The 72089-nt window shown below is 40.9% G+C and overlaps 2 long non-coding RNA genes across 3 annotated transcripts; both read left to right on the top strand.

Moving 5' to 3' along the window:
- The first annotated feature begins 22962 nt into the window (after nucleotides 1-22962).
- LOC142593280 (uncharacterized) lies at nucleotides 22963-27494 on the top strand. 2 transcript variants are annotated; one of them, XR_012830947.1, is made up of 4 exons: nucleotides 22963-23220; nucleotides 23695-23896; nucleotides 25506-25719; nucleotides 27466-27494. It is a non-coding gene; the product is annotated as an uncharacterized LOC142593280 (long non-coding RNA). The 2 variants fall into 2 exon arrangements; XR_012830946.1 differs by lacking the exon at nucleotides 27466-27494 and having other exon boundaries at nucleotides 25506-25891.
- An 11363-nt stretch (nucleotides 27495-38857) lies between these two features.
- Nucleotides 38858-53395, top strand: LOC142593227 (uncharacterized). Its single transcript, XR_012830937.1, has 6 exons — nucleotides 38858-38937; nucleotides 46258-46383; nucleotides 47625-47716; nucleotides 48759-48906; nucleotides 50998-51099; nucleotides 51944-53395. It is a non-coding gene; the product is annotated as an uncharacterized LOC142593227 (long non-coding RNA).
- Nucleotides 53396-72089: the final 18694 nt, after the last annotated feature.

Here is a 72089-nt window from a genome sequence, read left to right as displayed (position 1 = left end):
ATTCCTTTTTATTAATGAGAGCCTAAAATGAAAAGTATCTAGAAGCATACCTGGCTTTAAACTTTCCAGTTGTATAAAAAGGCAGCCCACCCTGAAACGTCTGGTGCCATGGGGGTATACAGTGCTTTTAGGAACACAGGGCAAGGGTAATTTTTAATTAGCTTAGTCTTCTTATTTTCCTCCAAATATAGATAGGCACTTCTTAGCTTTCTCAACTTTAGTACTTGAGAATAGGCAGCCAAATGTGCTCTGGGAACTCTTTGCTTTAGAAAAATGGGAATCTGAAAGTTTATTTCTATTTTAATAAAGAGAGGATAAAGTTTTTAATGATGATAGCTTTATGGAAGTGCAACCCTTTCCCTCCCCCCTCCCCCCCCCCCCCCCCCAATAATTCCCTTTATAAACAAAACAGAGATAAACCAAATACTTGCTTCACAAGCTACTGCAGGGATCACATTGGCATTGTGTGCTGGCTTGTGAAGTGCTGCGTCCTTGTTTCAATATGCCCAAGCCCTGAAACTCCTAGAGAAAGACGCGTGTTCTGTGGGAGCTACCTCCTATGCTCAGGCCCACTGCAAATCTGCAAGTAATGGTCCTCTCAGGAAAGAAGCCGAGGGCACTTGGCAGTGGAAAGTATCTTGCCCATACTGGAGATGGTGACAGAATTGGCAATGAGGAGGTGACTAGTCATTCTGCAAGGCCTGGTCTGGGGCCAGTTTTCATTTTCGTCTTGTTCTCTTTCTGTTTTTCTTTCTCTCTTGCTTTTGTTATTTATACCAATGAGCAAATGTTGCTTATTTTTAGCAGGCTTTCCATTTTGCTCAGGCGCTGATCCTAAGTAATGGAATGCCGGTGGCCCTCCCTAGGGCACCATCCCACCTCTAATAAGAGCAGACAAATGCAAGCTTTGGTGTAGGGAGTTATTGATTTGCTTCCAGGCAAGTAGGTGTGTGCAATACATGTAAAAGGTGCCCATGCATACCATATATTAGCACTCCAACATCTTAGCAAATGACCTTGCATGATCTGCCTTGGGCTGTTGGTGAGAAATTATTTCTTTATGTTGTGTAGTTCCATAAAGCAAGCAGCCTTGCAACTTGCTTATTTTAGAGTATATAAAACCAACACTAAAAAAATCAAACACACCCAAATACACACACCCATTTCCACAAACAGAGCAAAAGCAAAGTCCTCCCTTAAGTGAAGTCAGCTTCAGTTCTGGGAGCAAAGTAGATGGGTCAATTCATGGAAGCAGATGTAGGAGTTACATAGGTGGGAGTATGTGATGCAAGTGGCGGTTTTTTTCTTTTCTCTTCTAGATCTTGTGTCACTGGGTTATTGCAGAGATGCTAAAACAAGGGACAACAGAGTCCTGAGGGAAGCGGTATGGGAGGACTTCCCCTGAGGTGTGGATGTCCAGGGAGCTCCTGCCTCACAGATTAGCAGCTGACCAGCAGCATCTTCCACTGACTGTCCTAGCAGCTTTATGTCTATTTTCCTACTTTAGGAGACAAGTGTATGACCTTAGACACTGCCCCTCTTCTACACCCCTTTAGGTTGGAAATAAAATGTAAGGGAGGGTGTATCCAACCTAAGACAACAAAATTTATCCTTTCCTGTCCTTATGCAAAGTTTATCTAAAAGAACTTCAGAACCAAGCAGGAGTAGCTACATACTTAAACTGCAAGTCAGGAGATGCAGACACTTATGTCCTGCCCATCCATGCCAGTCCTGCATCTCCCTGAGGTACGAGGGACTTGCTGGGAGAACACGTGCCCTTGATCACTGCTGCCTACTTTGCATCAACTGAATTTCACTCCTAATGCTAACATTTGTATTGCTTTTGGTGGGGTGTTTTCTGGCTTATGCCTATTGCAGTTTTGGCTGGAAGGAAAGCGGGTGAGGAGGTTGTCCCACACCCTCAGTGTCACTGGGATCCCACCCAGCCTGCAGCCATAGCTGCACAACTGCTTTGTTCCCTTGGTAGGGTCTGGCTTAGTTTAAACACTTTCTGTAGGTTTTTGTCTTCCCCATTTTCAGGCCTGACTCATTTTGATAGGTTTAGGGACTTACTACATGCATGCTTATGCTGGCAAAGGAATCTAGTTGCTGCTGATGGAGGAAGACAGGAGGCTAGGGGGATATTACTCGGGTGTAGCCAAAACAGCTGATGGCCCAGTGCTTAATTTGCTAATGCCATGTCTACCCAAGTGTTCTCACTTTTGGTGCTGCTAGGGAGTTATCATTCATTGCAATTGAAACATATTGGAGACAGGAGAAGAAGAAACCTTGTTTAGGAAACAAAGTTATGCTGCCTTTGACAGGGACCCAAATGCCATTTCTACTATAGATCTTTGTAATCCTTCCACCTTTTCACCTGCTCCAGTTGCTGCTGGTTTTATCCTTACTCTGGTGGATCTCTGTGATGAAGCACTTGTGCCAAGTTCCTGTCTTGTTACTGTCATTCAAGATCCAGCTTTTATTAACTATCCTGAACCCGGTGAAAGGGGGGAAGCTATCTATTCTGAAGCTCCTCTTTTAAATTCAGCCCTGTTTGTATGATCTGCATGCCTCTCTGCCCCCAAATTACTAAAACTGCAGCACAGTTGTCCAAGGCTTATTTTTTAGTAAATGACTCTTATAACTGGCATTCAGATTAGCTACCATCTTAGTCTGAAATGCAGCAAGACGTTTAACATGTGTGGGATACGATACCCATCTCAGATAAATACAACACTGCATCAGTAGATGTTTTCATATTTTCAGGTAAGCAGCCTGGTGTTGGGGAAAAAGGCTAGTCTATTAACACCTCTGCTCAGAGCAAGCCAACTTCCTTTCTACATGGAATAATTATTTTTTCACATAAGCCCTGTAGTACCTCTGCTATGTTTGCACTTCTAAGTCTCAAACATTGCAGTACAGATCACCCTTTATGAGTGGAATTTGAGGTCATGTGTCTGCATTTAAAATTCACTGTGCACGGGCTATCATGCACTGGCTTGTCAATTCTGTAGGCATAGGGGCTATGGGTCCATATTTCAGGTATGAAGAAAGTAGGGCCTTTTTTGTGTTTAAAGCACCCATGTGTGCAACTCACAGCTATGAGTACCTTTGGCAGAGCTTTATAAATTCTGTTGATTCATAGCTGGCATCTCACTATCTGTATGGGCAGGATTACATATAAATATATATGTCCTGTACATAACAGGACCATTTAGAGCATCCCTACAGCATAAAATTAAAGTGAACTTGGGCACAAAAGTCATTATATGTCTGTGGAAGACTCGCTGGGGAGAACATTAAAAGGCCTTTTGTCTGCCGTAGCCCAGGGCTCACAAGTGATTTTAGGTGGCTGGTGATCCATGCTTCTGTTTATACAGTTCCAGCACGGATTAAGGATCTTTAACCAAAGACAGTTGAGAAATAGGTGATGGTGGGAGGAGTGATTGTAACCAGCATGCCAAGGAAATGTCAGAGATAGGAAGGCTTCTATCCTGGATCATGAATCCTGGAGCTTTCATGGATAAAAAGTTGCAGCTGGATTTGGAGAGGGTGTAATGACACACAAATCTTTGGTTTAATCATCTTCTACCGTCATGCCCAGGGTTGGCTTACAGAAGATGAAAAAAGCTAATGAACCCTGAGGAGGACTGATCTGCAGCTGTCCTCAATAGCTTTCTTGAAGGAGGTCTCTTTTCATTGCACATATAACTGCTGCATGTTGCTGTTTTGAGCAGCTGTGTCTTGGCTACTCCAATATGCTCGTTGCTGCTGGAACTCTCTCTTAAAACTCTGGCCAGCACCTGAAAAAATATTGTTATTTAGATGGCATTAACATCTAAGTTCCAGCCACAATTTTGTGCTGGGCACACAAGAGTTGAAATACAAGAGGCTGTCCATGCCCTAGAAAGCTTATTTTCTATCTGCAGACATTTAACTTTGAAAGAGGAAATGGGTAAAGGTGATCTATTTTTTTTCATCCAATATGAGCTGGCTAGACCAGTCAGTGAGAATCTTAACAGGTCTGAGATTGCAGTAAGATTGGAGCAATCTGGCAGAACCACAGAAAATTTGATTAAAAAAAAAAAAAAAAGTTGTGTCAATCCACACTCAGCCGGACTAGAAGAAGGACCTCAGAAATGAAGGGTAAGACAGAATTTCAGCTTCTCTTACTATCTTTACCACCAGATTCTTGTGTATCTATATACAAAACCTTTCACTGCTGTACTAGATTCAGAGTTTATACCTTGTGCTGCTGTATGCCAGAATCTGTTAATCTTGCACCAATAGCACAATTCACAAGGGGCATGCCCAAGTGAACTGGAGTGACTGTAACTATGCTGGTGCAAGAAGTTCCCATGTAAGGTGAATTCTTAGTCATGGAGAGTATGAAGTTGTAGAAGCAGACTGACGTGACAACCTGAAGGGGAAAAAGGAACAAAGGTGAATATATTGATGCAGTATGTCCAGTGGTACAGCACTTCAAAAAGCAAATGGCTGTGCTGCAAAGAGGAAGGCAGTCCCCTAATTTCCAAAATGTAAAAAAAAAAAAAAAAAAAAAGTCTGAAAGGCATCTGTCTTTGCTTAGCGGATTTTTTTTTTTTCTTTTCTTTTCTTCTTTTTTCCCCAGCATATTTCCAGCTTTTTAAAATCAGAAATGTTTACTGTGGGGAAACTATTAATGAAGCCCAGTGGAATGGTGACAGGAGGGGTAAGTGCATATAAATTCAGGAATTGAAGGGGTACATTCACAAGGAAAAAAGGTGCATTACCAACATCTGTTAACTAAAATATGATAACTAGCTGGAGGTAAGGGTTTAAGGCTGTCCTCTGTGCTAACAGGCCCATGTAGGGAAACTGGGAGAGCCCTGCGGTGAAAATTGTAAGCTGTCTGAACACAATGTTCAATACTGTGGCTATGTTTTTAAATTACTGCAAGTAAGGTGCCTTTTTGTCCTAGCAAGGATGAAGCATTAAATTAGATGTTTTGCAAATATTTAAATACATGCTTTTGTTAATATATTATTGGCTAGTTAATATTTTGAATAAAATTAATCATTGTGAAAGCTTTAAAAATTAACTCTTTGCAACTGATTGTTTAATCATAATTAATGGCAGTGAAGGAAACCTGAAACATTCAGTAGATTCAGCAGTAAAGCTGAGGAGGGTACCTTCTGAAATTCTCTAATATTTCTGATGCAAGAACAGAAGCAGGGAATTTATTTTAAGGAATTGCTTTTGGAAGAATATCCCTGCTAGCAATTTCTTTTTTATTCATGGAATATCCAAAAGAAGGGAAAACTCTGGGAAGGAAACACAAATAGAACTGCCACTCACTGCTAAAGGCTTTAATATGACGCTAACAAACCATAGCCCTTCCACCGCGTAGCTGGCAACATTACCACCCATCTGTGCCGAGTGGGATGCGCAAGCAGAAGTCAGGGCTGAAAACCCTCCACCTGTTTTCGGCAAGTAAGTGCGCGCACACTGAAGTTACTCAGCGTATTCGTTCCGTCTTTGGCGGTCTGGGTGATGTTGTTACTACTACTTTTCTGCTGTCTCATATCTCCCACCGCCATGTGCCAGCTGATAGGGGAGCTGTGACATACCACACCCCCACGGCCAGGAAGGGGGTCACATGGACTGGTCTCATCCAGAGCACTTTAAAGAAACTGATAAGCTCTATCTCGTTTAACTTGGCCTTTGGAAGACACTTGTGGAAATTTCTGCAAAGGAGGTGACATCAGTTGTTGTCACAGCTGCTGTGTAAGTCTGCAAGACTGCGTCTGTTCAGTATCTGGCTGGGGTGTGTATGTGTGTGCAAGTAGATATTGTTAATAGATTGCATTTAAATCAAAAACCAGTTCATATGAAGTAGGTGAGGAGGTTTGCTCAGAATATGTACATTATCATTGAGACTTGTGGCAATGATGGAGTACGTAAACTTAATAAAGCAGAAAGACGACCAGCTTTGGAGGGCCGATGTTACATTTGAAACAAACCTTCTCCCCGGGGAATTCCAAGTGTTAGCATGTGGGACATACTCCAGCTGCTAACTGCTCACACTTAAAATAAACCAGGCAAAATCCCATATTCAGGCTCTACAAACTGAGACAAGCTGCTATTGCAAACCTTTCATCTCCCTTTTTCTTCCAGTTGGGTCAGAATGACAACAAATATTTTTGAAAGGGCATTTAAACCTTAGTATTTCACACAGCTCTCCTTGTGCTTCTCTGAAGTGACATGTTTCTCAACATAGTTATAAATTTAGTAAAGAATCTGGTTTGTACAGGTTGAAACACTGTCCCAGGAAGGCTGGAAGGAATTAAAAAAGGGTTAGAAGGAATATTTCTACATTGTGTGACAATGACATTGCTACCAATACTATTGCTTTCTAACCTAGGTATATTTGAAATCACAGCATGACTTCATTAACAGAGGACTATTCTCCTTATTAAATTGAACTGGGGAGACCCTTTTTCTTAAAGAGAAACACATGTGACTTTAGGGTGGCTTGCTTTTTTTTTTTTTCCCCTTAACATATTGAAGAGCAAATAATTTAATGTGTCTGTGGAAGACACCATAGCAGAATTTCAGGAAAAAAGACAGCTGGGAGATGCATGGTTGTTTGACAACTAGAATATGAATAACTTTGAGGAGGTCTGAAAATAGACTACGGTACTGCTTGCTTTGTCTTGTGGTTTGAGATTGACTTCAGTGTGGTGGTTTTGTGTTTTTTTTTTTTTTTAAATTTTAATAAACCTCTGACTATAATTTATTTCTAAGGTACTGAGATGCTTGGGAGGGGTGGGAAACAAGCAACTTAACGCAATCTATGCAAATAATGTCTAAAATTTTTTTTTAACATCCTATATGAAACTTCATTCATCAAGACTACTCAGTTTTTCTGTGATAAAACCTGTTGAGCAATGTAGTACACAATGTTTAGGAATTTCATGTTCTTATTACTGTCAAAGCACAGATATCAAGCTATACCAGTCAGCTTGAAAGGTGTACAAGTGACTGACAACCTACCTTCCTGCTTCTTCTCTTCTTTCTTTAGACACAGACACACAAATTCTTGTTCAAACCAACAAGCTTATCCAGAATATTTTTATAAGAGTGAACTCTGCCAGGCAATAGTTAATCACATACAGTGCTAGGGATATCTTTTGAAGGTATCCTGAACACTGTGACAGAAGTATTTGTCACTCAAACTATTTATAATTCTACAAGTTTGGAGGGCAGACAGATGTTTATTTTTCGTATGAAATGGCGGCTCTTCCTTTGTATAAAAGAAATGGGCTATGTCTGTATGGATACGTCGTGCAGATCTGGAGCGTGCCGTTTTTGGGAAATGCCATGTTTGCACCCCGGACACACTGCTGCTCACCCGATTAGCCTTTCTGTCTTACAGATGACTTTGTAGCTCTGTGGCAGCCAGCCTGTTGTCTGCTGGATGTCTCATTTCTGTGGACTGTTGGAAGAGGTCAGTGCAGGGTAACTCAAGAAATGTGAAGCTGTTGTCTGCGTAGCACCTCCATTAGAAAATTTTTAAGGGCTTCCAAATTGAATAAAACTGTGAGCCTCAGCTTTAGTGTTAACCACAATTTTATCTTTTCTTTTTTTTTTTTTTTTTTCCTTTGGATGGCATGCAAAACTATACTAAGGCCAGTCAGCCTTTCAGAAATAAGACTGATAACCATCACAGTTTTTTTGTTTTGTTTTTTTTTTCTTATTTTCTAAACCACCTCAAGCAATTAGTTTTGAGAACTTTTTGACAAAGTTTACATGCAGGTCATCCTTCCCTCCTGTTCCTTGTTACGTATCTTGAATTATTCTTAACTCTGTGTTTCTGGGAATCGTGGGCAATGTATAGAAGCAACGCCTTCAGCAGGCACGCGAGGAATGTTATGAGGGTAGCAAGCTTCCCGTTTCCCTGGTCACTCAGAAGATTTATGTGCCAGTATAATGAGAATGAATGATGAGCTGTTGTTCATTGACAGAGACCTTATGGGTCTGTCTATGCACGAGGGTTTTTGGAAGTTGATAACCTTTGTGCTTTAGGTTTTGTTTTGGATAGATAGAAGATGAGAAAATAGTTACTGGTAGATGTAAAACTGGACAGAGAAACTGAAGGGCATTAGCCCAGCTCTGGCAGTAAAGCGGAAAATCTGAGCTATTTATACAGTTGGAAACAGAGTTGGGGAATTTTCATTGTTTTGGCACACAGTATCGGCTTTTATAGAGTCAGGAGACGCTTCTGCGTAAAATTTCAGTCTCTTCTATTTTTTAGGTCTCTGTAAGACGATGTGATGTATTGCAGCTTTGGTCTGAGCACTGGCCAAGTATAAATGGAGGGGCAGATTTTGAACTCTGAAACTGAGAAGTCTCTAGGTCACTCTAAACTTGCCTGGAGACAAGGCATGTTAAAGTATTTTTTTACCGTTCAAGAGCAAGATAAAATGTCCATAGACAGAACCACTATTACTACTATATAAGTTATTCACTTCAACACCTTTCTCATATCATATCAAGTTAATGACTATTTTGTGCATCTGGTATACATCCAGAAACCCTGTTGTAAAGTCAAGGTTGCATGAGATATCCCAGTTTGCATTAGTAAATGCTATAGCACACTATATTATTTTGACAAGTATCATAAAGCTATGTAAACAGAAATGATACTTTTAAGATTATTTTTTTCTAAAGCTTACAAAGTAAAGATTAAATACTGAACTTTGATTTTCAGATATATTACACACACACACCCACCCATATCATAAATAGTAAATTGTTGGGTACCTAAAAGATAAAAGCCTGAAATTTTTTTGCTTTTATGCACCTAAAATTTAGCCATGTTTAACAGAAGCCTAAGTATTATGTCTACTGGAACCACATTAATTCCAGAAGAAAACTCTGTCTTCTCAGGTATTTATCATTTCATAATATCCACTTTCTTAAAAATTTTGGTTGTTTCAAATGTTCCAGCAGCTCCATGTTATAAGCTCTTGAGGCTGACTTAAAATTTCACTGTGCATTTTTGAAGTTTGATAGAGAACTCAAGACAGAACTTAAGGGCTTAGGTCCTATTCAGAAGTTACCTATGTGCAAAAACTTTTTTCTGAAGCATACGAGAAAGAACTGGGTGCTCTCATGCACTTGCCTGAAGATAATTGGAAATCACTGTGATTTGTTTTTCAGAAACAAGAACCATTAAAAAACCTCTCTTGAAAATACAAAAAGCACACACATTTTCTTTTTGAAAGGCATTAACTTAGTGTTTTTATGTGTACCTACAATATGGTGGTTGGAATGGCATTTGGAAGCGCTCCTTAACAATAGCCCCATCACCGTCCTCGTATCTGGGCTGGCTGTAGTGGAGACAGACTGTTATTTACACCTGCATCATTGTATAGCAACCCATGGAAGTTAGAGGCATAACTGTGTACGTTGCTTAGCATTGGCAGCCAGGCCAGATAGCAGCAGCAGTGGGGAGACTCTTATGTATGCTATGCAAAGCCATGGACAACGACACTTGTTGAGCTGGAGGTCTGATGGAGAGAGGAAGCAGAAGGATCAGCTAGAACAGCCGCGTTCTCCCACGTGGTGCAACCAAAGGAGAAGGAAGGGGACAAAACTGCTCTCTCAGGAGTTCCATCTTTCCTAGGTGTGGGCCTGTGCCTAAATGATTTCATTCAGCTCTGAACTTGTAATGGAAAATCTTGCATGATTACGACTTAATAGACCATAGTCTGTATTTATGGCTGAGTTGGCTTGAGTTAACAGTACCTTTGGAGATATACTGCTTGCAAAACATGCACCACTAGCCAAAGCATGCCTTTTATCAAGATGGGTTAGGAATATCCAGTGCTTCCCTACAGGCATGTCGCTACCTGTAGCTGAATTTAATAACATGTATATTACTAGATTATTGTAGTGTGGTTTATACTGGCTTTTTTCTTCATTCTTTTGAATCTATTTATTTACTTAATTTTCCTACCATAAAAAAAAAAACAAAACAAAACCTATGAACACTTGCAAAAGCAGGCTCAGGTAGTGAGACTGGACTGAAAGAAGACATTTAGGTTCTTAGGATGATGCTTAAAAGAGCTCAGCTGTACTACACAGCCAAGTACACTGTAGAGATCCCTGAGCTAATGCCATGATCGGAAGCTCTGTTAGTGGTGTTGTGTTCTCCCTGGGCTAATTAACAGGGGTGCCTCTCAGCATACCTAATTAGCTCCATTCCTGCAGCATCCTCAGGGGCAAGGCTAATTAGCGTGGGTGCTTTGCTATACAGACACAGCTATGTTGCCTCTGGGATCTAAGCTAGCATCCGTGCATGGCATTGCAATGTACCATGTAGACAAGCCAGTTTCCTCAAAGCTACCTCAGGATCTCTAACAGCTTTTTGCTGTATAGACTTGCCCAGTGCGTTAATGAGACCCCAAAAGCTTACATGGGGAGAAGAATAGCAACTCGGGATGTGGGCCAGAGGGTAACATTTTGGGAGACAGATGTTTTAGGGTGAGTCCCAGATTCATTTGCATTTACTTTACCTCTGCATCTACTTGTTACCTTTGGATTAAAGACAGTATTAAAAGTAAGCACCGGCTACAGTGAGGCAAAAAAATAGGCCTATATTGAGGTGTATGAAGTCTGAATCTGCTACCTTGCAGCTTGCTGGTTTTTGCTTTTAGGTTCTCAGCTAAACTTATAGCTACTAAAAGATAGTCATGAACTAATGAACTGAAGCATTTTTAAAGCATATTTCCCCATTGCCGTGGTCAAATAATAATGGTAACTAAATATTCTTTATGGTTTTACAGACCATACTCTCTCTCTGATCTTGAAGTGCTTTGCAAGCATGAGTAAGCACAGCTTCACATGAGCCCTGTGATGAGGCAATTCAATGATTCCCATAGTACAAGTAGTAAATCTGAGATCCAAAGACCAGCCAAAAGTAACGTGCATTTATTAGAAAGAACATGTCCTCTCTGGTTTAACCTATTCTTGCACTGTGCTCCTCAGAATTTTCTTGTACTGACATTTTTCTTATCAGCACTATTTTAACCCACTGATATCAGGTGATTGCAGATTCAGTTTAGCTGAACTGACCTGAAAATGTTGCATTGCACTATACAAGAGCTGCAGAAAGGTGGCTTATTATTCACAAAGGGGCTGTACACTGCAGAGAGCTGATAAACAAAAGATCCACTGTTTCTGTCTTCTGCTTACAGTATCAGTAGCAACAGGCTGCACTGATACCTTCCCTGATAGCTCAGCCTTGCACAGAAAAACCGTGCCATTTGTGGTTGCAAATTCCAGCCTCTGCATGGAGTCCTCAGGGGCTCAGCACCTCCCAGGAGCTCAGTGGGAAACTCTTCCCTGCAAGTGGAAAAGATCCGTCAGAGACGGCCCAATACATCTCTTAATTTTGCTTCACTTTATTCTCATCATTCTAACAACCCCAAAGATACATAACATACAGCTCTCCAATTTTCTCTTCTTCCCACAAGGAAAGCCTGTGGCTACACCTGCATCATATCTGAATTGATCTTGGGAGTGGTCTGAAGCCTGCAATGCTCATCACATCTTCGCTGCACAGAGTTCAGGTTGCCTATGAGCTCTACCTCCTCCGGCAAATGATGGTGATGCCCATTTATGAAAGACCCTTTCTTTACTGGGAGGACAGACCGGATATATGGAAGTGACCTGGTCAGGCAAGGGGGGGTGGCAGCTGGAGTCCCTCTACAGCCATGTATGCCCTTCAGTGCCTTGACATGCACAGATCAGCCCAGAATGCATACCAGCAGGTAAAAAATCTAGACAGTCCCTAACTATGTCCTTAAGTTCAGCCTCAAGGATGAACATTACCTAAAACAGAGAGCAGAGGTAGCCTGTGCTTCTGTCACTTCCAACAGGGAGAAGTACTGTGAGTGACGCTGAGCCTTTGCAACATTTCTGTAGTAATGCAGGCAGAAGAGGGAGTCTGTTGCAGCCAAATCACGTTGTGGCTAGTTCCGCATCCACCTGCCAAAAGCAGCAACCTACCAAACCCTACTGTGGTGCGAAAGGGGTCCACCTTCCCTACCTTACTGCTTTGATCAGTTGTAGTTAGGCACAGCAGGTGAGCTTTCAAACAAGAGGTGAGTGAGCCCTTCTAGTTAGAGCTCTTTACAATAGCCTCTTCATAGAAATGTCTTCTGGTTTTAACAGGTGATCATGTTGCAGTTAGAAAACAGCACTGGCTACATGTATGGATCCTCCTTCATTGAAATCCTGGAAACATTCTTGCTTGAACTATGTGCAAAAGAGATCTGGGATTAAAAAAAGGTCTTGTGAGCAAAGGGGAACAAGAGACAATAAGAGATGTGTGTCTCAGCAAGACTTCCACAGAGAAGCCTCAACATGTGTGCAAGGTGAAAAAGAATAACAGGATGACTTCAGCATTGGCTTGCGATGAGCAAGGGAGGGCCCTTTTCATCACAGTCTGGCAGAGAAATGTATAGCTTCAGAAGAGGGAGGAAGTACAGATCCTTACTTCAGAAATATAAATCCTTTTTTAATAAGTGACTGAAAGTAGTTCCTAAAGAAAGTCAGCTTTCCTGATCCTCATATCTTCAACTCTTTCCCTGCATCATGGAATGCTGCTATTGCTTTCACTTTCCTGCTTTGCTCCATCTCCTGTGTGTTTTAGGGAGAGAGTGAGTGAACAGTGCTACCTTACACAAAGGGGTCTCTAAAAGGTCAAAACCCAACACTAAGACCTGCACCAGGAATAGCTGGAAGCCAGGGCAGTTGCAGAGTTCCCAACGGCTGCATGATCCCAGTCTGAGACATCAACAGGGTAGGGCTACTGGCCTGAAAAGGAAAAGGCACCCACATTCTTCCTGAACATGATTTTTTTTTTTTTTCTTCCTGAGGATTAGGTTCCAGTAACAGATTCATCTTGCCTATCTTGAGCAATGCATCTAGTCACCTAAGCCCTGTTTATAGTCAGTGAGGCTAAATAAGCATGTCCAGAGGGCAATTCATCCCACCTGTGTTAATTTGGGGAGGTAGGGGTGGTGGAAATAAGTGCCCCTGGGAAGGGCCTGCCTACTCCAGCTGACCACACAGTGAGGCTAGGCAACTTTCTGGGGCTGTTTTTTGTCCATGGCAAAAGTCTGAGTAATGCAGTGCTGCCTGTGTTTCTGATTTGGCTGAAGCAAGGAAGTACTGGAAAATCTATGAAAGCAGCTGTTACTTTGCTGTTCTCAGGCTGAAGCCCTGAACATTAACCAGGCGTCACAAAAGTGTAAATAAGAGTCCACACATTTGAATAAAGCATGCAGATAAGAAAACCACTTGTAATTTAAATATGCTTGTACTTGAACAATTGCTAGCAGGATCTGAACACAAAAAGTGAAGTCAGTTTTGGTCTGTTACTGTTGAAGTTATGATCAGGTTCAGAAGCTATAATAATTTACAGAGAATATGATACCCTTGAAAATGATTTTGCAGCACAGATAAAACATAATGAATCTCCAGTGCCATAATGCAAAATTTTCCACTCCTCTCCTTATGTTCTATTCTGATATCTGTAATCCACCAGTTTAAACAAAACAAATGGTTTTTGATTTACTTTGGGCAACAAAAGTCAAGGCTAATTTTCATAGAAGTATTTAATTTTAATATTGAGATAAGAATGACCAACCCAGGTTCTGACAGACAATTTTATCAGTGCAGTCCAATGTATAACTCTTGATAACACTTGTCCTGAATAAAAAGCAGGTATACTAGCAGAGATGAGAGATTTCCCAGCGTAATGCATCCCAGATGATTCCAGTCTGGGCATACTGCATATCTGTGCAATCTGAGTGAGGCTGGCAACTATGCCTTGCTCTCTGCTGCTGGGTTTCTGCTTCTTTTGTTGGAGCCAGTGGCCAGCCAAGGTGCTCAGCACCCAGCAAGGCTGAGTCTGCTGGCCTCCAGCATGGTGCAGAATTCTGCTGAGAACAAAAAGACTCATGAGAACAGCTCAATTCTGTGCTTTTCCATCAGTGGATTGCTCTGCTGATTTTAGCAAAACTGTCCTTAGCATGTGTGTGTCAAGGGCGGACAGTTCCTCTTTAAATGACCTTCCTTCGTGTAAAGCCAAACCCAGAGCAGTGATTTCTCTTTCCCTGCTCTCTTTTCAAATTTCTGGAGCCTCACTGGGCTAAAAATAAATACTTAAAGAAATCTGGGGTTTATGTGAAGGAGCAAATTTAAATAGGAAACAAGTTAGCAAAAAGTTTCTTGCTGAAACTTGAAACTATACTGAAACATTAGGTCTAATGTCCCAGAGCTGTTCTCCTGCCGTTCTCTTCATGACCTGATTTGTGAATTTACATGTGCCTAACAGGTATAACCCTGGCCTGGGACATATATTTTTGTTCAGGCTGCAAATCCTTCCTGTGTGCTCTCCCCGCTTCTCCTGCTCCCCATGGCAGCAGAAAAATTAGGACATGTTTGTAAAGGTTCTGTTTTCTTCCTTGGCCTGTTGTGCTGGCTGCATGACTCATAAGCCAAACATTGATAATATCAGCTGGCAGTTATTTAAACCTGAGGTTTCAGGTTAAGGAGTAACAATGAATGCAAATCTAGCTGGTGAGAGACTGTAATGCATGCACGTGTGTTAGAGCTTGAAAATTTTTAAGGATTGTTACTACAAACCCTACAAAACACAAAATTATAAGATGCTATGCAGGGGGTCCATTCTAGGGTGTCTGTCCATTTTGATGATGTGGAGGTGTACCTGCTTCCCAGGTCCCCCCCAAAAAACTGCAACTTGTCCCTGGGCTCGATGGAGAGGACACCTGTCATTTTCCTTGCAAACATCGCTTGTTAATAACAGAGGATTGATGGTCATTTGTGACTGCCTCGTGAAAGAGGAAGGTGGTGTATGGTAGTTTAAAAAGACATTAGTGTTGCATAAGTACCAGTGATTAGTTAAGCTCTGCCTGGGAATGTTCCTATGCGCTGGAAGCTGAGACTGTGGTCATCTCTGCCTATGACCCATTGGAGTATTCCCTGGAGATAGGGCATCCCAGAGACCATCCCAACATGTGCGTTGCACACAGCCACTCACTTCCACAGGCTAAGAGAGCTTGCTAACACAGATATGAGCCATTTGCAGGACTGTAGTCCTCAGAAATTTCCACAGAGAGATTTCATGGTCTCATTCTTTCAACACAGCAGTATCAACTATGATGGTGTCAGAAATGTTTCAATTTAGAAAATGTTCTGCTTATTCTGTTAAGGGAAAAAATGGCCACTTACACCATGCCCCACCCCCCGCCCCAATTTTTTTGCTGTGGATAGACAGGTGGCTTGAGATTTTCTGGCACCTCACTCTTTTCCATAGCTTCTTTCGTGTACTGCTGAAAGAACTACATTGCTGCTGCTGATTTATCTCTTTGTGGTGTTCCTGGTAATAACTGATACAGACTCCTAGGTGAGAAAGCTCTCACTGAGTCCTAGGCTGAAGCAGTGAAACACCAGTGAATATAGAAAGTAAGCCAGTAGCAGACAGGAACCATCTTAATTCTTGTCTTTTCCTATGGTGGCAACAGGAATGGAAGAGCCTCTGGGATACATCCGCACTCTTCCTCTTCTTAGCTTTAGGGCAAAGTCTGTGTTTCTGTTTCCAATAGTTGTCCAACACCCACCCCTTCCTTGCCCCCTTAAAAGGAGGGTGATACCACCCCCCCCACCCCCCCCTTAAAAAGGAGTTTAAATATGCATATTTTTTCTAGGGAAACCTGGAAGATTATAGCCTAGATTTTATTAATATAGGTAGTAAGACTGCTTAGTTTAAATATTGTAATACTTTTATTTGACATTTACTTTCTTGTACGTGTTTTTTTCCCCGAGAAAATCAATCCATAATACTTATGTTAATAATGCTACTGTGGACAAGAAAAAAAGGAGAGACTTCATATAAAGTGAGATTCTGCTTAGACAGTCCGGTAGGTGCGTTAATGATAGATGGATGACTACATTCATGTCATCCTCTTATAATGATTTTTGACTATTTTTTGTTTTGTTTTGGGCAAAAGGGGGATTGGGGATTTTTTTTTTTTTTTTTTTTTTAGTTTTGGAAATTCTAGTCAGAAACGTGCGATGACATTGACAGGAATGGCTCAGTCTTCTATCTGTAGACCTTCTCCTGGGTTTGTGATTTGTTGGCCTATATCACTTTACAGAACTTACTTCATTGTGTTAGTTATATTGCACTGAGTTGTATATTCATTCAGGATGAGAGAGACACTTTGATCACATCAACCTTTACGCTTAGTCTTTACTGGGGATATTAAATTCAACTACTTAAAATCCTGGAAACATTTGTGAACAAGGCATATAAACACATTAAAACATCCTAGAACAATTTACAAATAGCTTAATTAGTGTTTGGAGTCGCTTACTTTTAGCATATTTAATAGCCAATTCAACGTTAGAAACTGAGGTAGTTAAGTGCCAAAATGGTCATAGGAATTAATTTTAATCGCCTAATCTCCCATTATGTCCTCACAGTTCATCAGAGGTCTCATAAAAGATTCATAATTGCTAGGAATAGGTCATTTTTAGAAAAAGCTGTAGATGAATATTGGAAACTGTAGGGCAAAACTTAAACTTCAGCATGTCTTGTTTATACAAGTCCAGTTCAGCTGATTCAATTACAAACCATTCGTTCCTGTTGTGTAAGCATGACCAAACTGAGATATGAAAGTAGAGTTATTTTTCTGAAACCCCATCCCACTGCACCTCACAGCTGTGTCTTTTTATCTTCCAGTGTGGTTTTGGACAACCATAAATAGAAACCATGCAGACCTCCATCTCTAGTTGCTAGTTGCAATCTAGCAAAGTCTGTAAAGTGCTACAGAACCCTGTGTGCAGCTGAATCTCCTGAGTTCATCCATGCTACCTACTTTATATTATGTATTCACAGCATTTTTAGCTGTTTTTCCAGAAACTGATTCTACTAGTGTTACCTTGCAGAAAAAAAATCCACAACACTTGAAAGCAGACAAAGTCTCTTATGAAAGTTCACTGCACCTCTTTGAAAATGAAATACTTTGGCTGTTTTTAAAACTTGTGAGGAAAACCCCTTTCCAAGAACTTCACAAAACTTTGCAGTCTTCAGTCTGTATAATGGTAGATAGAAGGGGGAAGCACTTTAATGACCCGGAGGTCATCAAAGTTACTTATCCAAGTAAAGATCAATTGGCTGAGTTCTGTTACATGGAATAAATGATAAGAATAAAGTGTTCTAGCCAGGTGCTGTGAACAAGTTAAATTATGCCCTCTTCCCCCTGCAGCATCAAATAGTTATGCTGTAACCGTCGCTTCCTCTTCCAAAGTGTTTTGTTCTGGTTTTATGCACTGTGCAATTGGTAGGGCATTTTGTCTCAGTGGTAGGAAGGGAATTTTTGTATAACCCAAGTTTACTTCATAGGAGTTAAGGTTGTGTGCAAGGTTAGTTTCAGTCTGTTCTGTGAGACAATGGCAGCAGCATAAAGTATCAGTAGTATATTCATACTGGATTTTAGTGATGCTATGTAAATGTGTCCAGGTAAGAAAAGGATTTCCCCAAACTGGGAGACACTTTTTCCCAAGATTTGAAAACATGTAGTAGTAGGTTTCTATGCATGTAGAGCCTTGCATTCAAATCCAGGAAAAGAAGAGGAGGCAGAGTCAAGATACAGTGAGAGAGTTTGGTGGTTATGTCTGGCTTGATGGATACTATGTGTTCTTGTAAGCCTAATTTCTAAAGCAAAGGAAACTGCAGACGTTTGGATAAACAACTGATGATATCTGAAGTTTCATTAATCTCTGTTTCTGTGCCTCTGTTGCAACTACCTTTGCATGCTCTTCTAAAACATGTCTACCATCTCCTTTTCAAGAGCTCCTTCTAACAGAAATGCCTTTAAGAAGTGAGTCCGTAAAATATTTACCAAAACACCCCTCAATACCCACTATCTCATGGTGTGTAAATACTATTGCTCAATGTCCATGCAATGTTACTGATGATAACTTGCTTTATTTCATTATTTAAAACCTTTTTCTTGGCCTTTTATTGCAATTCCTTGGGAATCAGATTATAAAACCTTCCTAGCAAGCTCCTCATGCGAGTTCCCTGTGCAATCAGTAATGGATGGTGATGATATCTGAAGCAAAGCTTTCAAGTTCTTTAGTGTTTTCTAATTATACTTAGTACTAAATTTTTCAGTTGGTTTTTCCTGCAGGAAAGACACCATCTTTTCTTGCATTTACTGCTACATGTCACGAATCACACAGAGCTTGGATCCGTTCACTAGTTAATAATATTGCCGCAAGGACTGTTCTTTTTCATTATTGCAGTTCTTGGATGGGAAGAGTCCTTCTGTGTGGCTTTGAGCCTCTTAAGTCACTTTTGTTTTCTTCATTGAAGGCTGCTCCTGGAAAGCTTTCTGTTTGTTCTCCTGCCCTGGCTAGTGGGGATGCTAAAACAGGGATGCAGCTGTTCATATGTTTAAATGGGCAGAAAAAAGTTTCATTTTGAATAAAGCTAAACCCCCTTAAACACTGCTGCTTCTCTGCTGAGCCAATGTGTTACATGAGCAGTAGACTTTCCTCAGAAATGGTTAGGACTTTCAAGTTAATGGCAGAGTTATTGTGGTAGCGTGGGACCAGATTCGTAGCAGCCTCTGGACAGGCTCTTGCTGGCCCCAGTGGGACAAGCTCCTTTTTTGGCTCGCAGGGCTGGGGGGTGGTGGTGGTGGGGAGGGAGGAGGAGGAGAAGGAAAGGGCATGTGATCAAGGAGAAAACAGGAGGAGTCAAGTAGCACATGACAGAAATGAACTTGGCCCAGTAACAGAAATGTGAACCAGAAGACTCTCCTAAACACTCTGCCAATGTTGTTTACGGAGGCGGGAGCTCAGATGCAGGCGCGTGTCCATTCTCTACAAGGGGACATTGTACATTTGCCTATAATAGTTAAAATAAAAAGGGAAGTGTAGCTTGCCCACATCAGTGCTGAAAGAACTCTGCAAGTGAGAATTCATGTGGGCAAAGATGACTGGGATGAAAAATGGGCTGGTTATTGATTGGGACATACGTAGCGGGACACCAGTAAAGCAGAACGTTACATAGAACAGTGAATGCTGCCAAAAACACAGGAAAGAGTGCAGTTTTAATAACAGAATACAAATGCATTTTGTTTAGCAGATGTCTGCTATAGTATTTATCCTACCACCTGCACAATTTGCCACCAACATAAAATCTGAGAAGAGATGAAAGGATGGTGCCAGTAAGTGCTCTTTTTAGGAAAGTAAGACTAATACTGATTTATTTACCTCTGTTTAATGTAGTGTCCAAAATGTATTGTGTGTCTTGCAAGGAGATCTGAGACAAAAGAATAAATCCAGTCTTTGAGCCTGAGAGATTGAAATCCTGTTGCTTCTGACCTTTTCTCACTCCACTCCACGTGTTATACCTCTGAGCACTGGGATTTGACCAAATCCTATTCATGTCAGCAGGATGACTTTGGTTGACATGAATAAGGTTTCTATAGGAATGCACCTTGTCATATTCTCTCATAACATTTAATGTTAGCTTTTAAGGTCAGCCTCAGTAGCACCACTTGACAAATGACAGGAATCAAGGCCTTATCCACCAATTTTTAAATATTCAGATATCAACACTGAATTTTGACCATTGTTTCTATCCTCTCATATCACCTACAGTAATGCCAAGTGACTACTGTGTGCCCTGTCTGCAAGTGCTGTAGTTTGCCTCTAATGGTTCTTCTAGGCTATGAAATGATTTATTACGATATGATCCATATCGGAGAGATTACAGAAGTAGTCTGATTAAAATATTTGGCAGGCTATGTTTGCTTGAAGATATGTTAACAGATTAAAAGAATGATCTAGAAAAAAACAAGTTACTGTAATGAGGAAAAATATTTTTCTTAACTGTTTCTAAGAACTTTTTCTAAATTACCTATTTTGCTTCTTCAAAGATTTAAGGAATTACATAAACTCCTGGATATTTTCCCTTACAGCAAATCCTACAGTACTGCCAAATGAATTTCCAAATAAATCCTTCCTGTTTTTCTAGATCTCGTTGTGTATCAAGGTGATAGCTAGCATGCTATGATCCAGATCATTGCTTCAACCAGACAGTTTGCTCTCTGGCTAGCTTACCTCTAAGAGACATGCCAACATGGAATTAAAACTGTAGCAAAATCTTATAACCTAGATGCAAAATACTGGTCTTTGAAAAATTATTGAAGTTGCTAATAACTTGGTCTGTATCATTTTTCAGGTCTCACAAGCCCACCTAAATTTAGGTAGCATGAAGGCCACCTAAATTATAACGGGCTCTGAGTTACCTCAAGTTATTTACACAAGTGCAGGTAAGCTTGCATTCCCTAGATTCATTGCAACAAAACTGGGAGCGTGTGGTCACAAATTAAAAGACTTCTTCAGTTCATCAAGAAACCAAGGCTTTGTCCATGTGTCCTCAGGTGACTGATTTGGTAATATTTGTACACTTCTACAGAAAAATAACAGGTTTGTATGGAGAAGTATGTAAATATTAGGTATTGTGGTTATTAATTACGTTTTCCTGACTGACGTAATCTGTTCAATTGTTAAATTCACTGTTGAACGTATTTAGCAGGCATTCCCTTGTTGGGGTCCCCTCTTCCACAGCGTCTGAGGACCTCACATTTCTTTAAAAGATGCTGTGAAGCAGGAACATGCTGCTGTCCTCATTTAATAGGAAGAACTGAGACTCGATTCTGCACCAAGACTTCACTCTTCACCCCACGTGAGCGAGCATGCACGCTGACCCTGGTGCAACACCATGCCGTGCGTGCTGTGTGGTGCTGTGTTGTGGGCTGCAGGATGGGTGTCTGGAGCTGTCCTGGGGTTCCATGCATGGCTGGGTGGCAGATGAACTGATCATGGTCGCATGGAGGGCACTGGGTTTTCTAATATTTGTGGGGAAGCTTTGGCCCATCCATCTTCTCTCCTAAGGCGCTGTGTGGAGTGAACCCAGAATTAACCTGGGCATCCACCATGCCTGGGGGAGAGCCTGCCATGTCATGTAAGGCTTAGAAAATTGGGTTTCTTTCATCCTTGTAGCAAGCTGGGGACAGTGTAGGGCTTTGCCGGCTGCCTGGCCCCATGGGCTGAGAGGGGCAGGAGTGTCTGCTGGCCGATGTGCCTCCTCCCCCAGCTGCTGGGGGATTTCCAGGGAGTGGCACTCCTGCTGTGCCACTGTCATGCCCTCACCATGCCCTGGGCTGGCTTCCTTGGCAAGGAAGCACTGGGCTGTCCACCATCATCATGCCTGCCTCCTGAAACAAGGCATTTCTCCTCTATCTCAACAGACCTTGGTTTAATTTGGGTGGCGAGTGTTTACAGATTATACCCTCTACTTAATAATGCTTCTGTGGCAGCTGTTTTGTCCAGCTATCATCATGATGCAAATGTTTTCACCCAAAGATCCTTGGATACATACTAATACGGTACACTTTCTCATGTGTTTGCTAATTGCTATTTATTTGCCCGAGAAACTTGCTGAATTAATAATGTATATTTTTTTCCACTTTTACTTCTGTTTCAGGATAGTGTTTAATCCACTACTTGAAACAGCTTTTTTTCATTCTCTTCATGATAATAAATTGTTAAACTGAAAGAAATGGAACTGAGCTGCTTTAGCTTAAATTCACCGAGCTTTTGTTTTGAGGTTTAACAGTGCATCTTAGAAAGCTTGTTTTTCATTTGTCCTGAAACCTTGCCCCTCCTGCCTCCCCCTTTTCATGCCAATAAAAGGTAACCAGAGACAGCTGGGGGCTCTCTTTCTACCTCCCTTGAATGGGAGCGTCTTCTGAATGCCTCTTTCATGTACCTGCAAAGACCCCGCTCTGCTAACCGCTAGGGCCAAGGTTCTCAAAGGTTGAATAGGTTTTCATTGCCTGCATTTCTGGTCTGAAGCAGACTGAGAGAAATGAGTGTTAAGTAAACGCAGAGGCAGCCCTGCCAGCGTCAGCATTCCAGCCCACAATGTTGCTCTGGTCCGGGACACCGCCGGCACAGGCTTCTGCACATCCAGCTGTCGGGGGGTTGTTTTAGTTGTTAGCAGCTGAAAAGAAGAGAGATGCGAGGCAAAGCAAAGAGTGGCGAGTCTAGTTTTTATGAGGCTGTTTATTCTTTCTATAACAAGTGTGTGGTGCCTTATTGATGTTGAATGGGAATTTAATACAGTGATAAAGTAAAACTGTAAACTTACCAAGTCTGTTTTCAGCTGCCTTTGTTCTGTACCTCTAAGCATCTGCAGAAAACGTGTGCAACGGCACTCAAACACTTGTGTGAAATACTATGTGATCTTATTCAGCACCTTCTGCAGAGAACTGATCATCCTGCTGCAGCTGATTGAAGTCAATAGAAAATGAAGGTGTCCGTTTGTCTTTCCATACCAGGCCTTTGGCATATGAAGTCAGTGTTTGCGGGGTTTTTAAGTGAAAACAGTTTTATTTTCATTTTTTTATCATGAGCATTTTACAAATATTCTGTTGTTTAAAGATCAAGATTTAGGAAACACAGATATTTGATAATAGAGGTTTTTGTGTTTGGTGTTTTTATTAGGGCAAACTCCAAACACTCTAATGCCCAGCTTACAGTGGAAGTTACACATGGAAGGATTGTGCATTCATAATGTGCTAATAACAACGTCAGAGTATTGTCTGTTGCAGCAGGCAAAAGGACCTGAACTGCATGAATTAGGGCTTTGTTTCCACAAACACCTAGGCATTGTGTAGGACAGCTTTCCCCTTCTACCAAAATAACCCTATTCCTTACCACACGTAGGCACTCTTATACCAGTTCAAGACCTTCCCAAGTTAAGGCAGATTTATTCAGGAATGAGAATGTGTGCTCAAGAAGTTATGTTGCTGTGAATGTAGAGTGGGTTATGCAGATCCTTCCACCTTGCTTTCTTCCAGTAGCTGCTCCGTGAGCTAGAGAGGTTACTCCTGTCCCAGCTGCTTGTTCAAGATCTCTCGCTGGGTGATACCATTCTCTTAGCTCTGCCACGTAACTGACTTGGATGATACTCCCCTTCCCGTTTCACTCCCACTGAGCTGGTGGCTGGAGCTGCATTGAGGGCATCTTGAGACATGTTGGCATTATCTAGTTAAGGTATCTAACTTGGATGTACTAATGATGGCCAGAGTAGTGCTGTGGTGGTGTTTGTATTGACTTCTGGGCCTAATATGTGTGATGTTAGGAAGAAAATGACAGGTAAAAAGTCTTGTGGTTGGATCATCAGTGTGGATGTAACCATAGAAATGGGAGCTGGGAAGAGTTACTAACATAATGCATACATTGTTCTGCAGCAGCCCTGTGCTACCCATGACCTGTGGCAGACACGCTGGCAGAAGTTGCAGAAAGGTCCTGCAGTGGAGATGTGCAGGAGGGCTGGCTGAGCAGAGAGCCAGAGGCCAGGGCTGCAAACAGCCTCGCCAAACTTGGACCAGTGCATCTCCGTTGTGCCCTGCAGCACCACTGCTTCTGGGACCCAGAGTCCAGCTCCATGCCAGTGGGCTTCTGCATGCTCAGAAACGTGAGCTAGAGTAACTCACCCTAATAATTTTTAACTATGAGTTCCCACAGCATCTGAAGTCATGTTTACAAAAATGTGTGCGTAGAGCTGCTAGTCTTCAATAGTTGGTCCCAAAGGAAAATTCACGTGTTGACTTAAGAGTGACTACTGATGAGGAATGCTTCAACTTCTTGGAAACTGGATGTAAAACATCTTCTGAAAGGCAGTTTTACTGTATGCTCAGAACCAGGCCTGATGCACCTTAGATTTAAGGTAACAAGAGTCACAAGTTCTTGAAAATGAAGACCCTTTTCCACTTTCTTTTCCCTTTTTTATTGTTGCAAGTATGTGTTACCATGTCATTAGGATTTTTTTTTTTTTACTCCTAATTGATAATGTTGTGTTATTTGAACAGTAATTATCTTCAGGTTTGTATGTAGCTGTTTGTCAGTTTATTGAAATGAACTGCCATTCTGATCAAAGCAAAGAGCATGAAATCCCACGTGTTGCACTTTTGAGAGCATCAACAATGAAGCTAACCTTTCACCCTTAACTTTCTTTTAACCCTAATTTTGAAAGACAGTAGCAAACAATTCAGCTAACTTCTTAAGTGAAAGAATATTCTAACTAGCTCGATTGTAATGCAGTGTCCTTTTCAAGTGAATAGAAGATCTCAGAGTAATGCATACAAATGCAGAGGCTGGGTAAGTTCATTACTTTGGAGTTTCTGATGCTGCAGTAGCAGCGAAATGGTTAAAAGGTTGGCTTTAAAGTGGTCACAATTAGGCTTCAAAGTTAACACCCCACCCCACTGAGATGAATGGGAGCAGTTGACATTTCTTAGTGCTATTGTTTCAGTCTGGCTTGCTATAGCTTCTAAAATAAGACAACAGTACATCTGTTTACATTCTGCTTCCGCAAACCCAGATGGGCTAGAAACTTCATTGTTTTTTAAGTGGAAGCTTAGATTCTGGAGAATACAGCAATATCCACGGGGTATCTGTAGGAAGAAGAGCTGAAAGCCGCCTTAATCACAGACATCTCCCCCTTCCCTGTAAACTTCTATTGTCCCAGGACAAATCTGTAAACCACTGGGGGGAAAAATGAAGTCATGTATATTTGAAGTACTTTTTACTTACTACATGACATGCACACAATAGCTTCTCAACAAGTCCTTAGAGTGCAAATCTTCACAAATGGATGTGGGTTTTGAACTTTTTCTCTTTTAGTAAGTAGTGTGTGCTGTAGAAGAAGGTAAAGGTCCTGCTTTTACTGCACGTGGTAGCTTCTCTTAACCTCTCCTAACAGAAAAATTTCTCCCATCTCTAGAGAAGCCAGAGTTTCACCCAGGAGCATTTGAGACCAGGTGTTACTTTCTGTGTTTACATGAGTAGAATCCTTTAATTTACCTCTGAGAGTGATATAAGAAGAAATAAGATTCTTCAGGGGTGTCTTGCATTTTTCTGATACTTTAATAGGGCTACATTAACTGCAGTAAGATCTTAGGAGCTGGAATGGATTCATAAAGGTGCAAGTAGGGCCAGAATTTGTAGCAGATGGTCTCTATTACCCCATGCCTCAGTTCGTGAAGGGAGTACACAGTGTCCTCTCTGACTTTTGTTGAGGGGTCTGCACAGTGGCAAACTGCCCTCAGTAGCAGCCAGGACCCTATGAGAGCTGCTCTGATAAAAGCGGCCCATTAGATATGCTTAGGCTGTAGATTGAAACCAGCTGTGAATCTGTCGGAAAGATTTTCCTCATTGTGCTTTCAGCAGGGTGGAAAGTTTGTGGCTCGTTCTGCACATATATGTATTTTGGGCTTCATTGCTCTGACTTTGCAAGTCCTAGAGTGTGCCAGTGATAAGAGCTCTCATGCATACAGGCTCCTCTGGTACGCTGGCACCCAGAGACCCCGCCTGCCTTTTGCCAGCGGACAACACAGCTTGTGCTTCGGAAGTGACATTGTGGGCTCTTCCAAATGGCGTCTCCCAGATTTCAACCCCTGGTGAATCATATGGTGAAGACAAGCGTGCCATCTGTGGTTTGGGCTCGTGAAACTCGTTTCCTGCCCAGCTTCAAGCAGCATTTTCACCCAAGTATGAAATAAAGCATCCTTCAGCCTAGATGGGCCTCCAGGTTGTCTGAGATAACCATGGGCATTTCAGGAGTGTAAGCTGTCTCTTGTCTTGCCCTTCTCTTCAGTTCCTGTGTTAAGTGGGGGAGTGCAGCAAACTGGTCTGTATGAAGAAAATACCCGAGAAAACCCAAGAGGAATACTTATTTTGAAAACTTCTCTCATGAGTTTGTTTTATCTATTTTAAAAAATTGTTTTAAAAATAAAATAATGTTAAATCATGCTGGAGAAAAGCAATTTTGATGTGACAGAGCTCCTACAGTGTGCAGCAAGAAGCACTCAATACAGTTACAGGAGGAAGAGCATGTTTTTTGATCAGAGGGTTAGATAACAGCATCAAATATGCATTTCTTATACCTGTTTCCACCTTCCACTTCCCTAGTCCATTTCTGACTGTGGATCTCCATAGTATTGCGTAGACAGGAGTTATGTCTTAACGCACCTTGTGGAAAAAAATAGGTATCTGTTAGACCTTTCAAATATAGTCAAAATGACTTCTGCAAGGCTACAGTAGGTCAGTGGCAGAGCTTGGAAAAAAGTTAGGAGGCATGCTGGCCAGTTCTGTATATTGTAACTAGCCAACTGACTTGCTTCCTTTTATTACAATAGCATTGTGATAGGTATGTCTTCAGAAGCCTAAGCTTTGTATTCTCCCCTAACACAGAGAGTTTCCAGAATAGACCTGAAGGAAATACTAGTGTAGCTTCTCTATCACTTGTGCCCTAACCTGCTTTTTGCCTCATATTCAAAGGTGATTTTGATAACAGAATTATCTTTTAGGGAATATAAAATACCAGGGATTCAAAGGGACAGATCCAGACAGGGCAGGAATCTGCCATCGTGATGACATTATAATGCAATTCCTGAAAAATTAACATTATGAGAAAAAAAAAGAATCTTTTCATTTTTTAAGTTTCTGCTGGTTTATTTTTCTTTCAGAAAAGAAAATGGAGCCTTCTGTTTTGAGACTGTTTAGTTTTGAGTAAATGCTGCATTTTCCTTTTGTAGGAAATTTATTTTTTGTCAATTTATACTGTGCATGCCTAGTGCTCCCAGTCTCTTTGCTGGTCTGAGCTTGCTTGCCAACTGGTATTTGCCACTAAGCAGCAGAATCCTAGTTCTCTTTGAGCAGTTTGGTACATTATGGCAGTCATTATCCCATAGAAGAGGATAAGGGATGCAGACGGTCACTCCTGTAGCTCTCATGAGAAATACGGTAGGAAGAGAGTCCAGCAAATTGAAACAAAATTTTTCAATTAATGAATACTAAAAATTGGAATTTTTTCCCAAAATAACCCCAAAGTTTTCTTTTTTATTGGAAACTCTTTTTTAAAAAAAAAAAGAAAAAAATTGATAGTTACTTATTCATCCTAGTTTAGGAAAGAAATGTTGAATACCAAAGTATTTTATAGGATTATATGCCCATCTTTTTTTCAGCTCTAATTATGATAATGATGCACAAGGACTTTTTTCTTTCTTTCTTTCTCTCCTTCCTTTTTCCACGCTAGACAATGAAAATAATTTAATCTAACAGCTTTTACATTGTGGTCTGTGGACCAGAGCTGGCTTGTAAACTTTTTCTTTCAGTGGTTTTATTGTTCAAGAACTGACGCTTCCTGTTACTTCTGGCCATGCGTTTTAATTTTGTGAATGAGTACGCTTAGACAAAAGAAGAAGAATACTAATCAAGTATATACCTTTTGTACAGTTTTACATTCTCATTAAATAAAAAATGACACCAGAACTGCAGAGGCAACAACTCCTCTGAAAGATGGAGTCAACTGAAAAAAGACAGAAATGGCAGCCGTCAATAAGAGAAATCTGGAACTTCTTCACGTCAGGCATTCAGTAAGGAAGAGGAAACAGCACAGGTAAAACACAACACAGTATTGGCTCTGACTGTGTATCTTTTAAACTTGAGGCATAGGAACTGTGTTTTGGGTTGCTTTTCAAAGAACAGAAAGTCAATGGGTTCTGGTTCGTGGCGAGAACTAATAAACCAAGTAGTGATCAATTATGATTTAAATAGATAAGTGAGAGCTACTTGATCTTAGCTGCTGCATCATACCGAGTTTTTTGTTTCCATTTTACTTGTTGTGGTTTTACTGTTCTAATGCTTAATTTTTGTGTAGTTTGAAGGTGGTTGTGTACGTGACTAGATTCACTGCCTACTGGGATATAGGCCAAGATTTTTTAAAGTGATTGTTTATTTTGAGTGCCTCCATATTTTTTAAGGGTCCAAAACTGAGAAATTTTAGAGAAGGGTGGCTTTAAAGGAGTGCAGAGCATGTATCTTCTAAAACTTATTTGTGTTTGGGGTGCATCAATATGGTGCAGAAAAATGAAAGAAGAAAAAAAGGATGCAATCAAAATCGTTGTTCACTCTTCATCATTTCAGTGTCTGATCTTTGGTTTGCTGAATTGAGGCAAGCAGATTTGGGTACTGCTGTGCTGGAACCCGGAACGTGTACCCTGCTGTGGTCCAGGCTAAAGGAAGCAAAGCTGAACACTGTGACAGCACCCTGACTCTGCACTTCTCTTCCATAACCTCCTAATTGCTCCAGGGTTTTATCTAGGATTTAGATGTGGTCTTCTGCTAAGATGGTGGTGAGATCAGTGCTGACTGTACCATATGGAGAACAGATGTAATAGCTCCAGAATCATATATGGTACAATCCATATATAACCTATGTATTCCATCTTTCTGTCCATTATGCGGGTGAATCTAGCCAATGCAGGGGCAGCAAAAGGACAGGCTTTTTAAAAGGACAGCATGAGCATGGGTGCTGTCAGGATAGTTGGCTTAGGGTTAACTTCTCCCTCAAATTCTTTCTTGCTAATACAGAGCAGTACTGTTAGGGTTGCAGAAGAAAGTTCATTTAAAAGAAATACTGGCATTGAGTTAAAAAAAAAAAAAGCCTTGGAAGCATTTCTATAGGTTTTAGCTTTTTGAATGCCTATTTTTAGGACTAGATGTCAGCTGACATAGCTCCTTTAAAAATGTGCTTTGGATTCAAGGAAAGAAAATAATGAAGTGTAAGCTGTGAAGTCTTAATTGTTAGAAGTGCAACAATAGCTTAAAAACAGGCTGCAAAGCCTGCTTTCACAGCTGGAGGAAGGGATACTTTATTAATAGTTGCAAGAACGGGTGGATAGGGCTGAAAGAGGCAGCGGGGGATATAAAAAGAAGCCTTGTAACATGAAACCATTGCCAAAACCCCTTACTGAACAATTTGTGAAAGAGCCTGCATCGCCTAAGCATCAAGATAATACAGGATGAACACAATATAACAGCCTCTGACTGATACACCTCACTGAAAGTTAAGGTGCACCAGTGCTGCACTCCAGCTCTGCTGTGGTAGATAGTTTGGCAGGCTGAAGATGAGCGCACGTGACTCACTAGTCAACAGCCTCTGTTTTCATGACTCAAAGTTTCTGGCTGGTAAGCCACAGGTGATGGTTGTGGTGACTGCAGAAGGCACTTGCTGAATAATCATCACACTTCAGTATTTTATAATCTGATAAGTCCCCTAGACGTCCTTGCAACTGATAGTCAAGCTGCTCAGCTAGTATGACCTGGGACAAATAACTCTAAACACTCATTTTGTGGGGGAGGTTACAGGGAAGATCCCTCTCTACAGAGATTTATTGTAACTGCAATCCCCCCCCCAATTAAATCCCCGATTGAAGCACAACTGCATGTTTTCTGTGGCCAGGAGCTGACTGCATGGGAGATAAGGGGACTGCAAAATTCCCCTTGTCGCTCCAGCCCCAGCTGCAGGGCCTCTGTGCTCCCAGACCTCCTGGGTGCCCAGCAGTGCAGTGTCCCACACTGGGCTGTGACTGGTTGTTTATGACAGATCCAGACTACTGCAATTTTCCAGTTATTCCTTAAAATAAGCTTTTAGGTAACTGCCAGCAAGCCCCAGAAATTGGGAAAGCCTTGGGAGCAGAAGGGCTGCAGTGCTAGGGAAGTTTTGATTTAATTTGAAAGCATATATCCATAAAATCGCTTTAGTGCAGACTCTCCGTCTCATGCCGTGCTGACTCTGTGTGAGATCTGACATTGTTCTCCACTCTTTAATCACGAGAGCTCTGGGGGTGGGGAGGGAGAGGAAATATAAGCAAAAATCTGAGCCCGATTTTTACCGTCGTACAGATTTAATCCAAGTTGCCTGTGCCAATCATAATCCCTCCTTTCAGGTTTGTCCTTTCCATGTGGGTCAATGGCAACTCAATGCCTGATGCATCAAATCCAGAAACTTGCTGAGACTGTCAGTATCCCTGGCAGCACCACACAGTGCAGATGACACTTATTTTGACTGTGGTACATGGCAAATGTATTCTCAGGGCCAGTCTTTGCTGTGGGCATGGTATCAGTGTGGCTTCCCTGCTTCTCTACTGCTCCCCTGTGTTGTAGGTGTGTTGCACTGATAAGAAGCTTTATTTGTCTTCACCTTAGTTTTAACCATGTTATTGGGTTTGTTGGTTTGTTGTTTTGCTTTTCCTAAAAGGATGTTTTCCTTGTTCACTATGATCTTAGCCAGCTTCACTGGAGTTGATGGGAATCTCTGCTTCTGCTCCTCTACAGCAGATGTCCTTTCTAAAATATTTTGGTTTCTTTCTGTATGCTGTACAAAGCAGGTATACCCTTTAAGAGCTACTGTTTATTTGCCAGAGGAATTGACAAGGTAGGTATTTCCTTGCAGCTTTTCCTTCACAACGTTTTTTCTCCATCCTTATTGCCCTCTCTGGGTAGCACCAGTAAAGGGAGCAGCAGAGCTGCCAGACCAGCTGCCATGTTGTTCAGGTTTGCTTTGGGTGCTATAAGCAATCAGCTAGTTAGAAGACCAGCCCTGCATTCATGTTGGTATTTCTGTGGTTATAAGTGAAGTAAACATGCAAATGTAGATGTTGCTTGTGGCACTGCTGAGGAGAATTGGCGTTGCTAAGATGGGAAAGGAATTGCATTTCCATGAGATGTTTGGGATTTTGTCTGCTGGATTATTTACTTTTCCTCTGCCGTGCAAGTGAAATGAAAGGGGCTACCCTTTTACAGACTGTGTAGGAACTTGTCCAGTCTAGTCATAAAAAGAAGGTGATTGCAACTGCACTCATTAATAACTTCCAGGTTGAGAATCTGTTATGGTAGACTTTGTAGAACGTGATCAGAAGGAAAGGCAAAGGCTCTTTGTTGCAACCACTGATAAGACAGATGTATACCCATGGTTTTCTTATTAAAGCCATGCTGGCAAGTGGCAGAAGGAGGGAGAACACTGCTCCTCATCCTGTCCAAAGGGATATATATTTATTATTTCTCTTGGCACAGCCTGAAGTCTGGTTGGATTGGCTCCCTCTGCTCAGGTACGCTTTTGGTGAGAAAGGGCTCCCTTTCTTTCATACATTCTACCCATGAATGCTAAATTGTGGTTTGATTCCATGTTTCAGCTGCTCCATACTGAAATATGTCCATCATTCCAGTTTGATCCCAGGGAGGCCTTCCTTCCAGTTTTCTAAATGATGAAAAGTTGATGTTAGAAATACTGCTAGCCATGCATCTGATCCACGAAAATATCACTTATGTTAAAGGAAATAATTCAACCTCCTTTGTTCTTTTTACTTAGTGTTTGAAGTGTGTTGAGCATGCTAGCTATACCAGAATGTGTTAATTGCTGCTGTATATTATTACTTTTATATTCCAGGAGAAACACAGCCTTTCAGGACCTACTCCTTATTTTTTAGAGTAGGGGGAAAAAAAATATAAAAGATGTCACATGAGGCTGAAACTGTAGCCCATCTGTTGGGAGACTTTTTGCAGCTACAGGAAAGGTATGGTGATGCCGGGCTTCTTGAAACAGCAGGACTATTACTTTCAGTGACTGAAGTACGTTCCCAGCGAGCAGGAGCCCACACCCTGATTTTTTTTGAGGTAGGCAACCCTGAAAGTAAGGTTATCTCCCTGCCTTGCTTTTACTGGCCTTTTTACTACTTTTAGGCATCAGTTGCCTTCATGGGTCTTTTTTATGATTATAGTTACTAAAAAATGTGACTAGTTTGGGTTCCCCGCCTAAGTAGCTTGAGTAAGAACCTATGATACTTGCTGTTCTCCCTCTTCTTCAAAGCTAGACTACGATTAATGAAAACTTGCAAGCGGTTTGTTTAATACTTTTTTTTTTTTGAGATTATTTTCTCTTCTCCCTCTCAGCATTGCAACCTGTGCAGCTTCCTTGTACTTTGTTTCTTTAAACATTATTCAGAGTAAAAAATAATTTTCCTCCTTACTTGGACTTTGAACCCTTTGAAGTGAAATCAAGTGAATTTGCCTGTACTCAGCTGGTTAGGACCATAAGAGCTTCTACTGTTTTTCTGTGTAGGAAGTACCATAGCTGATTAAGATAGATTTGATCTTCTGCTTAATCCTCTAGATCAGCAGGTTAATTTGTGATTTTTGGTCTACAGCACTATCACAAAGTTGTAAGGTATCACTGCAGTCTGATACTTCCATAGGAAAAATGATGACACTGGGTTTAGCCAGGGTTTGTAAATCAGTGATTCATATAAAATACACCTGAAGTTTGAGTCTATGAGTGCAACTAGGCTATTGAATCTCCGCAATTCTACAGAAACGGATAAGATAGAAAAATACAAAGTACTGATGATTCCATCACGAAAACCAGGACTAAACACAATGATATAAACACACACACACATATATATATATGACTATGTACCCATATATATAAAATATATATATGTATATATGCAATGCTGTACATGTTCTGTCAGGTCTCGCCTCAATTCATTGTTACAAATATGCATGCCTTATACTACATATCTATACATGTGATAAACATATGATAAAAGTTAGACAAAGGCAAAAATGCCTTGCAGAACTTGTGGTCCGAACAACAGGATTTATCCCATATGAATGCCTAGAGTGTGGTAATTTAAATTCATTCCTCTGCTGTCCTAGTAAGTGGTAGCTGCTCTCTAAGCTTCCCATAACCAGACGTGCCACTAGTAATCTTTACAACATATGATGTCAATGGAGCTGCAGCTCGTTAAAGGGCTACGCAGGGCAAAAAGTGATATTAGTGGCTAATAAAGGCTAATTCTTTTACAAGCAAAATTAGCTTGCTTCACTAGCTTGTTATGCCTTGAAGCATCTGGCCATTGAACTATGCATCTGGCTCATTTGTTGCTCTCAAAGAGATCGCACCCTGACTGACAGCTGGACTGGACTGGAAAAAGTAGCCCAAATGAGTAAGACCAAGAGGACTTCAGTTTGTGCGACTTAGGACAGTAGCAATCCATGCAAACAGCCTTAATAAGCAAAAGAGATGAACTCAACAAAGAACGTGTGTGATATATGTCCTGGCTCAGGGCACTAATTTTCCTTAAATAACTAGTTCCTACTGCAGAACTTTGTCTCCTACAGATGCTGCCTCCCACTCACATTATACATGACTACCTAAAAGACACAAATGTCCAGTAACTGTTTGCAGCAACCCTAAATAACCGCTAGAAGTCTAATTTCCAGCATGTCCCAGATCTTCTTGTGATGCTCTAAAGTGATTTAAGCTGCACCAGAATAGCCTAAGCTCTGTGGATGTGTATTTATTTTTACTCACTGATGTTTTGGGGTAAATGCCACATTAGTGTTTTTATTATCAAGTTCCTGTTCCTGCACAATGCAGCTGTACCTATTCTAAACTCCATCAAAGGGGACCATTTCCTTTTTTTCTTAATCTCCGATCAGTTTACTGAGAGCAGTAGTCCCTAACTTCCTTAAGCTTGCCCTGCATAAAAGTTCTTTTAAAGTCCTCCCTGCCCTGCATCCTTTCTTTCCTTAGCACATAGAAATGTGTGTGTATACATATAAACGCACACGCACAAACGTGCCCATGCATATTTTAATCAGTTTCTGTTTCAGTCCTGCAGCCTTGTGCATGGTCAAACTGGCAAAGGACTCATGGAAAAGGTTACTGCCAGAGAGCAGTGAAGCTTCCAAATGGTTTTAATGCCTTCTTTATTTATGAGATGGTTCAAATTTCTGAACTCTGTGGTAATACCACGCAGGCAAACATGCACTAAGGTCAGGACTGATTACTTTTTCACTGTGGTATTGTTTTTGCAGGTGATTTGAGACTCAGTGTTAATACAGGTCATCAAGAATGAGAGGTTGGTGATGTTGCCTTTTGTGCAATTAAACCCTTGAATGTTGTTTCTGGATTGAGAGTTTATAGAAACCACATGGAAATATTGGTTTATGTTGTTAAGCAAATTCTGAGTCCCAAACATTTTTTCATTATCAAACAGTATTTGAGTTAAAAGGAGACCTTGGACTAACGAATGAGTTTGGCTTCTGTAGCATGCCTGTGACATTCTTTGCACCACAGACCTTATGAATTGGCACCACCAGCATTTTGGTAGAGGGTGGAAAAGGAAAGGGAAATCTCCCAAGAGTAGACCCATAGGTCCAACTCATCACCCCACAAATGACAAAGGAGAGAACTACTAACTTATATAGAAATATGATGCTTGTGTGAACCTCATGAGGTTCAACAAGGCCAAGTGCAAGGTCCTGCACATGGGACGGGGCAACCCCCAATATCAGTACAGGCTGGGGGATGAAGGGACTGAGAGCAGCCCTGCAGAGAAGGACTTGGGGGTGCTGGTGGACACGAACCAACAATGTGCGCTCGCAGCCCAGAAAGCCAACCGAATCCTGGGCTGCATCAAAAGAAGCGTGGCCAGCAGGTTGAGGGAGGTGATTCTGCCCCTCTGCTCTGCTCTGGTGAGACCTCACCTGGAGTACTGTGTCCAGCTCTGGAGCTCTCAGAACAAGAAGGACATGGACCTGTTCGAGGGGGTCCAGAGGAGGGCCACCAAAATGATCTGAGGGCTGGAGCACCTCTCCTACGAGGACAGGCTGAGAGAGTTGGGGTTGTTCAGCCTGGAGAAGAGAAGGCTGCGGGGAGACCTTATTGCGGCCTTTCAGCACTTAAAGGAGGCCTATAGGAAAGATGGGGACAATCTTTTTAGCAAGGCCTGTTGTGACAGGACAAGGAATAATGGATTTAAACTAAAAGGGGATAGATTTAGACTAGATATGAGGAAGAAATTTTTTACAATGAGGATGGTGAAGCACTGGAATTGGTTTCCCAGAGAGACAGTGGAGGCCCCATCCCTGGAAACATTCAAGGTGAGGTTGGATGGGGCTCTGAGCAACATGATCTAGTTAAAGCTGTCCCTGCTCACTGCAGGGGGGTTGGGCTAGATGATGTCTAAAGGTCTCTTCCAACCCAAACCATTCTGTGATTCTATGAAATTGGGCTTTTGCATCTGTACTGCTTTGTCCCCTGTGAAATTTTTTTAGATTAGCCATGGTTGGGTACAGCCTGGATGCTCAGCCCTGTGAGAAGCTGAGAGGTGGTTAGAGGCAGTAGTATAAATGCCCTTTGCTTACTGAGGATCTCAGGAAATCATGCAAGATGAAACTCCCAGTATTTTCTTTTCACACCAAAAGGGATTTTTCTCACACAGAAAAAAAGTAAAGGTTTTTTGATCCAGTGGTAGACATAAAATTATATTAAAGAATTGTGTAGAGGGGAGTCTAACTTACGGTGTTTAGTAAATGATAACTTTGCACATTGAAAAGATAATGAGAAATTACAGAAGAAAGATCTTGTAACAACCAGGATGGTAGAGAGGAGAATTGGAGCTAGCATTGGACCCAGAACAAAACTAGCCAACCAGGAAAGCATTTGTGGAGGTTAAGTTGTTTGCCAGGGTACACGATAGATCGGTGCTGAAGAGCCCCCCCTCTGTTTAGATGCTGCCACAGTTATAATGGCAGAAATATGTCAACGCTGCTGGCCATGCTCAGGCTGCAGGTGACAGCCACTTCTCCTCTGAGTCTCAAGTATAGAAGTATTAGTACCATGTATTACCAGCAAAGACCGGTAGAAAACTTCTAAAGATACCTTGACCTGACTGAAAAGTCAGAATAGTCTGTTTCTTGCTGGATCAGACAGTTTCTCCGTAAAGAAGCAAAGTAGTACTGAAATGACGCAGGATGGGACATCTTCCCTCTCTCATTAGCTTTTACCATTGTCCTTCCTCTCAATTTGTGTTCCCTAGTAGAATAAATCTCAATTTTGAGTCCAATACAAGGAGTGGTAGGCTGGGATCCTTTTAATCTTTTTCTCATTATGGGCTACATTGTGGCCAGTGTTGTTACCTTTCCCTCTCCTTTGCCTGCTGAAGAAATTCAGCTCTATATGAATATTCTTGATCGTGTTCTGCTGTTATCACTGTACCTCCATGATTTCAGTTCTTCTTGGTACCTTCTTATCAAAGGCAAAAGTGCTGCTCAGACCTTTTTTTGCTTCTACAATCTCCCTGGTTTCTCCTGCTGTAACTCTGCATCTGAAGTTTTTCCCCTGCTTTTCTCTCTTTAGTCTGTGAAGCTGGTTTTGTGCAAAAAGTAACACCATGCTACAGCAACAGCCAGCAATGGTGTAGTCGACGCAGTGCTAAGCTGATAATGCAGACAGTGCTGAAGCATTTCTGCTTTTGTGCTTTGAACTCCTTCTCAGAGCTTGTTTCCTGATTTGTCTTGTTAGCACTGATTTGCTTTGTACTCTGAGTGCAGTTGCTCTGTTGGTAAGAGTTACAGCAACTAGATCTCCATTTTTCCCTAGAATAGGCAAAGCAGCAGTGATGACTGCCTCTCCCTGTTTTTTCCTTGGCAAACTTCCCAGAAAGATGTGTACTTAATTGTAATTTGCTCTCTGTGGTCAGCAGCAATATCTCAGCTTTTAGTATCTCAACAGTGTCTCTATATTTAACTGTGTATGTGTCTAAGGCCTCACCTGCTCTCATACAGAGTAACTCTGTATTACAATTAAGTTGAATATATGCAGCAGAAATGATCGTGTTTAGTGTATATACAGTTAATTCCCCTTTCATTTGCTGCTTTATCTGCTTGTTGTGACTTCAAAACAAAACAAACAAATAAAAAACCCCCCACTACCTTCTTTTGGAAAAATAATACCACTTTCTGAGGAAGGCTTCCTCTGCGCATCTAGTATATCATACTAAAGCTGTTATTGAGTTTTAGGCAGAGAAGCAATTGTCTGTCAGAATGCTTCAAAAGAAACCACGAAATGAGCAGGCCGTAAATCCAGGAGCAGCACAAAAGTGGGAATATGAAACCTGCAATATGTAATATGAGTCTTTTAGCCTAACCTCCTGTATTTCCACTCTGGTGCTAAATATACTGCTGACGGCCTTGCAAGAAAACAAATGCACTGAGCTTGGACATCAGTGTTTTTAGAAGGGCAATGGGCACCGTTAGTTTAGGGTTAGTTTTGTTTCTGTAAATTTCTTAGATGATACATGAAAAAGAGAGGCCAAATTCTTGTAATTGTATTTGTGACTGTGGTGGTGAATTTTGGCAAGTATCAGATTGTCTTAATCAAATGTTTAATTTTAAATCTAGCACTTCAATTTAAAAATAGATTTTAATATAAATAAAACTGACAACTTTCAATCCAGACACATACCGTGCTCTCCAGGAACTCCTTTTCTGGATTAAGAAAAGTAAAATTTACATTTGAAGTGCATTAATAACTATTGTAAGGCAAGAAGGTTATTACAAAATGTTTAACTTGCTTGCAACATTTGCATCAGAGAAGTCAGCAGTAGTTTGCTAACGACTGTTGTATTTTATGCAGGAGACAGATAACCATGCCTGTGTGTCCTGGAATGAGCCTTCCCCTACTGTTTGTCAGATGGTAGTTTGTTTTTTCTTACCTCTAACCTCAGAGAATGTAAGTAAAAGTGATATTGTTGAAAAAACCCAAACAAACAGATTCTGGTTAACTTGAAATTAAATTAAAAACTGAACTAATTTTTTTTTGTGTGTGTGTGTGTGTGTGTGTGTGTGTAAAAATAGTATGTCAATTTTGACACATAATTACACAGCTTTTCCAGATTTCATGTCTTTCACCCATCACCCTCTTTCCTGTCCAGTTTTATAATCATGCTTGGTCATCCCCAAACTGAAATTTTGGGGAAATGTGTTGTTTGCCACTTTGTACTCTTAGCACTGTTGATGGGGAACAGAAAGCCCATCCAGTGTTGTAAACGGCACCTCTTCAGGATTTTGCAGCTTCTTCTGAAATATTCTGCATTAATGACAGCAACTCTTGTTTTGAACTTTTGCATGTAACTCCACTTTGTTTTATAATAGCTAACTAGGAATGGTTTCTCTTAAAAATGTTGATACAGCTTTGCAGCAAGATTTTCAAGATTTTGTTCAGAATCTCTTTGTCACCATTCAATGAATAGTTCAAGTGTCTTTTATCTCAGAATTTTCTTTTATCTCAGAATTTTCTAGCTACTCTGTTGTTAAATGAAGTGTTTAATGGGATTTAAAATATTAAATATTGGATACAAGTTGCTTATGAATTTCGTTACTGTGATTTATTTCAATATGTTTTGTATAAACAGTAAGTTTCACTGAATAATTATGAGTGTCTCACAGATGAGTAATACTTTTAATAGATTTTTTTATAAAAGACTTAATGTGCCACCCCAATGCATGTGGATTCCTAACATCTGAATCTGATGCAAATCACAGGGGTAAGGAATGGCATGTGTCACATGTCAGACATGGTGGGTCATGGCTTGTTGTGTGGGAGCACCCACATCAGGTTGTGCCTGGCTGTGCCCCCTTTCTCTCCAGGGGCACAGTCTCAAGTGGCAGTGGAAGGACCACGGCATCAGCTTTCCAGTGGAGCATCCCTCCCTCTGGCCCCCGTTGGGGACAGTCGCCCCTCTTCAGGGATCCACCCCAGAGGCTGTCGCCTCTAAGGGGGTTACAGAGCTGTGTACTAGCTGTGTCTGGCAGGTTGGGATCCCAACTTCAGAGTGAGGAAGCAATGCTGCCCTGGAGATGCATGAGAGCAGCATTGCTGTGGTGCAAATTACGGGGAGGCAATTAGAAGTGCAAGTCCTTTATGTGTGAGACCAGATAGGCTCTATAAAGTTTGTGAAGTGCTGCTTTTTGCTGATTTTTCCATTCTAGGCCCTACAGCAAGCTTACCAGTGACGACTCCAGAGAGTCACCTCGTGATTCCGAATTGCATTTTCTCCATCTACAAAATCAGGGGTAAGGATCAAAGTATATTTAGATAGTGGGGTGAAAAGAACCATGGTTATTATGATTATACTGCTTGCTATTAATATCAGAAAGGGAGATACTATGTTCTTACATTCGGAAAGAATCAAATGCTGTGAAACTGGTGGAATTGTAACAATAGCATGAGGAATGCTGGTAAAATACCAGCATGACATGGCTTGAGTTAGAAATATTATATTTTTTGCCACATGTTAGGAACCACTAATCCTGGTGGCTACTGTAACTGATTAAGAATTGTATGGGAATCTGTTTTCAATATCTGTGATTTAAAAATATCTTGGAATGTATCACTGGAAAAGAAAATATATTTCCTGAAATCTGCCTCAGTGCCATTTTGTCACTGTCTAATTTCTATTTTTCTTCTTTTTGTTTTTTTTTTTTTTTCTTTTTAATTATTATTTTAAACACTGTTTCTTCATTTTCCCAAAGAACTGACATTTATCAGAGGTCACATGCTGAAAATCAGCTGTGTAGTTATACATGCTCTTTTTTTTTCAGGGGGAATGTAAGCATTTCAGGGAGAAGAATCTGTTTGTCTTCCTGATTTCTATAAGGTAAAATAGGAAAGAAACATAAAATGTTTTCTGTATGCTTCTGTCATGTCTATTGATTATTTTTTTTTCCTTAAAAATTTAACCATGACAGCTGAAAGGATATGATAAAACATGTTAGGATTTTTACAGTTCCTATGGTCTCTACTTAAACTGCATTAAGCACTTAAACTCAGCCTGACTAAGATGGAATGGATGCTTTAAAGTAAGAATTATCTTTCCTTTTGTAATAAGGAAATGGAAGCTGTAGAGCTACAAGTATCATCACGGCCACTTTTCTTCATAAACAGCTCAAACAGCTATAACTCACTGATAGTATCATTTCTGCCCTGTGGACTTGAAAGCTCAGTGAGAAGACTTTCCCATGCCACAGAGAAGAACAGGATGTCAACAGTTCTGAGTCCAGTTTCTAGCTCTGACACAGATTTCTTCCGTGGCTTAGAACAAATTATTTCTTCCTCATATGTTTTAGCTTACTCACCAGCTATATAAAACCTCTGAGGTGTATGTGCTTGCAAAATGCTTTAAAGCAGTGAGGTGAAAGTGTAAAAATTCTTTAAAAAAAGTTTCCATGAGGTCTCAGTCTGCTTCTGCAGTTGTCAGTGGAAGTTTTGCCATAGACTTAAATGGTCAGAGTTAGGTTTAGAATAAGTTCTTTTAAAATCCCAGCTTATAAAGAGCTTTGTAAATTTAAAGTACCATTGTCAGCAATTTCTTTTATTTAAATTAGTGACTTTGTGTAGGTATTCATATTAACAGGGTTTCTAGTCTCCCTGACACTTCATTCAGATTAGAACTGGATTCTCCCGAGCCGTACTAGGAAGTATTCAGGTAATTAATTTAGTTGGTCCTGTTCTTCTCCTTTCATCCACCTAAAAACATACCTTCCCTCATCCTCAAAGCCCTATCAAAAAAGCAGCTCATGCCTGAAAATGTCACTGTATTTAACTGGTTTGGTCTAGATGTAGCAAGGTCCAGTGTCCCTGAACCTCAAAAAACACTGACAGTATTCGCTTTGTTTAATAAGGGATTCTGGCTTTAAAACCCTCACTGCCCTTAAATGTGATATGGAAGTAGGAGCAAGTTCAGATACCAGACCATAGGCTATAAGTGACTCAGTAGGACCAGAAGATTGGCTATCCCAGCTCAAGAGCACTGTAAGCCACCCAGCAAGGTGTCCTGGTCAGTAAGCAAGGAACAGCATGGTGTACCAACACCCATGTCTACTGCTGAAATTGATACTGCCAGGTTGTCCCAGGATCTAAAAGGTTCAGCATCTACATATTGGTCTATGGACCAGTGGCGAGCTGATTATCTCCTGCTACTTGATCCTGCATCTCCCATACATCTGTTGGCTTCCTAAGGTGTGTAGTAGGTACCTTGTTGCTTTGGAAGGCTCAGGTGGGTAGCTTATATGGCCAGAGGGTTGGCCACAACTGTGCATATAGTCCCCGGTTGCTTCCTCAAGGTCACTGTGCTCAACTTTTGTTTTCGTTGAACTCCAGTGAGCTTGCTCTGGCCCATGCTTCAATGTTCTGGTATTGACTGAAGCAGATAGGACCTGAATGATAACTGACATCAGCAGCAGCCCAAGAGCATGAGGTCTCCTGCTGCCTTGCTGGATGTTCTAATGGCCGTACAAACATTTTATGCAGGAATGATTTCAAAGTGGCATTCCTCTAGACTGCACATCAGTGGGAGCAGTTCCATCAGAGTAGGCCTGTCTGTCTACTTCTATCAAAGACTGCAGTTACAGGCTCCAGACAGTGAACTAGGTATGTGGCATCCTACAGCAGGCCAGTGGAAGATGCACATCTAAATGCAAAAATAGGTATTCCAGCAAGGCAGAACTTTTCTCAATGTCAGACTGAATCTAGTGTCTCTTCAACCTGGAAGCAATGCTGCCGAATGGTTTGTATACAGCAGTAATGCTTAGCAGCAAATAATTGAGCAGACAGATGGAGGCACAACAAATTCTTATAGTCTAAAGAAAGCTTTCAAGTGCAGTATTCTGATTTAGGGAATTTTGTCCTTGGTGTCAGGAAAAAAATTCCCCCAGATGGACTTAGTTGCTTAAAAGGTCTGTGATTTTAATAAGGTTATTTTGGACATCAGAACTTCAAAAGCTGAAATGATGTAAGGTGTTGGAATAATTGTGTATGCAGAGTTCGGTCTTTGTGGCTTTACAGAATTACTCAGATTTCCTTTATTTAAAACAGGAAGCACATTTCCCACGTCCTAAAAGTGACAGTCCTATAGTGAAAAGAAGAACCTGGTAATCCTCAGCTTGATGATAGGGGTCAGTGAGATGCGGAAATAAGTGTTCCTTGAACACACTGATGCAGATACACATGCAGGGGTTAAAGGGTTCACAGCTCAGGGGAAATGCTATAGTGGTTAAAAGCTACCTGGCAAAGAAAGTCACCTCTGAGGCTATTGTGAGTTTTCTGCTCAGTGGCCATAACACTCCTACTCTAAAACAACTTATTTAATTGTCATTACAAGCGATGAATGCCCAGATGAAGCAGTTCTTTTATAATTGGAATTGGCTGAATTACTTTTCATGGTTGGAACTGAACTAGAGAAATGGTCAAAAATATTTGAATGGTCTTGGCACATTTGGTACTGTGTAACTACTGACAAAATGTAAATTATTACATGGCAACTAGAAATATGCATGCCAGGTTAGTAGTGTGAGAATGCCTTGGCAAATAAGATTAATGAGTGCATGGGAGACACTCTGGTACAGATCCCGTTAGTCAATTGAGCATGTTTGATGAGAATGAGACGTGTCCAGAAGCTTGAGCAAACACAGTCTGAACCAAGTGTTCATCCTGTTAATAGAAAAGACTCCCAGAGTCATACCATCGTGATCCATCTTTCCGTGTATGTTCACATATCCTGTTGCCTGATCCATGAAGCTGCAATGATCAGTCAGGGCACTTGCAGGCAGTTGTTCAAAGACACTTAGGGCAAATATGTGTTTAGTAGAATTGTCAGAAGCTACTATCAGATACCTACTACTTTTGATTTAATGATGATTTCGTGAAAATCCAACCCAGGGCTAGGTCCACCAAAGAACTTCTGTGTTCTAATGCACCTAATGGAATTTATCCAGAAAAGATGTACTATACTGCGCTGAGGACCATGCCTGGGCACCTTGGGAGGGAATGCACAAAACTGCACATACCGAGGAAGAAACTGCTAGCAGGTTGGAAGAAAGATAGGACTTAGCTTACTTCATCTTTCTCTGCATTCAGGATGCAGTTCAGCATCCTTCCTCCCAGGTTCCTCAGCCATGAACTGTTGTTGAGTGATGCAGCTTGCGCTGCATGGCTAACATAATCTTCTGCAGTTTCCCAATGTACAAACAGCTCCCCAAAACTGTTTAGCCAGTTTTAGGCCCTCCTTCAGCTCCTAAAAATGTCTCCTTTTCAGCAGCTTTTCAAAGTGCTAATTCGCAGCCCACTGCTCCTTTTCTCACATTGTCTTTACTCTCTCTAAAATAAATCTCTCCTTCCCTGACCCTGCTTAACTGTCTTGTGGTTACAGAGACACCAGCCTCCCAATTCGGTGGGATTAACACTGATACGGATCTATTATTTCATTTCTTTGCTGATTAGAATTAGTCTCTCCAACTGTTGTCTCAACTATCAGCATCATTCTTTTTGCAGCACTGATATTTTTCAGCTCTACAAACACTTACATTTTCTAGCCTGATGCAAGGTCCGCATAATCAGCTAGTGTAACCACTTGCACAACAGGATCCATGGAAATATACATAATGAGAAGGGGAATCTTTAGTCTTGTTTATGGTCATTTATGGTCATGTGCTAAAGTACTGTAACTGGTTTTAGATATTTTGTTTAAAAAAAGTTGGCTAAATCTTGAGCTATGTAAGAAAAGCGATGGTAGGCTTGCAAAATAAGCCCCCTGGTATGATGTAAAGTTGAGAGAATTAATCACATTAATTCCAGGAAGTTTAAAGTGACCTCTTATTGTCCACAATAGAAAGGAAATGAAAAAGAGATGATATTTGATTATTCTCATTAGTCAACAATAAAGAAAGAAAGAAAGAAAAGAAAAAGCGGCCCTAAGCATTGTGAGGGGAAAATTAGAATTATATATCAGGGAAAAGTTTATAAACATAAGGACTCATGGCCAAGGAAACCAGCTGCCAAATGACGCTTTGGAATCAGCGCCACTGAAGATATTCAGGGCTCGGCTAGACATCCATCTATCAAAAAAGGATAAAGAAATTAGTCCAGCCACAATGTAGGGATAATCCAGCAGAGTTCCCTGCCAAATTTCTACCCCAAATAGTGTATGATTTAGTTGGAATGGAAAAGTAAAGCACTTTGGCTTGCTAGATCTTTCACTAATATAATCTTATAAGCACCAATTCTTCTGTTTTTTAAAAAAATTATTACTAGTAACTTTTAAAAAAAAAATTATTTATTCTAACTGGCATGTGTAGGCTTTGCTGTAGTTTCAGACATATTGATCCTAGCTTAGAATGTTTTTACATTTTCTTGCAATTAAAAAAATAGTGATTTCTATTTAGAATAAAAAAGTAGCTCTTAGAATGAAAAATTGTTTCATGACATCTTTTTATAACAATTTTCTGGAAGTTGTCAAATCGTTCATACCAAGCCTGAGGAAAGACGGTCAGGAAGATTTTTTTTTTTTTTTTTGCATGCTTAATTAGAGAGATGAAGGGTGGTAAGACTGGAGGGTTAGGATGGTTATAGTGGTATAGTTAGCTTTTTACCTCTATGTCACAACTTCAGATACAGGTCAAGAGGGATATTTCTCATTCATTAATTCTGAGTTACTGTTCAGATGGGTGGTAATGACCTAGTTCTAGTGGGTAGGTAGGTAACACTCATACAGACTGAATTGAGCTGGCAGGCTAAGACTACTGGTCATCAAGAACTGGGCTTCAGATTTTTAAGGGTATCTAGGCCTTTAACATTCAAGTAGTTGCCTATTGTAGTTCTGAGGAGTTTGAAAGCACTCACCTTGAGCTGAAGTAAGTGGAGTTAAGGTACCTAAGCTCTTTACAGAAAGCTAAGTATATATTTATCTGGAACATTGAACACCTTTAAAATTACAACCTAACACCCTTAACAAATTTTCAATGAAACTCTGATTCACCACTTTTCAATGCAGCCTCAATAAGCCTCTGATTTCCCCATAGTTTATACCAGCACGTACTGTAAGAGAGAAGATGGATGACATTTCGTTAGCTTTCAAGTACACTGGTGCAAGTGTAGTCTCCTTTCACGGCAATGTCTTCCAAAGCATCAGTCATATCAGACATATCAGGCTCGCACAGAGATGCAGCAGATAATACAGTTTTAAAGAGGCTGTTTCAGAAATAGAATTAGCCTTAAACAACAAATGAATCTTCAGACTAATTGAGTGAGTACTGATTGTCTGCAGAAATGTAACACATAGAATTTAGTATTTGCAAGCACAGTACCATCCATACCTTGCATTCGCTAATTTATACTGCAAAAATTAGTGCTAGTTTCTAAGAAATGCTGTAGAGTAGATCAAGGCTAAGTCTTTGCAAAAGAAAGCCTGCCACGTTGTCACTCTGCATTATGAAAATGTGTCATGTGATGGAAGTGTGAATATCTGATGTATACAATTGAAAAGGGAAAACACAGAGTGAAATCATCAAGCCACATTAGGCAAAATGAACAGATAAGGGTATGGCACTGGAACTGTAAACAATCAAGCAGAGATTACACCGATATGTGGAACTATGCATGCTTTTTAGATGTGAAAACTGAAATGTTGATAGTAGAAAACAAACAAAAAAAAATCTAGCACTGTTTATCACAGAAATTATTCAAAATGTTGTATGGATGGGGCAATAATCATTATGTGTATAAAAAACCCGCTGTCTTGTGTGTCACTTGAAACTGTTCTGCAAGCGACACAACTTACAAGCAAGGAAATGAACGGCCACTGGGCTCCGATTGGGCTTTGATTATACGTACGTGCATCCTGTGCCCTCACACCCAGCTTCCTGCCACAACTCTGACAGCATCACCAACTGTGTGCCACAGCTCTCGCTGCTGCTCCACCAGCTTGGCCTGGTATCCTGCACACCCTTCTCAGCCACCACAGGAAACAGGTCATGCATGTGCTGCTCATTGCCTCTATCTTCCCTTCTGAACATTTCTGTGAAACCACATGTGCTCAGGTTTGTAAATATGGACATCAGATAAAACGCAAGAGAGCCTCACCAGTGGAAGATCTTGCCTTTGAATGTGGCAGTCTCCATTTTCCTCGTTCCTTCCCCCTCCACCATTGACAGAGAAACCACGACGACAGGAAGTGTGCACCATTTCCTCTCAAAGAGACTTATTACTGCTGTTGTAGCTCACATTTACCCAGATTTTGCTCTTTCAGTGTTGACGCACTTTCAGCTGCACAAACTATGAGACTTACCTGTACATTACCATGTACAGTCAGATGACCTCTAAAGGTCCCTTCCAACCCAAAGCATTCTATGATTTTAAGTCACTTAAATAGGACATTTTAGTAAAGGAAACAGTCAAATCAGGTTACCACATAACAGGAGCTTTTATAATTGACTATTCAGGCAGTGCTGCTGACTGCTGAGTTAGCTCTTACTAAGAATGTGTGAATTGTGCTATTTTTACTTGCTACTTGTCTAGCACTGGACTTGTTTGGAATAATTAATTTATTCTTGCATATACAGGTATATATCTGGCAACAAGAATTTAGAGGAATTTTCTGAAGCTAACAGAATTCTCACAAGACTTCCATTGAGGAGGGAAACAGAAAACCTTGCTGAAAGAAGCTTTGAATGAACTTTAGAAAAAAGGTCCAAATACATTTGACATTCCCTTCAAAATACTCATGTTTTTGCCTGTGGTGAGCACACTTCATTACCCTTGTCATGCCACTTCATAACTTCTTGTTAACTTTTTATATTTACCCACTCATCTAGTTCAGTGGGTTTCATTCCCTGGTTTTCAACCACTACCCGTTCCCAGTTTTTGCTCTTTCCAGCTTGCACACAGACACCATCTGGCTTTACCCCTGGGGTTTCCTAGACAAGGGAAATCTAGTTAGCCTTGTGAAATCTAAACCCCAGGCAAAACAAAAACTGTACAAAATCTCCACGAGACAGACTTTCTCACTTCTGTGTGAGGGGCATCTACATTACCCATAGCAACTGTCAGAACAGAAATCACATCTTGAGCAGTAAGTTATCTTTTCAGCCAACCTACTATTTTCCCCAAACTTTTCCTTTCAATTTACTGGAGTTACTACAAGTCTGTTACGGTCAAGAGAAAGTTTGACCAGTGTGTGTGTGTAATTACAGAACTTCAGAGTAGAACATCACGTAAGAAACTGTCTATAAAAATGCTTGGAATAAAGTAGATTGAGAACAGATTTACTAAAGAAACTAGGAAGTCATTCCAGTTTTCTTTTCTGTTCTAAATAACATAGTGCAAATAAATCTCTGAGGCAAGATTCTGGACAAAGACATTCCTTTGAAAAGAGACCACAAGATTCCTGGTCTTCTTAATGGAGAAACCAGAAAGAGTTGGTCTCGGTCTGGGACTCTCAAAATGCTGATACTTTTGAACAATGTGGACAAGTACAGAATATTGTCCAATGTATTCATCCTTGAGCAAAAATAAACCAAATTTCTGTGTGTTCTGACTGTCTCATAGGAGCTGGGGAAAAAAAAAAAAAGAACCTCTCCCTCTCTTTTTTAATGTTTGCTAGTTTCTAAAGCCATTTATTTGGGCATGGCATTTCGAGCTGTATATCTGATTTTCCCTGAGAAATTATGATCTAGTTACACAGTTCAGTGGTTTGGAGCCAGATATTCTTTTATTTCAGGCTTTTGTAATCTAAAGTCAGTAGGGAACTGCGTATCTATATAGGTGCAGTTCCCTAGTGCTGGCCCCAGAGTGAGGAATGAGGTGACTTCTCCACAACAACACAGCAATGCCAACTTCTAAACTATAAAGACTTCATTTTTATTTTTCATTGTTTGTTGTATTTTGTTGTCTCTCCTGACTTAACAGTTACTCCTGTGTGTCTTCACAGGAAGAATGTGTACTGTGGTCCTGCTCTGACAGCATAGGCTCAGTGAAATGAAGAAGACAAGCAAGTTTTCTACTGTTGTACACCATGGAAAGGTAAAAACAAAATCAGCCACTTTCTCTGCTTGGCAGTCACAAGATTGGAAAGGAGGGTGTATGTAGCGATAGTTGGGGACCAGTGATATAGATGATAACCTTCAACCTGGTTAAACACCCTGTGAAAAGCAGTACATATTGCTGTCTGCTCTCGACATGACTGAGGTTGTATGATATTTTGATGATTAAAGACAGTTACGTAAGAAGTAGGTGACATATCAGATGTGCTATCCTTGCTTTACAACGTTCCCCAGTGAACACCACAATTTCACTTTGATTTAATGAGTATGCCCTGATGACATTGCTAGGTTTACATTTTGATGTGATCAGAAGAGTAGAAGTAGAGTGGCTAATGTTTGCAGGGAGCAGTGTTCGATATTAATTAGGTGTTTAGAGTTTTGCAGTCTAGAACTGTGTTTTTGTTGCTCTTCGAGCTTTCTTCTAAAATGGTGGCCTTTTCAGTCAACACTGTACAGAGAAAATCTTCCTGGTTGAAATTCTTATGTCAATTATTCAGCAACAGTCTTAGAAGGGTGACTTCTAAAGGATGTGAGATGTAAATCAGCAATCTCTGTTTTTCATCACAGCAGATGCACAGGTTCCCTTTGAGTCCTAATGAAGGAGTTTGGAGCTGGAGACCACAACATGTTTGAATTAATTTTGATGTTAATTTTTCAGATTTCCAAGGTATCTAAGATGTGGCTAATAATAATAGCAGGTGTTGTCTGTTTCTCCCAGCACGTGGCATGAAAGTAGTGTGGTCACACAGCTATGCATTATTTACATGGTGTCAACATGTCAGCAAGTGGGATGGCAGTGAGCCAGATTAAATCACTTCTGATTTTAAATACAGGACACTGAATAATGAAGCTGTGTCACACTTGAGGACACTGGAATCTGGCAAATCAGCAGTAGCTCAATGTACCAAGCTCATTTGAATGCCCCCCCCCCCCGGCCCCGAATGATTAAGGAATCAAAATTAAGAGTCAAGAAAACAGTGTAAAGTTGGTTTTTTGTGTTTTGGGTTTTTTTTTTTCCTCAGAGCAGAAGATTGTATCCAGTAAAGAGAAACTCTTTGATTGCTTACTATAAGGATGCATGGGTCTCTGCCCTCACGCAGGAGTGTCTACTCCTGAGAATGGGCAACCACCCTATGGTACATCTGTTTGCCATTTATCTTTGTTGTCTCTGTAAGTAGTAAACCTATTTGGTATGATTACTTTCTTTCATTAGTTTTTTGTAGAAGCTAGTGCAACAGGTCCACAATCTCAAGTGGTAACTGTATTTGTAAGAGGCAATCACAGTATTTAGAATGGGTGCTTTAAGGGTTTAAGTTTTCCCAAGAAAATCTAGGAGTGCTGTCCTCAGCCATCGCTGCTTCTGCACCAGCTCTGATTTCTGTATCACCCCTAGAGCTGGTTCACCTTGCCAGCTGGTAGAAAACTAACTCAGCAAAATAAAAACATGAATAGTTTTCTCTTGGTTTACTAATCCAGTTGGGTTCACCGAGGAGCCATGTGAAAATCAGAGAAAGTGGAAGGGAAGGAATGGGCTGGCATGCCAGGGAAGGAAGGATGCAGGGAGAAGTGGAGGGAGCAGGACTGTTAGACGAGCTGCTCCTCCGCACAGCAATGGTCTACAACAGCTGATGGAAAAAAATGTATAATAGAAGTACTGTAAATAGAAGTCTCTGTCATGAGATGCACCTTCAAATTCTTTACCCAGTAAAATGAATGTCACTGTCCTCATTTTATAGGTGGGGCAACTGAGGGTATGATGGAACTTGTTTGTGGTGGTACAGTAGAGGTGGGACTAAAGCAGAAATGGCCTTAACTCCTAATCAAGGACACCGCTTCCTGGTCCTCTGTAATGAGTATCCCTAGGGCAGTAAAGTCAGACAGCTGCTGAAGAGTGAGATTTGTGTTCATGCGGAGGATGAGAACCCAGCAGTGCACTGTCCTAGCTAGTGCTCAATGGTCTCTTGGCAGTGTTGTGTTGTCTCCTGCAATCAGCTCTGCCAGGAAATCTTCTTTGCAGATCCTATCCTCAACAGCTTTCTTTTACATCATTTGCACAGAGCTGAACTCTGTCCTGGATAGGAGCTGAACATTTAGAATGAGAGGAAATGGCCTCAAGTTGTACCAGGGGAGGTTTGGATTGGATATTAGAAAAAATTTCTTCACCAAAAGGGTTATCAAGCATTGGAACAGGCTTCCCAGGGAAGTGGTTGAGTCACCATCCCTGGAGGTATTTAAAAGGCATGCAGATGTGGCACTTAGGGACATGGTTTAGTGGTGGACTTGGCAGTGCTAGGTTTACTGTTGGACTCAATGATCTTAAAGGTCTTTTTCAACCTAAATGATTCTGTGATTCTATGCATTCAGCCATACCGCAAAACCCCACCCTAGAATGGTTAATGCACAGGGAGGGAGCTGTTGGAAGGTTAAAAGAAGTATCCAAAATACTGGGATTCCTTTTACCTTGTCACCATAATACCCTTTTTTATGAAACTAGAGCTATGTATGCTCATAAAAACTTTTGCTTTTTTTTTATTTTAAAGGATAATGCAACCATTGGAGTCTGTGCGCAGTTCTTTCAAGTTAAATACTTAGTTCAACATTCCACTTCCATTTCCTGGTAGAAAATGTTTTATATGAAAGCAACTTTAACCTTTCAGAAGGGTTCATTTACTGTTACGTTTGCTAACAGCTTTCAAAAAATGCAGTCTGCATTTGGCGTATTAGAGGTTCTGGTTTTAATATTGGTTTAGGAAAAAAAAAGAGTCATATGCTATAAGTCAGAAATAAAATATTGCGCCAGAATTCTCTCTATACATTAATTCACCCTGTGAGCGAGTGGTTTAAAGTAAGTCTGATCACTTAAAGCCAAGACTTGGGCTGAATCTATCCATGAACCAGCTCGTAACAAATAACACATTCAACTCTCGGTCACAGGAAACTGTTAGGTTGCCTTTTTATAGACAGCTACAGCCCTACAGCTCCTGAAGCACAAGGGAATATCATACGGACTTGGAAAGTGTTGAACACCTACCATATGCACATAAAGAAGGGTAATAAAGATGAAAGGCCTGAACTGAGCTTTAATTCCTATTTTTCTGCTTTTGATTTATCAGCTGCTTCTGCATTGCTGCAATTTTCCTTGGCCTAAAATTAGGTAGAAGATGCTTGAATTGCTTAGTTTGATCAAATTAGTCAAACTTAGGCTTCCCTCTCTGTCAGTGTAACAGATGGTAAACGTAAAACTTTTTGCTTTTTTTTCAGCATTACTGTGCGTTCATTTCTGAAGTGCTGACTGCTATAACAATCCACTGCAGTGGGCAGTTCCCAGACATGTGTCACTGTTATGGAGGTGCTGCAATCATGGTGAGGTGGGCACTGAACTGGTAGAGCTGTATCAAGGTGACTCTGAACTAGAGCTAGGGCTGACTTGCTTGGGTGTGGGGTAATAAAAACATAGCTGAGCTGCCTTTGGGACCTTAACAGCTTCTCTGCACAGTGCTGCAGTATGCTGTGGGACTATCTCAGCTGTCAGGTTTGCTCAGGAGTCTCTGCACTGTGGTCCATTGCCATGTATGGATGTATTCTGGGAATTATCTTCCACAGGACTTCTGCCATCAATAAGCACCTCCTACAGAAAAAAGGGCCTTCGCACAGGCCTGGCCATGAGTGAGACAATAAAGGCTAATCCTCTGTGCTGTTGAGCCTCAGCTTCTAATAAAGGACTCAGAACTTGTAAGGGTAAAGCTTCAAAGTAAGTACAGATTTACAGAGGGAGGGCAGATAAGAGGGTTGTAGCCCACCCATTAAGACCACCTGGTCTTAATACATGGTAGCAGTCAGCCTTTGTGCGACACGCTCTTTCCATATCCTAACCCTGTTCTAGGGAGTGAGATTTCCAAGAATTCTGCTGGCGATATACTTGTCAAAGTTGGGTGCACTACAGAGGGTGTCTGTCAGTCATACATAATAGTTTTATCACCCCTTGAACTGCAGCAGCTCAATCTGACAGTGATGGTGAAGCAGAGCCTTAGTAAAATAATGTTTATGACATTTAATTTCAGTAATCTTTTCTGATGATGAATGCATGTCCAATGCTTTGAAGATGGAAAGGTCTGTAAAAATGCAAACTATTATTTTATCTGGAAATGTGTTTTGTGGCATCCCAAAGAGTATTCATATTTCTTATTCCTTTTTTGTGCATGTGCAGGAGTTCTCATGAATTTTCAGCAATGAGTCCATATGGGAATAATTTCATTGTGAGAAGAAGGCTTCCATTCTATCATGAAAAAAGGCTGCATGGAAATCACGGAAAGCTACAGAAGAAAGTATCAGTCATTGTTTGAAAGCATTGCGGCCTATGGAGATGGAAACCAGAACGTGGATTTGCCTCCAAATTTTATAAGCTTCTAGAAAACCAAATGATGAGAAACAAATGCGAAAAGTTCACAAAAGTAGTGGTTGCTTAAAAAAAAAAATTCTTAAAGCCCTGTTGGTTTTATGATGAACAGACCTGGCGAGAAGGATATTAGTTATCTCCAATACCATTGTTTAAACAGATAGAGCTATTCCCAGTATTTTTTGGTTGCCACCTAGATTAGTGTTATACTCCTCAGTTGCTAACAATGAAGTTATCAGCCACTGGAACAAATTATTAAGAGGAACAGTGAGCTTACCATTTCTTGAAGTCTTCAAACTGAGAGTGGATGGTATGCTTTAGCAAACAATGGAGACACAGCTGGGTGAAATTATATGGTTGTACTGAAGACAAGGGAACATGAGAATATTCTATGTGGTCCTTTCTAGCCTTAAGAGCTATAGGTCTATAATTTCATAAATAGCATTACAAAGAACTCCTTAGAAGTAGTGATGACCATAGCAGCAATATGAATCCATCTCCTGATTTGGGGTAGATTATTCCTAAGTATTTTAAAAAATTACAGACCGTAGTACTGTTTCTACATGTTTCTGTCACTACAAGTCATATTGCTAGCATAATTTTACAATATTGGAAATCCCTTTCTGAGGAATAAAGAGACCCTTCGTCTCCCCCAAAGAGCTAAATGTACTTCAGTTCATGAAAGAGTGTATAAACAAGTAAGCATGCATGCTGCTGCTTTCCTACCTGATGTTTCAGTCATTAAAATCTGAAATAAGTAAGCTAGATTCCCTCAGTGAAATAAAAGACAATCCATGAAGAAAATTCTAAGACATTTCTTATTATTGTAGACCATTTCTAAGTTAAACTTTAATTTTCTCCTCCTTGTAGGGTCATCTGGTGCACTGTTTAAAAGAGAACCTTAAAAGATGATTATTTTTTTTTCCCCATAGCAGTCCTCCAGTTGAGAACAGCTAAACCATTTTTTTCCCAGATTTCCAGTGTTTTGGGGCATTTGGCACGCTGCAGAAACTTAAATCTAGCAGGACAGTTGGAAGCTTGGGAAAGCTGTACCTTACTGAACAGCTGGACATGAAAAGAAATAGTTCTTCAATGTTGAGACATATTTTTCTTACTATAAAGAAAGAAGGAATTAAGTGACTATATGCTTGAAAGAAAGACCTTGCCATTTCATGATGGCTCTCAAACATCATCTTTATAACTCCATTGAACTGTTTCTCTGATAAAAAAACCTGTAACCTACACTACAAAGGGCGTTGAGTATATATACTGTTATCAGCAATCACCACAATGGTCACAAAAGGTATTCCTTCAGTATGGTTAAACCATCTCATTAACCACAAGACAAAATTTACTCCTGTGCCAGTATGTCTTCCACGCACAGAGGTGGGTTTGGCAGCATAGCTAGGACAGCATAGTTGCGATGTCCTAACTAAATCTAGAAGATCTGAGAAAACATCATGGTATAGCTGTTCAACTGTTTCAGGGAAAGCTGATGATTTTGTGTCCAGAATGGATATGCATAATTCCAGAGGCAGATTTTTAGTTTTTGATTGTGGTCAATGGCTAGTTACCCTTGTTTCTGTGAGTGCCTAAAAATCTCTTTTTGGCTCATTTTTTCTATATATGTACATTGTGCCTAAGTAAGTATCTCAACTGCCTCTCAGCTGGAGGGCTGTCTACAAGACATGCTTCAGCAAAACACAGATACAAGGAGATATAAGAGAGAAATGAGAAATAAGACAGTCCAGAGGAAATTTGATAACTTCTCATATACAGGTATTCAGATTGCTTTACCAAGCAGTCTTTTCTGGTCTTAAGTACCATAAATTTATAACTTGTGCTGATTCAAATAATTTCAGCTTTCTCTTGCTACTGTTTTGTGCTCTTGAGAAAAGATGATGGGAAAAGCTGGATGCTGAAAAAGAGGAGTGGCCTCTGACTGCTCTTAAGCTTTTCAAATATATTATCCTTTAAAACAAAAACCAAACCAGCCCAGTTTGTCATAACAGTTTCAGCATCAACAGTGACTAATCTATTTGCCATACAAAGACCATAGTAAAATATAGGTGTGTATGTTTAATACTTTGATTTCATGAATCTACAAGAACAATTTTTAGGTTGATTTGGTGGAAGGAACTCCTCAGTTTGAGTCCCCTAAAGACTATCTGTGTAGCTCTCTTCTGAAAAGTATAATAAAAATTTAAAAAGGGGGGAAGGGAATAAGAAGTTGCTAAACATTTGAAAGGCCGGAGGTCTAGACTACGTGTCCGTTCATCAAGGTGGTTCTCAAAAGCAATTTTTGAGCCACACTGCAAGGAAACTGGGAAGAGCTTGAACTGCTAATATTCCCTTTGCTGTGTGGATATACAGAAAACAGTTTTCTTGTCCCACAGGGATTCTGTTGATTTTGAAATTTTAGGCCTGGCATGGAGCTCAGTGAATATGAGTGACTTAAGAAACAAACAAACATATTTCATTTTAATGCTGACCTTTTTTTTTTTTTAACCTTCTAATATAAACTAAATTAAGTTTCAACAGGAGAAGATGCTTTTAACTGTAAAAACAAGACTTTGTTCTAAAAATGTTGAAATGGCACATTTCTAGAATTTCAAAATCTGTTTTTCCAATTTTTTTGAGGACAGGAAGCTCCTCTGGGAATAATTTCAGTTTTGATGAATTGTCAGTTGTGACCATTTCTCTTCTTCTCTATGAAAGCCCTGTTCTCACTCCCAGGCTTCTAAACCCAGGCTTCCAATACTTTCCAGAAGTCTAAGGTATGATTGCCTTAGTTACCTTACTGATGCATTACAGCGAGACACAGATTTTGGACAACTATCTTTATCCACTGGTGCAATAAGACAACAGCAAGAGTGTTGTGATGATCTTAATTGCGATTCTTCTTCCTCTAAAGTACTTGAGATAGTAATAGTTCTGTTCTGTGTTTCAACGTTTCACATACATACTGTTTCATGTCAATTATTTGTTCACAGTTTGTAAACAAGTAGATATGAGTTCCATGTATGCTAGACATTAATTTCATTAACACACCAAGTGCTTTTTTCCATTACATCTGTCAAGAAGGATTATTTTCCTGTAACTAATGACCACGGTTGGGTTGATGGAATCTGATGCTGTCAGTAAAGGATTATTAATGAACCCTGCTTTAAGAACTCTGGATGGCTCTTATACCTGGAAATGAACACTGGATTATTATTTTTTTTTTTTTAATGGCAATATTTGTATATATTTCCTAGAAATAAATTCCTTTCATGATTTGACTGAATGCACCATCTATTCTGCTAGCAAGAAACTAAGGCACAAATCGCCCTGCAGCCAGAGGAGCCACTCTGCAGGCTGGAGGTTGAGGAGTCCCCAATGGTAGAAAGGAAGCACCAAGGGCTGGGTAAGGTCTGCACAAATACTGCCAAATTATTCCGGTGAAAGTCTTTATGCTTCTTTCCTGTATGAGAAGCGAAATCCAAGTTGAGGTGTTCAGAGCTCTGGAAAGAGGGGTTGGTTCATAGGTATTGAATATGGAAGTTACCAAACAAGCAAGAAGGCTTTTCTTCCTGGCTGAAACCAAAAAGGCCTTGCACTCGGCAGGCTCTTCCTTTCCCTCCTCCAACCGAGCACTGCTGTAAAACATCTACCAGTTAGTAAATGTATGTTACCTTATATGTGAACAAAGTACTGACATTTTTAATAGCTTTAATAGCTCGTAATCCTGCTGTTTGGTAATATTTTAAATGTGTTTTATTCATAAAATTGCATAATTTACTCAGATATACTTCCACAGGCATTGTTAATGAGTACAGCTTTAAAGTGTCAGGGCCCTGGGGACACCAGCAGGCCCCAGTGTCCCTGCCCGGCCCCCGGGGCTCCCCACACCCTGCCCACAGCCCAGGACCCCATGGCAGCCCCCCGGGCCATCAGCCCCTGGCCCAGCAATGCCACAGCAGGGCCGGTCTCCAGCTCCACACAGCCCTGCCCTGCCCGGCCACAGGCCTTGCTGAGCTGGGCCCACTCGCAAGCCCACAGGTGGCCTGGCCTGGGCCTGTCCCTGTCCCCAGGGAGGTGCCCCAGTGCCCCCCTGTCTGCTCCCTCCTGGCTGGGGCGGTGGGACAGGCCCTGGCTGGTGAGGCCCTGCCCTGATGGACCCCTGCAGAGCCCTCCACCACTACCGGTGCCCCTGCTCCAGGGACCCACCATCCTGCATGGCACCCTCGCATAGAGTTTGCGGTAAGCCCTTGCTACCTACAGTGTGTAGAAATACTACCACTGTGTCCAGATACAGCAGATGCAGCCTTTTCTAACTATATTCTTGTGAGGCAGTGTTGGCCTCCAGAAGGAAAGGGCTCCTCAAGGCAGAGGTGCTGTCCTTCCTTCTCAGGAATTAACCATGTTTCTGATAAAAGCAGGTATTGGAATCTGCCTTTTATCTTACCTTTGTTGTACTGTAGCTTGGAATACATGACTGGCATGCTGTATGACAATAATGCAGCTGGACCAAAAGTGAAGTTTTAAATCATCAGCTTTCTGAAATTAAGTAGAGTTTTACAGCTTTTCAGACTTGAAAACAGCTCTACTCTTTTGTTTCACGCTTAGCTGAGAAAGATCTGAGATTTCCTAACGCAGATAATATCTTCATATAATAGCTTATATCACAAGTTTTCCATCAAAAGTGGTGAAGGCCTTGTGTGGGGATGCCTGGCTTCAGTGGAGCTTCCAGCACGTTATTCAGTCACAGTAAGTTCCAGCACAACCCATTCTGAAGCTCAGATGGCATTAAGGATACACTTTAAGATATATATGCATTCTCAGGTCTGTCTTTACTCTTTCTTTTCTTTTTTTTTTTTTTAAACTAACGTTTTGAAATTGCAGCAAATAGTCTGAGGTCCATCTGGAGACTGATTAACACTGTCTCTGGGATCAAGATGTCTGCATTGCTAGACAGCTGAAGGGAAATACATTTTCTCCATTTCAGGGTGTCTGTATATCCTGCATTTTATCAGGAGCACTATTCTGAGCTGGAGGAATTAGCAGTGGCCTCTGCAAAGCATCAGCACTTCTCTGTAGTCCCAGAGAGGGATGGTGCTTCATGCTTCATCTTTTTCCAAGTAATAGTTTTGAAAGATGCATCCCATTACCCTTCCAGCCTAGGAAACCAGAGTTCTTTTCTGTTTGCTGTGCCAAGACCTCCTTCCACCCATATTGCAAACCGGCAATGCACAAAGAGCAGCTAGTGGAATATCCCATCAGCCAAATGTATTACCAAAATCAAATGCCCTACTTGTGTATTAGCCTTCATGTAACAGAGCACTCTGAGTTTTATCCCTTGCTGTGTGTGCTTATCAGTAGCACTCTTTGGCTATCCAGTTAATTTTGTATTGTTTCAGATCCTAAACTTGAAGCATAACACCAGTGTTATTTTTGGACTGACAGAGCACCAGTGCATTGTAGAAGATCAATGGAGAGATTTTGGCAGTGGAGTAGGGAGCAACGGGGGCTTGTGCTGCTGCTCTTCTTGCTTGGAGTCAAGGCAGGTGTGGAGGCTTGTGACGGGGGGCAGGACTGCACGCTGCTTTCTGTCAGGCACAAGCAGTTTGCAGTTGAAGGCTGAGGAGATTTGGTTTTCGTGTACCTCTTGGGCACCGTGAAAGTGAATAACTACTCTTTCCTTTTGAAACTGAAAAGGAAGCACACCAGCTTGTGGTTCTGCTGCTAAAATAATTTGTTTCAATGGCAATTCTTGTTTCTGAATCCTGATGATCATTTGATTTTGCTGATTGTGAGTTTGGAGCATCTGCAGACTCAGGAAAAGTACTTCTTTATAAAAAGAAGAATAATGCTTCTTGTATACAGTTATATGGTAATTAAAAAAAGGCAATTATTTGGAGGTTAATGGTAATGTAATTTAAGTGCATTATCTACTTTGCCTGCTTACAGCTGACTCATGGCAGCATGCTGAACCTACAGCTGCATAAAATGAGTGCTACATGTAATAGTACACAGAAACCTTGTTGAAAATAATATTGCCTCTGAAAATCAAATGACCTCTTAGGAGCCTAGTTGTAGTATTAAATTTTTACTCAGATCATATTGATGTCTTGAATTCTCACTGTCTGTTGGTTCAGAAGTAGGTTTGGCTGTTGCAACCTCATCCTGTCATTGCATTACTTAAATAGTATATTAAAAATTATATAAATACTTATTCATGGATGTTGTCAATACATAATATGCATCCTCAAAATTGAGAATACAATTATCATAGAAGCATAGAATGCTTTGGGTTGGAAGGGACCTTTAGAGATCATCTAGCACAACCACCCTGCAGTGAGCAAGGACAGCTTTAACTAGATCAGCCTGCTCAGAGCCCCATCCAACCTCACCTTGAATGTTTCCAGGGATGGGGCCTCCACTGTCTCTCTGGGAAACCCGTTCCAGTGCTTCACCATCCTCATTGTAAAAAATTTCTTCCTCATATCCAGTCTAAATCTATCCCCTTTTAGTTTAAATCCATTATTCCTTGTCCTGTCACAACAGGCCTTGCTAAAAAGATTGTCCCCATCTTTCCTATAGGCCCCCTTTAAGTGCTGAAAGGCCGCAATAAGGTCTCCCCGCAGCCTCCTCTTCTCCAGGCTGAACGACCCCAACTCTCTCAGCCTGGCCTCATAGGAGAGGTGCTCCAGCCCTCAGATCATTTTGTCGGCCCTCCTCTGGACCCACTCGAACAGGTCCATGTCCTTCTTGTTTTGAGAGCTCCAGAGCTGGACGCAGTACTGCAGGTGAGGTCTCACCAGAGCAGAGCAGAGGGACAGAATCACTTCCCTCAACCTGCTGGCCATGCTTCTTTTGATGCAGCCCAGGATTCGGTTGGCTTTCTGGGCTGCAATTGCACATTGCCAGCTCATGTCCAGCTTTTCATCCACCAGTACCCCCAAGTCCTTCTCTGCAGGGCTGCTCTCAATGCCTTCGTCCCCCAGCCTGTACTATATTGGGGGCTGCCCCAACCCAGGTGCAGGACCTTGCACTTGGCCTTGTTGAACCTCATGAGGTTCACACAGGCCCACCTTCAGCTGTCCAGGTCCCTTTGGATGACATCTCATCCTACTGGTGTGTCAACCGCACCACTCAGCTTGGTGTCGTCTGCAAACTTGCTGAGGGTGCACTTGATCCCACCGTTATGAATGACTTCATAAATTGGGAAGGCATATAACATTTTGTAATTTTGATTTAAATACCAGTCAGAAGAAGGGGAAGTGCTGATAAATAAGGTGAATAGTTAGGTTTAATTCTTTGTTAGGATAAAACATAAGCACTGAATTCTGAATAACTTTGTATAGGCTGCATTCAGTAAGAAATTATGCTTTTGACGATTTCAGGCATTTGAGCAAGCTTATATATATATACACACACACTACAAGGTGAATACAAGCCCTTTCTGATGTTAGGAAATCATATACTTAATACTTGAAGAAAGACCCAGTCTGTATATTGGGACATTTTTTTCTTTCCCACCTTTGGCAGTGCGTCTTCTATACTTCCACACTCAGCTCAGAATAATATTTGCAACTGTTGTTATTCAAACAAAGATACCTACTATCACAGATTGGTCCTGACCTGACTTCATCATACCTCAGCTTATATTCTTGCAAAGGCAGCTTAGGAGTTTGACTGAAGGCACCTTTTATTTGTAATACAGCTATGAAGGGGGCAGCATTTCATACTGACTCACAAGAAGCGAAGATTTATTCTGGACTTAGGAGATGTTACTTTTATGCATATTTTGGAAAATTGAAGGGAAATAAGTAGCCTTCTACCCCTTTCCCCCGGAAGCAAAGAAATTTGACAGCTGCGAATGGAACAGGCTGAAGCCGTTTTGGAGATGGATGTTTATGTTGTACAGCATGGATGGGATTCTTTAATAAGTATTCTCCCTTTTTCTTTCATTACATGAGGTATTGCTTTTCTTGGATCACACAGATTCTTGTAAAAATGTAACAAGCTACTATTCTGAATATATCAAATAAGAAACAGATGGATCTCTTTAAAGAATAGTCTATCAGTAATATTAACGGGATCTCATGTTTAGGGACCAGGCACCTCCCTTTCCTCATGCCAACCTTCTTGGCCTGAACAAAGAGGCTCTTCTAGCAATGACTTGCACATGGCAAAGGAGAAAAAGGAGGTTTTGGTAGCTACAAAATAAAGCACGGCATTTTTTTCTCTTTTTACAATGTATTTTTAATGTACAATACTCTTGGCTCTTATGCACAAGATTTTCTTTGGTGGACTCATTTAAACACAAGGCTTGACCCTGTTGTCAATGTCTCTTTCACACCACAATTCAACTGGTGTAACTCCATTGCCTCAGTCGAGTTCCTCTGACTTAAGTGTGATCTTCCCTGATTAATACCATGTAGAGCTATATTCATGTGACTAAGCAAGAGCCTTCTGAATGAAGAAAATTCCAGTTGGTATAGTGTACAATAGGATGTACATAATACCCCTTAGACACCAGCTTATGAATTTTAGATTAGAGCTTTACTTCAGGTTTTGCATTACCTTTTTGCTTTAGCTGAAGTGGCCCTGTATTCTGCTGTTCTTTTGCCTTGTGACACCTTTCTCAATAAAGAAAGCTTAGTGGTATGAATGACTAAGTACTTGTGTGGATGGCCATGCTCTACTTCATGAACAACAGCTTCATATCACACGAAACATATATTTCTGTGCTATATACTGTCAAAACCTGACCTACCTACTGTGCTGAAAGTAAGCCAGAGTAGCAGCTTCAGAAATGGCTGGAGTATGCCCCTTTGAGCTTATTAGACTTCATGAGTATACTTGGTGTGTCAAGGCTTGGGTTGCCTGTGAGAGAGCCAAATGGGCGAAGGCAAGCGTGAGACAGATTCTGTGATTCTTGTAGCCACCCTGACTGCTCCCAAGGGTGTTATGGGCAAAGCATGTGAGTGGCACAAAAGATGCACTTCAGAAAAATCAAATAATAAAGCTGAGGTGTTCCTTTATTACTGTTATCTTCTTTTACTTGGGGTATTTCCAAAGTTGGGTGGGTGAGATGTACAGTACTTTATTGATGAAATAACTTAACCTGAATAAAGCACATACATACTGTTATTTTAATAAAAGAAACAAGGCTTACTGTGCTGGTTTTTGCTGGGATAGAGTTAATTTTCTTCCTAATAGCTGGTATAGTACTGTCTTTTGGATTTAGGGTGAATAATGTTGATAACACACTGATGTTTCAGTTGTTGCTGAGCAGTGCTTACAAGTAGCAAGTAGGCTGGAGCTACACAAGAAGCTGGGAGGGGACAGAGCTGGGACAGCTGACCCCAGCTGACCAAAGGGATATCCCATACCATATGACATCATGCTCAGCATAGAAAGCTAGGGGAAGAAGGAAGGGGGATGACATTCGAAGTGATGGCATTTGTCTTCCCAAGTAACCATTATGCGTGATGGAGCCCTGCTGTCCTGGAGATGGCTGAACACCTGCCTGCCAATGGAAAGTAGTAAATAAATTCCTTGTCTTGCTTTGCTTGCATATGCAGCTTTTGCTTTACTTATTAAACTGTCTTTATCTCAACCCATGAGTTTTACCTTTTTTCCGATTCTCTCGCCCATCCCACTGTGGCGGGGAGTGATCAAACAGCTGTGTGGTGTTTAGCTGCCTGCCAGGTTAAACCATGACACTCACGTTTAAAAGGGAAATATAATACCGTAAACATCCTTTTGTACTTGCCTAGTTATTTTTCTAAAATTGTGTGAGGCTGAGGTATTTGCCTTCCAAAATAGAATTTTTGCAAGAGTCTGCAAGTTCTGTAATACCTTTTCCAGTATCTGTTGAGTGAGCCAAAGGTCTGTGGTCAAGTGGGCATCTCAGTTACAACTCTATTGAGTGTCTAATGCATTAGAATTTAAGTCCCACAGACCTTTCTCTTCCTGACCAAAGCTGTTGAGCATTTAATTTTCAACTTCATCCTAGTTCCAAGGAAAACATCAGAAAATGAATCCAGTCGTCAGCTGGTAACGTCCATGAGTCTTGGATGTCCATGATGTTTTGGTTTAAACTATTCAAAGTGATCAGGAAGTTTTTCTTTTTTTTTTTTTTAATTTATTTTAAAACAACCTGAAAACATAGGGAAATAACTTACATTTTCAAATTTTAACCCTATTTCCCTTAGAGTGCTGATATTTTTGTTGTCTTTTAAGTCTTGTCAGGATGTCCTATTCAGATTTTCTCACCTTTTTGTGCATCTCACCTTTAACGCATTTTAAAATTATTTTTAAGTAAATATTTGATACGTCCAGTTTGTTCTGTAGATGTTATTGCCACTTCTCTCAAACTGTAGTAAGATTACTTGTTGTAAACAAGGTAGAGATCAGAATGGAGATATATGTGAGTGCCGCTACCTACAGTACTGAGGGTAATTATGCCAAATTACTGGCCTAGGGTGCTCCCACTCAGTGATAGCTCTCATCAGCGCATCTGGTTTGTTGTTGAATTTCAACGTTAAAATGAATATGTTCCCTTGCTACCTTATGACCTGTCAGAGGACTCTAGATGGAAACACCCTTCTTAGAGAGGAGAGATTAGATTAGGGAGCGAGAACTGGTATGAAAATGAGTCATATTGCCTCCATAAACAAGTCTGTGTTCAGGATCAGTCTGATGTTGAGGCTACAGGAACCTGATGCCACAATCTGTGCTTAGACCTGCTACAATAGCAACCATTACAAACTACTCCAGGCATTCTGCACTTCCATCTCCAGCATCCCTGGGATCCTCCCAGGTGACTTAGAGGGTGTTCATTAGGACATCAATATGGGCTCCCCATAGAAGAAATAATGTTTCCTTCCTTTACAGCTGGAGCAAATAAAGGAAGCCCAGCAACTGCTTTGATGCTCAGCTATGATATTGGTGGGCTGAATATGCCCCAGAATGAAGTTATGGTGTCAGTATGGTGAAGAAAGTAGAAGCATTTGCCGTATCTTGAAGGGAAGAAAAGGTTGGACATGGAAAATTGCCCGAGTGTTTTGTATTTGGTATTCTCTTCCCATAACACCAAGTGTTCTGGTAGCACAAGCTAACTTGCGTTTAGAAATCTTCCTAGAAACACTCAAAACAGTTTGTCTTTACAGTAGATAAAGATTGCTTAAAAAACTGAGTTCCTGCCTGGTGGGATGTTTGAGGTTTCAGAATATATGTAGTTTATTTTTGTCTTGAATTAGAACAGAGAGTCAAGAGTGTTTGCAGAAAAACATTGGAAATGTTTTTCTTTGATACTATCAGATCAAATATAAGAAAACAAAAATCCTCTCTTTCAGAGAAGAAATGCTGGATGTTTGATGATGACAATATTAATGACCTTTGAAAATGCATTATAAATCCAGGGCAATGTCAACATTGGTATTAGTGGTGGATAAGTTTGTTTAAATAGCATTTAAAGCAGCTTATTCATGAAACACAATCTTTTGGATGTTTAGAAATGGCTTATTATATTATTATGCTTAGAGCTTACAGTTATTATACCTAGAGCTGACCTGTTGCTCATTTAACTGGAACTAAAAAGCCATTCTTGAAGTCTATCATATTTGCTTGGAAGGAAGACAGGATGGCAAAAAGCAGCACTGCTGGTAACTTTGTTTCCAGTGAGGAGGCACCAGTAATGTTCAGGTAAACATCCAAAGCATTAGGCCTTCTCCATCACAATGGTGTTATGTACCAACATGTTCCCCTGTCAACTGTAGCCAAAAGAATCCTAGTTTAGTGTCTCTGAACAATGCTGGTACATTTTTTTTGCAAAGAACAATACTGGCCATGCTTATCCATGGGACAGTCATTAATACTTTGATTAGCATTGTTCTGAAATATGTTTTTCCAGCCAAAACCTAACAACCTTCTCTCAATCCCCCCTCTGTGAAAACTATGCTAAGACTCTGTAAGGAACAATGAAGTTTTACAATCATTTAGTGAGCACACTTGTGTTCTTCAGTTGTGTCTGTACAATAAGGGGGAAATCTGCAAAGTGGTGAGCATCCTTCTCCCCCACTAAGTTCAAGAAGAAGCACCAGAGTTTAATCAGTCTTTAATATCTCTTTCTAAGAACTTCCACTCAGAATTATCAAGATGACCTTACCAAAATGCTCACATTCAGCAATAAGGGAGTGTGTGTATTTTAAACAAAAGACACTATGTTATACTGATTTGCAAAAGCCCAGCTGATTCCATAGTTCTCAGAAATCTGCTGTTTGTAAAGGCTTATATACAGTTTGATGGGAATTTTTGGTATTAAAAGCAAGGCATAGGTCCAGCTCCCAAACTGAAGAGGCTTAGTACTGCAGCAAGAGCTTGGTACTGAGACATATCTGAATCTGAGCATCAGCAGTGCCTGGTGGAAGAAGTGTTCTTTTGCTTTATGAGTTTGGAGTTGATTAGTGTGAATGACTGTCTCTGCAGACCAATTTTCTGTTTCCAAGGTCAGCACAAGAGGAAAACCAGGAAGAGACAAGACTAATGCCTTCTGCAGATTATGCAGTACATTAGGATTGAGACTTCCCTGCTTTCAGTCTGTGTTATAGAGGTACTAACCATCATCAACAGGAGTAGACCTGAGAATTATAGGATACCTCTTACGATTTCTGTAACACTTATGTGTCTCTCCAGGTCTGCAGAAAATGAAGCTTTCTGCCAATGGTGGGTAAAAACATAGGTATGGATCTCTGAATTTCTAATTGTGTCAGGTGAAGATGAATGGGGAAGATATAAAGAAAATTTAGCTAGTAAAGTTTGCTTCTGTGTTTCAAGGTTGGAATAATTACTGACAATGCTGAAAGATGTGCATGACAGCCTACTCTGTATCTGCTATGGTGGTAAGCACTGTGCCCATGGCATCGACCATGCAGTTGTCACTCAGCAACAGAAACTAGCAATTCCTGACTTCTGTCTATGGACAATACTTGATATCATGAGGTCAAGGGTTGGACACTGTTGAGAAGTACGGAAAACTGTAAAAGACAGTTGCCCAAGCTATCTGCAAAACAGTGATGTGCGAAGGCCGGGGCTGGCTTACCCCATCTGTTCCAGGGGAACTGAAAGTATGCACATCTCCACTCCCTCTACTGCAGACTTAGTGAGGTTTTATATTAACAGGAGAATGTTTTTCTCCATCAGGCTGTGAGCCATTCCAAAACAGTTCTGCTCTTTCTGTATTCTTCAGTGATGGTGGACAGGGTAGAATGCATGATGTCTGAGCTTCAGTAACTTGTTTGTAGCTATGGAAACTTGGGTAGAGGAGAGATCCCTTCTAGATGGCCTTGTAGAGATCACAGAAATGAGTGGACTACATCTTTCTCCTTGATGACCTTGCCTACACTTTTTCTCTCTAACCCTGGTGCAGCTACAACCTGCATGGTTGGACTGTGCATTTGGCTGGCAAAAATCAATATGTCAACTGCTAGTCGTGGTACTTGCTACAGTACTATATTTCATCCCTAGGATTTTTGTCATGTGTTGCCACCAACTTGGTATTGGCTGAAGACCGAGAAAAGTAGATGTCAAAGATCACCTCACAAAGCTGCCATTTCTGTGTTCTCAGACACAGCCTTAGGACACCTGCTGCCAGCATCCCTGGCACCACTTCTTGCCTTTAAACCTGTAGTCTGGCTAAGGGCTGTGCCATAATGGATGCCTTAGAATGATATGTTTCAGCAGATGAAGAATGCAGTTGTCCTAGCATACCTCAGAGATTCAAATCCTGATCCTTTTCTGACATACAGTCCTCAAGTATTTTTTAAGGAAGATATACAGGTAAGAAAAATACTTTTTTTCTCTTAATTTGGAAAGCTTCAGCATAAGGATCAGGACTTGGACTGTTATCTAAGGCTCACAGCAATGCCACACATCTAAGACTGAGGGCTGCAAGGAGGTGCTAGGATTTTGGTCTAGGCCAAATGATGGCATTGGACATGACCTTCTTAGAAACAGTTTGAAAGGTAACAAAGAGGGAGCAGAAAGTCTAGCTATGGTTAGCTAAAATTGTCAGTGACTAGAGGATGGGAAATGGGGAAGTGAAAGAGAGAGGCAGTGGACACTTATCTCTACATTTTTTGCTTGTATTCAGGCAACACTGCTATAATGATATACATGACATCTTGTGTAAGGCTGAAAAGCTCTCTGTTCTTCATGAAGTTAAAGAGGCTTGTTTCTGCTGAAATCCTGCTGGGACGGAAAATGATGGCTGCCTTCCCTGCTGCTGAGAAAAGCTTGCAAACCCTGATAACTGATCTTGCAGTACTCACTTCAGTGCCAGTGTCTTACTCATGTGTCCTGTGTTGGCAGTCACAGACAACTATTTGAGCTGGAAAGCTAGGGCAGCATGCATGAAGTGTCTGTTTTTGTGGTTAGAACCTGGGTTTTGGCTTGTTGCAATGTTAAATTAAGAGTATTAGTAATATTATGAATCCGCTAAACTGAAAACTTAACCAGCTGAGATCTGGGAGTGAAAGACCATGTGCCACCGAGGTTTCACTGTGGTGCTGCATGGAGCCGGCAAAAGAGGGAGTTTGCAAAGTGTTGTTAGACTGGTTGCAGGGTGGGGGGGAACTCACAGCTGTTTATGGAGCATCACTAGGCTTGAGAAGCTTCCATGACTAAAAGACAACATTAAATAAGAGTGATACAGACACTCACAAGCCTGTAAATATGTCCCCTTTCCTTTTTCTGCCTGGACAGATTGCTCTGACTTATCTAGACTGTAATGAATGCTCTTGTCCACCTTTGTATTTGACTTGTACTTGATGTCTCTAGAGACACATAGGTCCTAGATATCGGACTTGTGGCCCTCCATGCCCTGGGTATCTATCCTATTCCTGTCAGAAAACTGTATCTGCCCTTGGATATCTGCCATGCCAGCCTGCTTCCTGCAGGTGCCCATAAACTGTGAGATTTGTATGACCATGTTTCTGGATTATGCACGACCAGGCTCCAAATTCTTTAAGGCATGGCATTGTTTTGGCTTGCTGTCTTGCATGTAACCTTCAGTGCCTGTGGTTTGGTCCAATAATGGCTGGCGATCCTTGTGGTCCACATGGCATATACTGCACATAAATGGCCCATATAGCCATGCTGCTCTGATCCAAATCCTTGATCCAAAGGAAAAGGAGGTTCCCCTGGGATCACTCTCACAGTGAGACAGATCAGACTTTGTACGCTATAGCTGTGGCCTTATAGTGGTGACAGAGGTGAAGGCATAAAGGTGGCCATAAATAGGTTAAAGGCTAGAAGAGTACTGTAGAGGTTGTTGTTGTCTGTTTTTCAGGAGAGTTGCACTCTGTAGGTAGTTGAAGGTGGTCGCAGCAGTACACAGCAAAAACCAGCATTTCTTTCTCTGCATGGGCTAGTAGGAAAGGGGCCTTGAACTTACTCACAAAGGAAGCGGGCCATCCAGAAACATAATTTCCAAATCTTTCATGACTGGAGAAGGGGAAGAAAGGCATCCAGCTGGGTGCAAAGGCAATTCAGGGCACAGTGAAGTACACAGATGATCACAAGTTTTTCCAGAAGGAATGGGTGTTCTGACTTCATCTGCGATTTAGACTGAGTTAAGTCTGAGCGCCAGAGCCAATCTTTGGTCTGTGTTATGGATCACTGACCACTTTTAGGCAATTTTAGTCAGGTTTCTATCATTTTATGAATCAGACAGTATGATGTTATCCATGTATGAACATTTCCCTCACACAGATCTTTTCAGCAGCCCATGAGCTTGTCAATCTTGGCAGAGGTAACTGTTGTGATGTCAAAAAGGCACAGCTTTATTAGGCTCTGTTAAAATGGGAAGGGATTTTTTTTTTCAGCCAATTAGTACTGGAGAAAAAAAGCAAAAACCCGTGTCTTCTTCAAACACAGCACGCCATGTACTTCTTATTAAGGACAATACGTGTGCTGAGTGTCACATTTCAAACTTCAGCTGTTTTTGCTGTTGCTCTATTCAAAAACAAGTATGGTTAGAATTTAATTACAATGGGAAAAGTGTGTGTGTATATTTGTTTCCCACTGTTCCATAGCACAAAAGCTGTTGGGAATTTGCTCCCATTTTAGCAAGATGTACTGGTGTTGTGTTTTGTTTTGTTTTTACCCTAAAGCATAAAAAAAAAAAAAAAAAACTTCAAAAGTGGATAAACGCATGAAAACAAGAGGCTAAGGAAGAAATTATTTTCCAATTTAACTACTATCAGTGCTATTACTGTGATAGCTGGCTGAATTCTTCAGCTAAGGAGGTCAAAGTACATAAAATTAAAGATATAATTAGTGTATGTATTTCTGGAGGTTCAACTGAGATCAGGCTGTTACTTGATGTAGTATGTTACTTCTGTAAGTAGCTTTGTGGCTTCTGTGTTTCACTGCAGGAATCTTTTTGTGGCTGGATATGAGACTTTTAGGGTTCCTTTACATTATTCCAACCACATTATGTAGGGTGAAAGGGTTAGTGTCATGTCTAATTTGACAAGATAGATGAAGTGAAGGAACCAGTCTTTATTGTTGAGATAGGGAAATGAGGTGAAGAAGACATATGCCAAAGATCAGATAGATTAAGACTAAGAACTGAGGCCATGTCTTACAATTCCCTTAATGATAAGAGAAAGTATTTCTGTTTGGTTATAGCAAATTAACACAGGTAGTGTGCTGTACTGAAGTGATGTCTGTTAAGGTCTTTTGGAATTCCCCTCTCTCCTCCCCTTCCTATTCACAGCAAAATGTATTTTCACTAACAATGATTCTGCACTGCTTTTGTACTATATGTACAGGAAGCTGAATGAGTGTCTGGGGAACTTTTAACTGGATCTATAAAAAGTCTGTGTCAATAAAATCCTGTCAGATCTATCCTTCAGTACTGTGATTACAGAAGAGGAAAAAGAAAGGCATTGCTCAAAGTGACTGCAATATTCCAGCGTGTAATCTTCTCCCATGTGGTCATGTTTCCTCAGATAAGAAAAATTGCCACTCTGGTGTTAGTGGGGATGGGGTCACTGAATGGGAACAGGAGGGTTCTCATTTTTTTCACAATGGACAGTTGTTTTGTGTGTTTTCGTCACTGGATAAACTATGTCCATGGTTACTGAGCAAAGTTTATTTCTGTAGGAAATAGGTAACCATGTTTGTGCAGTGGGGCTATCAGAACACAGATGATTTGAAAGGAAGGGTCCAGAGGTCATCAGCAGAGGGGATATGATGAGGAAATGCAATGAGATATATCGTGTGGATTCTGGCATATACTTCATGGGATGCTTCCTTTCAAGAGCTGGTGAGCAAGAGAGGTGAATAGAAGCTCTTTGGTAACACAGCAGCAGGGTAAATTCATTTCAGGGCCAGCTCTTCACCTTGTATAAAATAGTGCAACTGATTTATGCCCACAGAGGATTTGGCTTGAAGCTTTAATTGCTTTCTTGGCTAAGTTCTGTTTTCCTTATGTGTGCTCAGACTATCAAAAGAGTGTTAAAAGTTATATTTCACCAAAATCTGTTGCTCCTGCCACCCTATTTGTTCATTATGTTCTCCTGAAGTATTGCTGCAGAGTAACTTTAGTTCATAGCTCCAATAAAAAAATGTGTCCAGAACTACAAATGGCTTTGTGAATGCCAACAGCATTCCTAAATTGTCCTTTCTTGTTAAGTGACCAGTGGAATGCTGACAGGCTGTATCTGTAGAGTTAATCTTATCAGATTTTTTATGCCATTGCTACACTGTTTGTATCCTGTGTTTCCACATTCATCTTCAGGTTTCCACATTGCTTCTGGTACAACGTGTTGTGACCTTGTGTAACATTATTGCCTAGAGCACCGATTAAACTGTGACTGCAGCTCATGTAGATATGCGTGTAAGGCTGAGTGCTTTGGAGAGTGAGAGTGTTGCTCAGAGCAGACTAACGACCCTGCCCAAAAACTGGGATGGAAACTCAGGCAGTTGTTTTCTACTGAGTGCTATGCAGTTATCCTGCCTAAGTTTAGGGTCTAAGGCCCTTCCAAATTAACATCTACTTGAACTGGATTTACTCTTGAATATTGTGTAGCTCTTACAAGCAGAAAGCAATGATACTTTACCCAAAAGGTTGGCAGTATAAAAGAACAATGGCAAACAAATAGCGGACAGCAAAAGTGGTATTTCTCAATCACTTTTCCAGGTAAGAATCAAATGCATAAATAGACTGTATGATTTACATAGGATCATGCTAAAAAATGTGAAATGTGGAGTTAAACTGAAATTTCAGGCCAGCACCTTAATGGCAGGATGCAAACTACTTTTGTTTTACTGTTGCTTTGTGCTTCTTATGTACATGAATGTACACATATTTTGGTTATACGTGAATCATAGTCAAATATTCATGGTAGAAAAAATGGCTGTGGCAAATTCAGATATGACTGTATCCCTGGCCACTTGTTACCATATTTCTGAACCAGGTGGTGGAATGGGATGCAAGAAAGTGCCTCATCTGCCTCAGTGCAGAAGCTATCTGTGTCTCATTTAGCAGGGAGCTGGTTACCTAAGGGTGGCTGGCTGATGTTGTGGTGGAGCAAGACTAAAAGCATTCACTGAGACTATTTCCATTATAATATATACTATAATCTTGTACAATAGGATAGAAAATATTGTACTCATTAGAAAACTCATCATTACATTCCTCATATCTGCCAAAGGATCTCAGAGTTTTTAGATCTTTGAATTCACTCTAGAGGTGGTTAGAAAAGTGTGAAATTGTGCACCACACTACACTCATAGTAAAAGATAATTTTTGCATGGGTAGCATACCTGTCTGAACTGTAGCAGACTTTTCGTGTTACCTTTTCTCTCATCGGGTGCATATTCTTGGTATTGGAAAGCTGTAATGCAATCTGATACTCAACAGTTTGTGTTGTACAATCAATTCGCTACTCTTATAGCTGTAATAATGCCTCATAGTTGCAGCATGTTTTTATGCAGCACAAGAAAGTCATTAGTCCTCACAGCATGCCGGAGGTGCTGCTGGAAGCTGCAATGAAAGAAAGTGAAATTAGGAATTAGAGTAATTTTTTGGTTCATGCAGTCCATCTGAGCAAAGCAGACAGATTGAAGCTTCTGTGTCAGTGGTAAGCCTTTTCCTTGATTGACACTCTTAGGGTCAATGTCAGCTGAAGCTCTGTGTGAGCTGAATGCAGGAGGATTTATGATGATTTGTATTACAGATCATGGATTTGCTGCAAATAAATAATGGGTGTTCGGCCTGGGGTGGAGGCAGCTTCAAGGGTGGACCAACAGCAACCTCCCAGTCCCTGTGGGAAGGTTATCGAGAGGGTGTGTCAGCAGCACATGGCGGGGAAGATGAGAACCAACAGACATTTATTGAAACAAGAGAGGAGCAAACTGTACACAGGAAGAAACCTTTTCTCCATGAGGGCAGTCAGGCAGTGGAGCAAGTGCCCAGAGGGGTTGTGTGGTGTCTGTCCTTGGAGGTTTTCAAGACCCAGGTGATCATAGCCCTGAGCGTTCTGGTCTGACCTCATGGCTGAGCCTGCTTTGAGCAGGATGTTAGACTAGGGACATCCTGAGGTCCCTTCCAACCAAAAGTATCCTCTGATCCCATGACAACTTACACCACAGAACTTTACCATGTAATTTCTTGAGGAAGCCAATACATTTTTAGTGGAATCATACATCTCTTAGAAGTTATTTCAGCTTTGATTAAAGAATTCTATCCTGTTATAACTATTTTGTTAATTATGCTTGTGGTTTAAAAAACAAATGACAGCTTAGCTCAAAACTCTCGATTCCAAAACTCATAGTAAAACCAAAAACCTCCTACCTCTTCTCTGCTTTACTTCTCTTCCTCCTTCCTCTCCAGAAAAAGTCCCCAAATAGAATTAAAAAATCCCCTAATTGTTAAATGAAATATCAAGATAGAGGA

Source organism: Pelecanus crispus, chromosome 3 (genome assembly GCF_030463565.1).
Source record: "Pelecanus crispus isolate bPelCri1 chromosome 3, bPelCri1.pri, whole genome shotgun sequence".
NCBI lineage: Eukaryota > Metazoa > Chordata > Aves > Pelecaniformes > Pelecanidae > Pelecanus > Pelecanus crispus.
Note: the sequence above shows the minus strand (reverse complement) of the source record. Positions and strands in the feature narration are given on the sequence as shown.